This window comes from Canis aureus, chromosome 9 (assembly GCF_053574225.1).
Source record: "Canis aureus isolate CA01 chromosome 9, VMU_Caureus_v.1.0, whole genome shotgun sequence".
Lineage (NCBI taxonomy): Eukaryota > Metazoa > Chordata > Mammalia > Carnivora > Canidae > Canis > Canis aureus.
In genome coordinates this window covers 67,012,623-67,083,506 of record NC_135619.1, presented here as the reverse complement: position 1 = coordinate 67,083,506, position 70,884 = coordinate 67,012,623, and the positions used below count along the sequence as shown (strand labels likewise).

The following is a 70,884-nucleotide window of genomic DNA, read 5'->3' as shown; positions in this document are numbered from 1 at the left end:
GATCCCTGGGTGGCGCAGCAGTTTGACACCTGCCTTTGGCCCAGGGCGCGATCCTGGAGACCCGGGATCGAATCCCATGTCGGGCTCCCAGTGCATGGAGGCATGGAGCCTGCTTCTCCCTCTGCCTGTGTCTCTGCCTCTCTCTCTCTCTCTCTCTCTGTGTGACTATCATAAATAATTAAAAAGAAAAAAAGGATTCTTTAAAATATATATATATATATATATATATATATATATATATATATATATATATATATATATATATAATGGCTGGGCACATTGGGATGCATTCCTTTGCATCCCCATCTGGGGTTTGGAAATCAATATACACACAGGGACACTGCTGGTTAAATGGTGGTGGAAAGAGGAAAGGGGAAAACCAGGGAGAAAGGGAGAGGCAACAGAGGAGCAGGAGGAAAGAACTGAAATCCCAGCAGATGTGTCGTTGGGTCTCCTAAGGCAGAAGGAGCCAGCGAACGTGGCTGAGTTCCCACTGGGAGTCAAGTCTCAGGCTGCCCAAGGGACACCGCCACATTTTGTCACATTCTGGAGGAGGAGGCATTATCCCCCACCTTTACAGGAGGGGAGCCCGAAGCTCAGGGTTCCCATCTCGCCCTGGGTGTTAGCACCCCCGTGTCTGCCTGGGACTGCTGGCTGCGTGGAAAAGGTTTGGGCAAGAGGCTCATCGCTGCTTCTCATCCTGTGTTCTTGAGAACTTCGAGCTTGCAGGAGGACCAAGCCACATCACCACATCACCCAGAAAGGACCTCGCCCACCATTGATAAAATTGCCTTTTGTTTTCGAAGTCCTTTGCTTTTACGTTAATCCCATTAATGTACTTATTCTACAAGATAGTCATAAAAGGAGACTTTTTCTTTTCTTATTTACCAAATAGTTTGCTTATCTCATGTAATCCACTCAGCAACACTCTCCTCCCCCCACTCTCCTTCTCAGTCTTGTAGCCTCTGGGGAATTGGAACTTGCTGCTCCCCTCCATCCCTCACCCCCTCACCCCAACATCAAACGGTTCCTTCCACTGCTGCAGTGGCCCATTTCTCCAAGTAAGAGCACTCTTGGGTAAAATATCTAGTTTTAGCTTTCTCCTAGCACAAAATTCAGAGACCACCAAAAAGTAGAAGAGGTAGCCTGTTTATACCTCGGGGGCATGGGAGGATCCTTCTTTAATATTGTGATTGTTTCTAGAAGGCTGTTTGTTTTTTTCTCGTTAGATTATAGGAATTGCTTATGTATGGTGGTTACTAATCCCTTTTCTGCTGAAGTGTTACCATTGTCTTCTTCCCATTTGTGGTCTGTTTGCTGAAGGGGAGTTTGAATAACAGTTCCCGATTCCCTGAAGTCCTATCTACCAATCTTTTTTATGACTGTCCTCTTTGAGTCTTGTTTAGAAAATACTTCCTTTCTTGGAGGCCATCAGAATATCCTCCAATGCTTTTTTCTAAAAGTTTTAAAACTGTGCTTTCCTTATTTACATATTTATGTGGATCTAGTTTTTGTAAGTGAAAGCTCAGAAGACTGGCTTTTTTTTTTTTTTTCTCTCCTCTGGATACAAGTGGTCCTAGCATCTTCCATAGACCAGTTGTTCATCTCTCTGGTGGCCAGAGGCTGCTGCAGTCATAGAGCAGATTCCCAAACGTGCTTGGGTTTGATTGTGAGCTTTTTATTCTGCGTCACTGGTCAGCTTCTCTGTGCCAGTAACACTGCCATAATCCACATAGCTCTATAATAAATCTCAACATCTTCTGGGCAGCTTGCCCCACTTCATGCCTCTCCAGGAATGTCTTGGCTATTCTTGGGTTTTTGTTCTCCCATATAAATTTTAGAATCAGCTTGTCCAGTTCCTTGAAAAATCCATTTGGGATTTTGATTGGCAGCGAATAAAAACTATGGCTCAATGTGGGGATATTTAAGACCTCCAACATACTGTCTTCCTAGCTATGAATTGAAAATATTTCTCCATTTATTTATGACCTTTTTAATGATCTTCTCTAACACTGTATACTTTTCTCTATAAAAGCCTTCCACATTTAAAAAATCACTATCCTCAGATGCTTTGTACCTTTTTTTTATTGTCATCGCTATTATAGATGGAATCATTTTTCAAATTACATTTTTTGTTGTTGTTGCTTGTCGTTGGTGTATAGAAAATGCAATTAATTTTTTTCATTATTGACTTTATACCTAGGTACTTTGCTAAACTCTTACTAATCTTTATTAGTAGATTCTTTTGTATTTCCTATGTAAATAATGCTATCATCTGTAAATGATGACATGGCTTTGTTTTGCTTTTTTTTTTCAATCATTACATCTTTTATATCTTTTTCTTGCCTTGTTGCATTGGCTAGCGCCTTGGATGCAATAGTGGTAATAGAATGCATTCTTGTTTTCTCTCTAATTTCTAAGGAAAATATTCTAACTTACCACCATTAAAACTGATGATTTTGGTAGATACATTTACCTGTCCAGGAAACTCTTTCCCGTTTCTAGGCTGGTAAGTGTTTCTTGTTCAACTAATTGATTACAAATGTGTAATAAGTTTTTCAAATTCTTATTTCTTTACACCTTGGGATGGTTTGTTTACTTCAGTCTGCTAACCTAGTGAATATTTATCGACTTCTTTAAATATTAAATCACCTTTGCATTGTTAGGATTAAACCCAACTTAGTTCTCATGTATTATCTTTTTTATACATTGCCAGATTCCATTTGATTGTAGATGACACTTTTGCATTTGTGTTAATAAATGAGATTGATCTGTAATAGTTTATTTTCATACTGTCCCTTACTAGTAGGTTTTGATACCGAGTTATATTACCATCATTGAATGGAATGATGCTTATCTGAAAACACAGGAATGAGTTAGGTACTTTTTATTAATCTCTGCAAGATTTTCTGTAAGATCGGAATGAGCTTGAAAGTTTAGTTGCACTCCCTGTTTTGTTTTGTTTTTTAAATCTGGGACCTGTAATTAATTTTTCCTGTAGAAAGATAATTAACCTCTTATTCATTTTACAAATGGTTTGTAATTCTCTTTGAATCAATTTTGGAGTTATATTTTTCTAAGAATTCAAATTTTTGGCGTAAAGATTTTTATAACATTCTGCTAAATCTTTGTTGTGGCTATGCTTTTGATCCACTTACATTCCTTACATTGTTGTATGTGTGTGCTTTCATTTTTTTTTAAATCAGTCTACCAGAAGCAGCCTATTTTATTAATCCTTATTAATCTTTTCAAAGAACTAACATTTAGCCTTGCTGATCTGCTTTATTGGATTTTTTTTTTATTCCTAGTTCATTAATTTCTGTTCTTTATTGTCTCCTTTATACTTTCTTTGGGGAGTATTCTATTTTTCTTTCTAATACATACATTTTCAGCTTCTCTTCATTCTAATATGATATTTAAGGTTACATATCTCCACTCAAAGTATCATTTTTCCTGCACATTGACATGTAATCATTTTGGCATTAGACAATTCTTAATTTAAAATTCACCAAAAAAATTCACATTACTCTTCTTTTATACATGGAAGGTTTTTTGGGTGGGGTGTTTTGTTTTGTTTTGTTCTGTTTTGTTTTGCTTTGCTTTGTTTGTTTTGTTTTGTTTTCAAGAGAGAGCACATGGGGATCCCAGAAACTAACTTATTTTTAAGAAAAAAAATGCAATGTTAAAGAAGGTCAATACATAATGATAAAGAAGTTCAATTCACCAGTAAGATGTAACATTGTAAAGTTGCATCCATTTTACAAAGTCTCAAAAATATAAAAAAAAAAAAACTTGAAAATAACTACAGGGAGAAATGGACACATCTACCATAAAAGTTGAGGATTTCAGCACACCTTTATTCGTTACTGATAAACAGACAAAGAAATTAGAAAAGACAGATTTGAATAAAAATTGTCTGGCTGTGACTCAGTGGATATATAGCTCCTCCAACAATTAAATAATGGTTATTCTTCCCAAGCATATATAGAAACTTTCATCTGTGTTTCGCAATTTCTTAGCCCTGGTTTTTATTTCTAATTTAATTGCATCATGCTCAGAAACAATGATTGAAATGTGTAGACTTTATTAAGCCATAAAACATTTGTCATTAGATTTAAGACAATGTCCTACAGATATCACTCAGTCTATGATCACAATGGATTAAAAAAGTAGATACAGATCATGCAAAGACAAATGTTAATAATCTTTCTATGTTTGGAAATGTAAAAGCACACTTCAAAATAACTTATGAAGAGAGGCGCCTGGGTGGCTCAGTCGGTTAAGCGTCAGACTCTATTTCAGCTCTCAGGTCATGATAACAGGGTCCTGGGATTGAGCCCCATTTCGGGCTCCACACTCCGCACAGAGTCTGCTTAGGATTCTCTCCCTCGTCCTCTGCCCCTCCCCCACTCGTGCTCTCTCTATCTCTAAAATAAATAAAACCTTTTAAAAAACTAATAATAATTTAGTCTCATTGGTAGTGCTGATATAGGTCTTGGGGCTTAGGACAACCATGCCTTATAGTTATCCAATTTGCTTGCTTACTGTTTACCATTCCTTGCTTTGGCTCCATTTATTTACTTAGTTGCTTGCTTACATATTTATCATGGCCCTTGAAAGTGCCCTTATTTCCAATGAGCTGATCAATACATTAAGATGTATGTTTGTTGTAATTTTGCCAGGCTCTAATTGAGATTAGAGAGTCCTGCAGACAGAGTGCCATACTGCCAAAGTGGTACACTCTGCAGTCCTCACTATATTTTCCGAAAGTAGAAGTTAAGCCAAGATACATGGGCATCAGGGAGTACTGACCGGGCAAGCCCGTCATACGTGCCCATGTACACATGAGTATTTTCCAAACAGCTGTGGGTAAACTATGTGTTGAAGGAAGTATATACACTCCTTCCTTCATCTGTTTCTGAAATCATATTTTTTTAAAATTATTATCTTACTTGGGTCAATGAATATTCACTATGTATAAAATGGCAAGGGTGTGAGAACCATAAAGATTTTAGAGATAGTCACATCCCTTCAATGTGAATAGTGCTTATCTCTACACGTTGGGCGTGGGGGTGATATGTATTGGCTTCTATCAGTTTTTGCTATCTCTTGAGCTTCTACTGTGGGTCTGTACAAGTTTCACGATTATAGGGAAACAGTTGTTTTACAAAGGGGTTTTCATACTTCAAAGAGTTGGAAACCACTATTTTGAATGGCGATCGAAAGCACTAGAGCAAGAAAAGCAAATTCGAAGGTGGGTATATGGGGCCAGGCCTGTGATGGGAATGAGAAAGTGGGCCAGGTGGGTTTCGAGTGACGGGACAGTGGAGGCCAGATGAAATGGAAGCGGATGCTAGTCAGCTCCAGCCCGATTTTGCCCTCTAAAAATGTAGGCCTCATGTTGCCAGATCTTTTGGTTAAGTGAAAATAGATACCTATATTTGTTATTTGAAATCTTTACAGAGTTTTGAATGCTGGAAACTAATTTTTAAAAAAATATTTAAACATGGTGCAGTTCAAGTCAACCATCTGTGTAGATTAGATATGGCTCCTGGGTGGCCCCCCTATATCCTGTTTTAGGACCTGGGCTCCTTATCGCTTTCACCTCTACTTGCGAACTCTACAGTCACTAAGATCAAGTCCAGCCCTGAAATATTTCTGAAATAGGAGGACCGTACCAAACAATTTCCTCCTTTAGTTCAGATTATTGGCAGCCTCTCCATCCACCAGTTTCAATCACACCGAAAGAGTCACCAAGTTCGTGTATCCAACCATCCATCCATCCATCCATCCATCCATCCATCCATCCATCCATGTATTCATTCAGACAACAGCAGTGTTGTGGACATCTCCTAGACATCACGTGCTATCCCAATAGTGGAGACAATAGGGAGCGAGACTAAGGCATACCCTTAAGGAACATATTACATTCTAGGGGAGGAAATAGGCAATTACAAGCAAATTACAGGCAGGGCGGGGGGTGCTATCCCAAACCAGGATAACGAGTAGTGTTGTGTGGAGAGAAGGTGAGGGGACAGCGGTGCTAGAAAGACCTTCACAGGTGGTGTCTGAATAAGGACCTGCTTGCTGAGAAAGGGCAGCTGTGCAAACGTGGAGGATGAACTTAGCTTCTAGGTAACAGACGGATAACAGGAAGTGCAAAGGCCCAGAGACAAGAATGGGATGATCTAGATTTGTTACGGGAAAACTGCTAATCCTCTTCCTGAGTACCCACACAATGCAGCCCTCCTCCCTGACTCCACTATCAAGTACTTTGTCCTGTGTTATCTCCTGAGGCTATGGGCCGAGGCCAATCTCCGCTGGTCCATCCTCAGGTCTGGTTTCCAGGGAGAAGACAGACCTGCAGTTCTGGGTCTTCCACCCCCAGCTGAGACCAAGGGCAAGTTCTGGTCTTGACCCTCCTCTCTGATCTGCAGTGACTATCTTCCTCTGAGAGGGGCCCACCTCCGCCAAGGGGCCTCCTTCCCACTCCTCCAGAGCAGAACCATTAAGCTCCTTTCTAATGTCATTTGATAAAAGTCCAAACTCTATTACCACCTTTGCCCAACCCTTCACCATGCACCTACCCTCCAGCAACAACCACTCCCCACCTTCCCAACCCCGCCCTTTCAGCCCACTCCCCAAACTCCCCAGGCCCTGCCCTGATATTTGACCTTTGTACACGTGCTGTGTTCTCTTAGAACAAACACCATCTCCCCTTTACTTCTAGCACCATCCCCGGTCACCTGGTCCATAGGATGGCCCCGGCGCAGTGCATTTCCCATTTGCCTCACCGTGAGCCTCATTCCATTGCCTGCCTCATGTCTCATCTGTCTCCCATGGGCTTTTATCTGTTCCCCTGCAACAGTAAGCTCCTTGCCTGGCTCACCTTCAAGCTCCTCTGTCCACATCCTGCCACCTTTTCTAACTGCTAATGCCACCTACAATTCTAGACCATTCAGTGCAGCTAATGCTTGTAGGGTGAACAGTTGTTGAATAAAATCCCTGGGCTGATCAGGGCACTCCAAATGGTCTGACTCTGAGCTAGGAGTCATCACAATTGACAGGAGATTTCTTCTTTCCAGCATCTTCTATATGCGTTTATCATGAGCATGGCATTGCCGGCATTGGTCCTAATCTATGCTCACTCCGTGGTTGTTCGGTGTAAACAGAACACATGCATAGAGTGCTCACTACCTGTCAAGTGCCCCACCTGGAACGCAGCTACCCCTTGTTGTGCAGGTAGAATGAATGAATGCATGACATGAATGAATGAATGAACACTCCATAAAGCACTTTACACAGGTCATTAACTTTAATCTTTTTTTAAAAAAAGATTTTATTTATTTATTTATTTATTTATTTATTTATTTATTTGACAGATGGGGAAGAGAGAGAGAGAGAGAGAGAGAGAGAGAGCTAGGGAAGTGGAAGAGAGAGAGGGAGAAGCAGACTCCCCGCTGAGCAGGGAGCCTGACATGGGACTCCATCCCAGCACTGTGGGATCACGACCTGGGCCAAAGGCAGACACTTAACTGACTGAGCCACCCAGGTGCCCCCATTAATGCTAATCTTTAAAAAACAACCTAAGAGATCAGTTCCCTGGTCAATTCCCATCTTACTGTCTTGGAAACATGAAGGCTGAAGGTGATTACATGCTTTGCCTGAAGTTCACAAAGCTAGTAAGCGGCAGGGCTGGGATTTGAACCCACCACCATCTCATTTCATGGTCTAATCCATGTGCTGTTTCATGTGGTGGCCGTGAGCCACAGGTGGCTACTGAGGACTTGTCCAACTGTGGCTGGGCCAACTCTAGAGGTGCTATGAAGATAAAATACATTCCAGATCTCTGAGATGTAGTGTGAGAAAAAGAATGAAAACTATCTCATTAATGCTTTTTACATTAAATATATGCTGACATGAAGGTATTTAAGATATATTGGGTTAAATAAGATATATTATCAAAATTAATCTCACCTGTTTCTTTTTACTTTTTCAACGCAGCTACTAGACAAATGGAAATTGCACTGTGGCTCACGTTATGTTTTTATTGGACGGCACCAGTCTCAGCTCTCAGCTGCTGCATTCTGGGGATTCAAATGCAAAAGCCTTCATCTTTAACATCGCCAATAAAAGGGGCGCCTGGGTGGCTCAGTGGTTGAGCATCTGGTCGTGATCCCAGGGTCCTGGGATTGAGTCCTGCATCAGGCTCCCCACAGGGAGCCTGCTTCCCCCTCTGCCTGTGTCTCTGCCTCTCTCTCTGTGTCTCTCACGAATAAATAATTTAAAAAAAAAAACAAAAACATTGCCAATAATGTACACAGGAGACTATCAGCCTACAACTCCGTTCTTTGGCCCACCCCCTGCCCCCCTGGGGTTCTTTCTTCCACTGATTCAGTCAACCTCAGGGCCATTGCCTTGCTTTTTAGCTGACTGCTGTGAACAATTTTTTCCCTGGAGATGCCTCCTCCATGGTGAATGGGTTCTAAAGTCAGAACACGGGGCAAAAATTGTTCTAGGCAAAATTATCCATAGAAAGCCTTCAAAGCGGGCATGCCGTAGCTTGTCCCTAGTTTTGTTCACAGGGATATGTACCCACATGTGGATGACAGACTCAGTAATACACGGTGGAGAACAGTACATAGCAAAACCTGAGTTTATAGCATTTTCTCACCTACTGTCATTATTTTGATGAAGCATTTGTAAGTTGCAGATATTGTGACCTTTTACTTTTGACTCTTTCAGGATATAGTTCTCTCTCTCTCTCTTTTTTAAAAGACTTATTATATTTATTTAGTTAGTTATTTTTGAGAGAGGGAGAGAGACAGAGTGGACAGGGCAGAGGGGCAGAGGGAGGAGAGAGCAAATTTTTTTTTTTTAGATTTTATTTATTTACTCATGAAAGAGAGAGAGAGAGAAGCAGAGACAGGCAGAGGGAGAAGCAGGCTCCATGCAGGGAGCCCAATGTGGGACTCGATCCCAGGACCCTGGAATCATTCCCTGAGCCGAAGGCAGATACTCAACCACTGAGCCACTCAGGTGTCCCAAGAGAGAAAATCTTAAATAGGCTCCATGCCCAGCACTGAACCCAACAAGGGACTTGATCCCATGACCCTGAGCTGAAATCAAGAGTTGGATGCTTAGCTGACTGAGCCACCCAGGCACCCCTCAGTATATATATATTTCTTTCATTTGATTCATTTTACTGCAATATTCACTTTATTGTGATAGTCTGGAACCAAACCTCCAGTATCTCTGAGGCATGGTTGTAAAGAAATCCTAAAAATATGGAAAGCTTCATGAATCTGCGTATCATCCCCATGCAGGGCCCATGCTCATCTTCTCTACATCGTTCTAATTTTGATATATATGCTGCCGAAGCAAGCACTCAGGATACATTTCTTAAGAACAAGTCCATTCTCTTATGTAATAGTTCATGAAATTCGGGAAAGTTAACATTTTGACAATACAAATATCTAATATGTATTCCATATTCAAATCTCCCCAATAACGTCCTTCAGAGCAACTTTCCCCTGATCCAGGATGCAAAATGGCATTTCATACTGCATTTACTTGTCATGTGTCCCAGGTTTCCTCAGTCTGGAACAAATCCTCAACCTTCCTTTATCTCTCATGATATTGGCATTTTTGAAGATTATGGGATAGCTGTTTTCTAGAGTCCTCCCCTATCTGGGTATGCCTGACTGATTTCTCATATTAGATCTAAGTTTTAAAATGTTTTACAAGCATGCAGCATAAATGATACTGTGTCCTGCCCACTGCATCCCATCCCACCATTGTTCCCATCCTGCTGAGCGTATAACTGTGATCGCTGATTGAAGTGGGATCTCCTAGGTCTTCTCCCTTTTAATTATTAAGAAATCTCTGGTCTCCTTTTTTAATCGATAAGTAATCCGTAGCATGAGGCTCTGAGTGTAAGTATCCCGTTTCCGAATAATTTCACCCAGAGTTGTTTAGCATCTGTCACTGATTTTTGCCCTGAACCAATTTTTATTAGGATATCTGCAAATTATCTTTGAAGATGTAAAAAAAAGAGGGAGTGGGGTGCATGTGGCAGGAATACTGCAGAAGGGTTGAGCTTGTTTAAGATAAAGGCCTGGAAGATCTGGAAGATGTTACTCCATTTTATGCAAAATTTTTAATCTGCAAATTTGGTTTGGGAGGAAGGGACAAGTGGTCCCTGCCATTAGAACAGCATGTGATCACATTGGGGAGACAGTGCAGACAGAGCAGAGAGGACACACACACACACACACACACACACACACACACACACACGAAAGGAGAGGCAGGAAAATGCCAAGTGAGAGGTTCAGAGGGAAGCCAGCCGCCTGGAGGGCCTGCAGCCCGCAGTCTGAGGTTGCCCAGCTCACAGGCTCCATGTAGGGGAAGAGTCCCCCATCTCCAGTGTCACGGGTTGATGGGTCCCAGCCAAATTCACCTGGTGAGATCCTAACCTTCAGTAGCTCAGAATGTGACCTATTTTGAGATAAGGTCTTGAAAGAAGAAAAAATCAAGTTAAAATGAGGTCATTAGGATAAGCCTTAATCCAATATGAATTTTGACCTTATAAAAGAAAGAAATTTGGACCTAGACTGCACACACAGAAGGAAGAAGATGTGAAGACGTAGGGAGAACATCATCAATAATCCAAGGAACACCGAGGTTTCCAGAAGCCTGGAGGGAGGCCTGGAACAGGTTCTCCCCAACATCTCTCAGAAGGTGCCAACCCTGCCAACACTTTGACCTTGGATTTCCAGTCTCCAGACTCTGTGACAACCCATTTCTGCTGGTTAAGTCAACCAGGGTGTGGAGTTGTCACAGCACCACTAAGAAGCTAATACACCCACCACTGGTGTCATGACCCCATGTTCAGGGGCTGCAAAATGTACAGGAAAAGAGCCCAGGCTGGGAGGCAGAGCCTTGGGGTCATGGCCAGGTTCTACTACTTCACAGCTACCTAAGCTCAGGATGATTTGTTTCTCTCCAGTCTTACTTCTTCATTTTTCCATAGAGGGGAGTGACATTGGAACAATACAAATCACCTACGGGGGGGACCTTGCATTCCGCTGTGGGCATCGTGGCTGGCTGATGACCAATCCAGCTATCGCTGGCTGCAGGGCTCCTTCACGGGAATCCCCTCACCCGAGTTCTGCTCTGCAGATGTGGCCACATCTGGACTCCCTTTCACACTCAAGGTCAGCTCGTATAGGGCAGAACTAGACAACACAAGCCAGTTGCCCAGAGTGTCCCCATGCTGCCTCAGTGAAAGGATGGAGTTTGTTTCTCCATCTGCTATTTAACATAATCCACTGTGTACAAGGCCTGACAGGCCCATGAGAGACACAGAGAGGCTGGTTGTGAGGACAGCTAGGGCCTGGCATATAAGAATCATTCAATAAATGTCAGCTGTTTTTGTTAGCACTGCATTTCTCAGCTGGTTTTCTCTCTTCCACTTGTCAATGAGAGCCAAGATTGGGGCGTAAGAAAAAAAAGATAGAGATCTGAGTTTAAAGAGGTTGAAATATAGCCTGAGTTAGGATCAGAAGCATCAGTACAAACTCATGATATATTTTACCCTTTAAAACATTATCTGTATTTTTTTAAAGACTTTACTTACTTATTCATGAGAGATACAGAGAGAGAGGAAGAGATATAGGCATAGAGAGAAGCAGGCTCCCCACAGGGAGCCCAATGCAGACTCCACCCCAGGACCCCAGAATCACGACCTGAGCCGAAGGCAGATGCTCAACCGCAGAGCCACCCAGGCATCCGCAGTTATTTGGTGTTTTTTTGCTTGTTTGTTTTTTATTTTTTATTTATTTATTTTTTTTATTTTTTATTTTTTATTTTTTTGTTTGTTTGTTTTTTAATTCTGTTAACTCTAGACCCATTCTGTCAAACCCTAACATCAGACGTGTCAAAGTGTGGATAACAAAACAAGTATATCTCAGAATTGGAAAGGGCCCAGAAACAATGCTGAAACAGTGTCAGTGAGCATTCCCAGTATCCAGATTATGGTCTCTAAATACTATTTCTCAGGTAAAGAAACCAGGCATGGTTGATTCCAGGTCTTGGGCAGGAAATGAATGAGATAATTCTGGGACATCCCATCATACAGGAAAGCTGGGCAACCATGAAGACTACTGAGGCATGTCAGCTTAGAACTCGGAAGCAAATTTGGAAAGGTTCCCATTCACCAGAGATGGGAAACTGTGAGCATCAATAGGAAAATCAATTTCACTATACTGAAACCCATCAAATAAAATTAAATTCATGAATTTGCGACATGCAAAGGAAGGAGAAAAAACTCACTGGGTCACTCTCGGAGTATACGAGGGAATCACCTTATTAGTTTGAAAGTGACAAATAAAGGTAAAGAAAAAATGCATACATATACATCGCTGAGGGGAATGCGAAATGGTACAGCCACTTTGGAAAAGAACCCACAGAATGAGAAAGAATGTCTGCAAATCATATACAGGATAAAGGACCTGCATCCAGAATAAATATAGAATTCTTACAACTCGAGATGCCTTGGTGGCACAGTGATTGAGCATCTGCCTTTGGCTCAGGTCGTGATCCCGAGGTCCTGAGATCAAGTCCCACATTGGGTTCCCCGCAGGGAGCCTGCTTCTCCCTCTGCCTGTGTCTCTGCCTCTCTCTGTGTGTCTCTCATGAATAATAATAATAATAATAATAATAATAATAATAATTCTTACAACCTGACGATAAAAAATACAAACACTCCAATGAAAACTGGGCTAAAGATTTGAATAGATGTCTCTCCATAGAAGATAGACAAATGGCCCATAAGCACATAAAGAGATGCTTATTTAGTCATGAGGAATATACAAATCAAAACTACAGTAGGATAGCACTTCACACTACTAGGACAGCTATAAATGAAAAAGACAGTAACAAGTGCTGACTAGGATGTGGAGAGATTGGAACCCTCCATGCATTGTGGTGAGAATGTAAAAATGGTGCAGTCACATTGGAAACGGTCCGGCACTTCCATAAACAGCGAACTGTAGACCCAGCAAGCCTACTCCTTACATACACACCCAAGAGAACTGAAAACATACGTCCGCACTAAACTTTATGGGATGTGAATTATATCTTAATAAGGCTATTTTTAAAAGTTGTTGTTATGAAAGACTCTTAACTCTGGGAAACAAACTAGGGATGGTGGAAGGGGAGGTGGGCGGGGGGTGGGGGTGACTGGGTGGCGGGCACTGAGGGGGTCACTTGATGGGATGAGCACTGGGTGTTATTCTGTATGTTGACAAATTGAACACCAATAAAAAATAAATTTATTTTAAAAATAATAAAAAAATAAAAGTTGTTAAAGAGGGGTGTCTCGGTGGCTCAGTCAGTAAAGCATCCAACTCTTAATTTTAGCTCAGGTCATGATCTCAGGGTCGTGAGTTGGAGCCCCACGTCAGGCTCTGAACTCAGTGCAGAGCCTGCTTGAGATTCTCTCTCCCTCTCCCTGCTCATGTGCTCTCTCTCTCTCTCTCTCTCTCTCTCAAGTAAATAAATAAATCTGTCCAGAAAATTGTCTTCAGAGATGCCCATGGGTATTATTAAAAATTGACCTTGAATAAACTCCTTAAACTCGGGGTGCCTCAGTTTGGCGTATACATCAGGGCAATACTATCACCCACCTCCAAGGGCTATTATGAGGATAAACGAGAATATAAGTGCACAGCCTCTGGCTAGTGCCTCACTCGTTGTAACTGCTCAACAAATGGCAGCTTTTACTGACCTCATGGTTCCTATCAGATCCCCAGGCACTGTGCTGGGGAACAGGGTCGCATAGGGATGGGGGTGTGGGGAAAACCAGTTCTTCCCCTGGAGGATCTCACAGGAGCAGGATAGAAGAAAACCAAGTTAGTGAGCAGCAGGTACCATGCGACACCTGCTGTTGTCACGATGGGAGCCCAGGGCCCAGGGGAAGCAGACACGGCAACTCCTCCAAGGCGAGGGGTGCAAGCCAAGCACAGCAGCTCAAGAATAGCAATCGCACGGGGTACTGCTTCTAACCCAAAGGTGTCATCCAATGTAAGATGTGTCACTATTTTATGTATACACAAAAAGACATCAGGCGTAAACCGTAACATCAGATGCGTCTAAGTGTGGATAACAAAACACGTGTATCTCAGAATTGGCAAAATACGGTAAGGGCCAAGCACTGTATCTGAGTTAACTCTGCAGCAATCCTGGGAGAGGCACAGTCCAGAAGGTCTATTCAAACTAATCCTAAGGTTCATACAGCTCCTGGTGGCGGCCTCTAACTCCAATTTCATTCTAGACCCACACCAGATCCCGGAGCCGAACCTGTAGCCCTAACCCTAAATGTGGCCCTGGCCTTAACTCTAACGCCAGCACCATTCCCAGTCGTAACTCTGGGTCAGCTCTAGCAGGTATGATTTTCTTCCCATTTTAAAGATGGACACAGTGAGTCTGGATCCGACCTTCGAGGATTTACCCAGGACCCTATGGTTTCCAGCGCAGAGGTGATCGGAGCCCAGAGCGGTTCAACTTCGGAGTCTGTGCAGTTTTCCCGCACTCCTGGGAGCCTGAGGCTCTGAGACAGAAATTCAAAGTGCACCCCGGCTTATGGGGCAGCTCCAGATGAAGTCAGACCCTGCTCAGACCCCGGGCGGGCGAGGGAGGAAACAACTGCTTCCCGGCACGGGGGAGGGGGTGGGGCGGAGAGGATGCTTCCTTCGGCCAACAGAGCAGCAGCCTACCCGGGCAGGGTGTTCCAGGGCGCTTGTTAATCACGCAAAGGGTGTTGAAGCCCGGGTGCTTGTTAATCATGTAAAGTGTGACCAGAGAGCCAAGTTACTCAACAGGGGGTGGGGCACCCCCAGTAGGAACCCCGTTAGGGAGGTGCAGGGAAGGCCAAGAGAAACCCACCCAGTGGGTATGGCAGGGGGCACATGAGACAGCAGTCTCAGAAAGGAGCTCTGTAGCACACCCAGCACCCCGGCACCCATCGGCCCCATCCTGACCCCAACCCCAGAGGCCAGCAGTCAGCAACCTCACAGGCAATGGGACCTGCTCCTTGGCAGAGGGCTGCCTATGTACCAAGGCATGAGCAGCCTTGCCCTGGTTTCCAGCACATTCTTCCATTGCTGGAAGCAGCGCGAGCTCTGTGCGGCTGGCCCTACCGCCTGTCTGACTGTGTTATCTGTCCTCCAGGTGCAGGTGGGCACCCTGGCGGCGTCACAGACCACTTATGGAGAGGAGGAGAGCTGAAGGGACCTGGCCACATCCCACACCTGCAGTCAGCCCTCCTCCACGTTGTCTCCTGTGCTGCAAGGCGGAAGGGCAGGGCAGTGCTTCTCAGCCCTGGAGTCCCCCAGGGCAGGCGGCAAAGTGCTACTACACCCCAGTCTCAACTGGTCTCAGCGGAATGGCAAGCAGAACGGCGGAGAAGGGCCACGCAGCTCTCCAGCAGGTGCCTGGTTCAAACCCTGGTTTCACCTGCCCACCCTACCTCTTAATCACCCCCACCCTTAAGCACCCCTACCTGTTAAGCACCATGCCAATGTCATGTGAGCATCTGTGCAGAACCCCCCCCCCCTTCATTCTGATGTGATGAGGGCTTCAGCCTAATGTTACCATAAAGAAATTTCTAGTATATATATCACTGTGTCCTGTGCACGTGAAGGAAAGTGAGAGCCAGGTAAGTTGTTTTCCCCTGACGAGAGTCCAACTTCTATGAACTAGATCCCCATGTTCCCACATAGCATCCCCCGCTGGGCCTTTACGCCTGTTGAAAGCTCTTCCTAAGTGGCTCCCTTATTCTTCACGGCAACCTATGTGGACAGGATGACTGTCAGCCCCATTTTATGGGTGCAAAATAAAAACCGAGGATCAGGGAGGTTCAAGCAAGTTAACACAGAAAGCCCCTGCTGAAAGTTTCCATTCTCAGCATCCGTTCTCTGTCTCGCCAAGGGCTGGGTGCAAGGAGTACAGCCTTCAGGGAGATTTGGGTTTGTCTAATACTTCTACTTTCTTACAATCTAAATGATCACTTAATCTTCCAGGATCCAATTTTCTCATTGTGCAAATGAGGACACTAATGCAACTTAAAAGGGCCTTTAAAGTATATAGAGATAAGGGAGTACTATCAAGATAGTCTTTATCTTTCCCCTTGAAGAGGATGGAGGGTTAATTTTCTGAGCCACATGGAGGATCCACACACTGCCTTGAGTCTGAAAGGTGTTTAGGGTCTTGGAAAATGCTAAATCTGAACACCCAGAATGCCTCCCCTGGATACACTAAGGGATCAGCTTCAGTGGGGGTACAGGTGTCTTGGTGCTCCTCCGGTAAGGGCCAAGGCTGAACCCCTTCTGTGCACCAAGTACTAATCCGTGCAACAATCCCCCCAGAGAAGTCCTCACAAGTAATCTTACACGGATGAATCCCGAGGCTCTGAAACCCCGACAACTTACCTGGCACCCTAGTGACCTGGCTATGAGCTGGCGAAATCGGGATTAGAGCTCCGGTCTTAGTATGGTGGTTGGCCCAAAGCTTCATGACATCAAAGTCACATTTCCCGATTGTTAGATGAAGATCAAGCAGGCTCATTACAAAAAAAGCCTGAGCAGGAACTTTGGATATATTCACATCAAAATCAAACTTGGCATCAACATCTGAATTACGAGTCTCTGCGACTCCACAGAACTCAGACATTTGTGCTCTGTCTGTTGTAACACATCAAGCTGGGACGATAATTTCCTGTCCTGTTCACCTCACCCATAGCTAGAATCACCTGCTTTATTTCTCCTTAGCCATGGCTTTTTATTGCTGGAAATTTCTTTGCATGTAAGGGACTCACTGAGGGGTCAAGGACTTTTTCATGTTCATCTTTCTTCCCCGGCACGGAGCCCCGTGCCCGGCACACAGAAAGCAATCAGTAAAGATCTATTGAGTGAATGAATGAGTGTGCTGCGAATATGAACTTGAAAGATCAAATATTAGTTTCATGCTCTAACATAGCAATTCCTTTGTGATTATCTTAATTCCTTATAAACTATTTTCAGCTCAGTATCGCAAACTGCCACTGAGCGCAAACAATGCCAGGCACTGTTAGGTGCTGAGGGACAAAGATGATTAGTGAATGAGGCTCACTTGCCTGCCTCCCCTTGTTTCTTAAGAGTTAAAGGGTACGTAAGGCAAGGATTGGGATCCCCATTGCAGGGTGACAAGAAGTGACTTACACACAAAAGGGACGAGTTTAGGGGGTAGAATCCAGTCTTAAGACTTTAAAACTATAATGTGTCCATTTAGGACTCCCCTCTTGTTCACGCCCCCAGCCACGGTCCAGGAACCCAGAGGAGCAAGTCATTAGCGAGGGGGACTCATTTCCAAGGATGCTGTTTGCCTGTGATGAGGTGTTAGTTGAGGAAATGAGGATGGGGGTGGTGGGGTCGTTTATCCCATTATTTGTTTGACCTTGGTGCTGTTTCCTTGGAACACTGCCATACAGAAGAGAAAAGGACTTTCAGATTTTGGAGATAGCGGTTTTGGATGCATGTTTAATTTTAATTTCACAAGTAAAACATGGATGCTGTGCCTGTGTACAAAAGCAAAACATTAGCAATAAGGCTCCACTCCTCCTTAAGTAGCTTCTCTAATCCCAGGCCTTCCTCCAAAGAGGTGACCGGTCCCTGTTAATTCAGTGGTGGACCTTCCAGATCTTTCTCTTTTGCATTTATATTTCTTTCTCAAACACCATACAGCACTTACTATGTTCCATACCATTGTTCTGCTTTCCAAATATGTATTTTTAAAGATTTTATTTATTTTTTCATGAGAGACACAGAGAGAGAGGCAGAGACACAGGCAGAGGGAGAAGCAGGTTCCCTGCAGGGAGCTCGATGCAGGACTCGATCCCAGGACTCCGGGGATCATGATTGGACCCAAAGGCTCAACCACTGAGCCACCCAGGTGCCCCTGCTTTCCAAATATTAACTCATATGAGCCCATAGTCAAGTTGCTAGGTCGTGTGTATGTGACTCACTCACACAGTTATACTCTTAGAGTTCTATAATTTGTCTTTATTATTCCACAAGATATCTAGGAGATCTTTCCATATTAGTGCACATAAAATGGCCTTATTCTGCTCAATGGCTGTGTGATTATTTATTATGTGTGCACGCTGGTTTATTTAACCAGTACCCTGCCCGTAAACATTTAGGTTGTCCCTAATGAATTTCATCATCTTCATGAATATCCTTCAGCAGACCCTGTGAAGGGGATTGCTGGGTGGATTTACTCAAGGGTTTTAAATCTTAATCTTCAATAGGTTAGCGTATGAATGATACATGTCACACCCAAACAGGTTTGGGGCAGCTTGGTGGGGAGGAGGGGAGGAGGAGGAGGGATAGGGCTTGGGGTTACGTGTGAACTCTGACCTAAATACTGCCCCTTCCGCCCTGAATTCCTTGGGAGATAGAGATACCTCCTTCCAAGGTGTGTGCACAGCTTTTCCGGAGGATCCCACCCTTTCAGCGAGTGGTCCTTTAGCTTCTCAGACTCCCCACACTTGGAAGCCACCCTGATTTTTCCCATAGCAGAGCTGGAGCAGCTGGTTGTTTGAAGAAGCAAAAAAGCTAGGCTGCATAAGGAAGGGTCTGGTGCAAGGAGCCCCAGGCTATCAGGCCTGGCCATGAATAAAGGTGCCAAGACCTCCTTCAGTCACCAGGAGCAAAGGCATTAGACTTCTCTGGCCCTGAGTCTCTTCATCAGGCAAGCCAGGTCCCTGTTCCGTGGCTCCCAGTTGCTTTAATCTGAGAATCCAATGAAGTTGTGGAGAATCGCGATTCCTAAGTGATGCATCCTAAGTGATGCATTTCCCTTGGGAACTCCCCCAGGATAGGATTTGAGGCTTTCCTTTTGCAGCGAGCAAAATCCCAGGCCTCTATCTACCTGTAGTTAGGCTTCTCTCTCCCTTGACGAAGAACTAACTTCTTAAACTGTGTGCAAGACCTGGGGCCCTAATGGTAAATATCCCTTAATGTGGTAAAGACTTTGCACTGCAACAATGACTACAGCTGTTTGGTGGGTGCACACTGCTCACTTGTCCTGAGGATGGGACCCTACCATCTCCATTTTAGAGAGTCAAAGACCGAGACTCAGAGAAGGGACAGGGCTCGCTCCAGCTCACACAGCTTGCAAGAGTCAGAGCTGGAAGTCAGTCTAACAACGAAAAGCCTGGATTTTTAGCCACCACACCACCCACAGGGGGGTAAGCCGCTCTGGAATTAGGAGCTCTGGAACCAGCCTGAGAGAGTTGAACTTTGCCAGCCTTTGACATGACTCTTTTGCTAGATGCACTGCAAGTGCCTAGAATTTCACCTTGGAGTCTCTAGACTTGCTTTGTCAGTGTGGTGAGCAGGGAGTGGTAAGCCAGGATTTCAAAGAGGCCTCCCAAAGGTGGTGGAGGCCTGCCAACAGTGCCTGTCACCTCTTAGGCCTCTTAAGAGGCAGGGTTTTTTTTTTTTGTTTTTTTTTTTTTAAATTCATGATAGACAGAGAGAGAGACAGAGGGAGGCAGAGACACAGGCAGAGGGAGAAGCAGGCTCCATGCAGGGAGCCTGACACAGGACTTGATCCCGGGACTCCAGGATCACGCCCTGGGCCAAAAGCAGGGGCTGAACCGCTGAGCCACCCAGGGATCCCCGAGGCAGTGTTTTCAACAACCCAAGACCAGGAGGGGAGCATCACGGAGGGCCAACTTTGTCCATGCAGCTCTGCCCTCACATCTCCCTGCGGCCTTTAACTGGATTCTGACTCCTTCTACCTCTCAGGCTGTATCACTGGAAAACAAGGATGTGTCTCTCCTGACCCCAGGCAGCACTTACATTAATGTTGAATAGTGGCAGATGTCTGAGCTGAGAGGGGATGCACAGCTTGTTTCTTGATTATTCCCCCATTTCAGACATGGGAAAAGGAAGGCTCCAGTGGAAACACAACCCAGGGCACTCTGGGGAGTCTTCACGCTTTCTTCGCACAGGACCCACCCAGAGGACAGTGGACTTTCCACCCAGGTGTATCAGTCCTCAGGGGAAATGGTGATAGCCGGCCTCCCTGTGTACACAGCTGTGGCTGGAGAGACACAGGGATGCCTGCATGCCAGTGTACGCCTGTGCACACCCTAGCCACATAGTGACCCCAGCCAGCATCCGGGGGAACTGCCTGGGCTTACAGATGGACAGACCTTCTCCCTTGCCTGCTCTTTTATCTGTTTCAGAAGAGCACCCACTGTGGTTAATTAACACTCTCCTGCTAATGGTGTTTAGCCTGGAATTGGGGTGGGGAGGGTGGAGCGCAGGAGAAGGGGCGCAAATGCATTCTCTCCTCCTTAAACAAGTGTTTTAGCACACTTCCTGGGCCAAGGCCTGTGGCCAGCTGGTGGGACCCATGGAGCAGAATCAAGGCTGGTTCTGCCCATGGGGTCTCAGCTCCTACACCTCCAACTCTAGGGGGTCTCGTTCTGGAGCCCAGGAAGGCCCCAAGGATTCCCTCCAGGTCTTCAGAGTAGTAGAGGCCATGTCCACACAGTGCCCTGGACAGGGAAGCCAGTGTGGTGACGCAGACCAACAGGGAAAGGCCAACTGGGATGACGGGAGAAGGCAGCCAGGGAAGGCGCAGAGACTGAGCAGCCCAGAGCAGGAGCCCCCGATGTGGCCAGAGTCCGGACAAAGTGGGACAGAAGGGAGGAAAAGTAACTTGGCATCAGCGAACAAAAGGTATGGCTCGCCAGGCCAACGAGCTGGGCATTCACTTGTTCTGCAAGAGCTGGCAAAGTCAAAGAGCGACAGGGAGCGACTCAGAGCTCCCATCCAGGCCTCAGCTGGAAGAGGCGGGGCAGAGGGAATGATTCCTACCTGCAACAGGAGACAGTGACAGGGCCCACCTCCCAGGAAGGCAGTGACCATCCACCGGGCACACGGAGATGGTCCTCTCTGTCTCCCTCTGGCCTCAAAGTGAGGATTGCATGCCAGGTCCATTTGCTGCGTTTTCTAGAACAACCGAACGGGTGGTTTGTCCTAATTAGACATAGTCATGGCTGGTCCTCAATACCAGTTTCCACTGCCTTCCGCCCCAGGATGCAGATGTTTGCTCCCATTTAGAACATGAACCCATAAAAAGGCAATTTGTTACTAGGCTGGGAGACCAGGTCAGCCCCGACAGAGATCCAAGGAGCGAGATTTCACAGCGACTCCAGCTTTCCGAGCGAGAAATATTCAATAAAGAATTTCCCTGAAATATGGAGTGGTACGCATTCGTCACACATATTCAATATCCACCAACCCTCAGAAGCACCACAAGGCCCCTGCCACGCAGGGAGCTCTGAAAGCAACGCACTCCACTGCTGCTCTTTTACCGAAGGACCTGAATGGTGAACAAGTTATTTCAAAAATTATTTCAAGTGAAACTTTCGGTTGATTATCTAGTTTAACTTGGAAAGCCACTTTCTGAGGGTTGGGGGTGGCGGGTGGGGGCGGCAGTGGTGGGGGTTGAATGGCCAGAGCTTAAATCAGAATGTGGATAGCATTATCGAAAACTCCTGTTCCCATCTTAAAGTCAACTTCAGGATACTTTAAGATCCAAATAATTCCAGAATCCTAGGCTTTCAGAGGAAAGCATTGTCATTAGCTGGGCAGGAACCGTGTTTGTTGATGTCAGCATTTCACTTGTAAATACTGTGCTGACCTACCAGGCAGAGAAGAAAATGACCCTATCTACAAACCTTATAAGAGGGGAATGAAATGTTCTTTGGGGACCTGTTAAGAAAAAAAAAAAACAAAACCCTGCGAGGTATCATGTAGACAAGAGGGGTTCTTTTCAGTTCAACTGTCCTATGTTTGGCTCATACTCTGAATTCCCCAAGCTATCATTACTACAAACAGACTACTTTCCCCCCTTATGCATAAATTACTAACAACCCAATGACAGGGGAGATGGACTCTTGTGATTTTAAATCCAAAACCTTCTGGTCTGCAGAAAGAATTTTACTGCTAAGTGAAACCAAATCTACCTCTGGACCCCAGCATCATTCAGGTTTTGTCCCTGGCTGCAGGCAGATGCCCCCAAATAAGAAAATAAACACAAACTCCAAGAAGGAGGTGACCAAAGAGCTGGTACTGGCGTTCGCTGGCCCAGAAATGACCAAGTGTGCAAACTGAAGGAGGAGGGGGCCCGGCGAGTGTGAGTGTGTGTGTGTGTGTGTGTAGGGCAGTGCATTCCCAAACTCCCAATCTCCTGGCTATGAAAAGATAATAAAAGCCCCAACACAAATCAAACAGATTGAAAGTTGAGGTTGTTTCTGAGGATTCTCTTTTTTTCCTTTCCAGGACAGAGAAGTGATCTAAATTATCAGTCTCCTCTGCCCCGTGGCAAAGCCAGGTTTAGGATGAGTGACAGCATCAGACCCTCTGGGTGATGGGACTGAGCAGGTGACATGACCTGTGACCTCTGAAAGTGGCTTCCCCCCCCTCGCTTCCCATGACTCTGCCTGACTCCTTAGGCTTCAGAAGCCGAAGGATTTCTGCATGTAACCAATGGACTAGGGAGTTCTAGCTGCTTCTTTATAAAGCAGACAGGAATCAATAGGCCCAAGTAAGTGCCCTTTTAGGAATTCAAAAAACCATTCAAACCACTACTGATGGTGATGCTAGAGCCTCCCTTGGCGGGTGAGCACTTTGAAGGACAAGGCACATCTGGGAATGTGCGTGTTAGTTCCTCACTCCGATGTTTTAAAAAGAGCCAACAATGCTACCTGCATTGATCACACTCAGATCTTAGGATGACGTACTGTCCAGTGACCATTTTAGCAAGTCCTCTTTCAAAAGATACACATGCTAGCAGAGTTTCACATGACACATATGTCCGCTGACAGTAACACCAACACGGCCATCCCGGCACGGCTATCTTTTCCTATAATTTTCAGTTTTATTTTATACTAGCCTCCCCTTCAAAAAACAGAACAAAACACAAACACCCCGAAGTCCTCAACCTCTCAAATTATCTTTCAAGTATTACGTGTTCCTCTTTTACCCAAAATACAGCTCTTGCCTAGCTAACTTTGATCACAAACACATTTTTTTTTTGGGGGGGGGGTAAGTTCCTAAAAGTTCAGCAGCTGAACGCTACGGAAATATTTTATTAGCAAATCAATTGTTTGTCTAAGAAGTTTAAAACTACAGCTAACAGGGGGAAAAAATTACCCTTATTCATTTCAAAATGGACGGAAGGGTTAGACAGGAATGTAGAACGCTCAGGAAAAACAAAACAAAACAAAAAAAAGTCTGGTGCCTTCTTTATGCTCTGAAATATGTCCTTTCCTTTCCGGTTTGCTGACCACAGTATGATGTGTTGGAATGCGTAAGAAATGTAAATAAAACACCTCCTCCTGTCTTTCTTGGCCAGTCTTTTTTTTTTTTTTTTTTCATCATCAGGGTTTTGTCTTTAAAGAAGATCTCTGCTTGCTCCCGTGACTCAACTGTATACAAAGAAACCGGGCTCCGTTGCATCCTATCTCTCCCCCGAGTTCCTCCAAAACTTCAGAGGGGGAGATATCTCTTGGGAAAGTCGGTGTAGGACAACGCTGACATGTAGGATAAATAGGGTAGGACCCCCGAGAACAGAGGGGAGGGCGAGATGACCGCCAGGCCAGGGTGCCTAGCAAGTCAATGCGTGCCCCCCATGTCTAGCACCCCGGGCCACCTCATAGGCCAGGCAGCTCTCTCTGTCTCCCTCCAGGGTGACCAGCCTTCCAATCCACATCCCAAGCTTGTTTACGGGAGACGGATATATTAGCAACAAATGGGTTTATGCAGATGGATCGGTGTTTCAGAAACTGGGGGCAGCCCAGAGGGGTCTCTGAACTATGTGTCCTGGGCTGCCTCTGCCACCCCCAGCAACGGCCTCCTGCTGAGAGAACCCCCCCCCCTTGCTGCAGGGACTCAGACCTGCTATTTGTGTGCAGGGATTCGGAGCCCAGGGTGATTCTCCTCCCGGGACTGAGTGATTTTTGCATCTTAATGGGTTCTGTGACACGAAGCCATTTCGCTGGCAACGTCCTGAAGTGATACCTAGATTTGTAACACCTATTTGTGTGTTGGACGGATTGGCTCGGCCCTCCGATAAGCATTTAATGACACGGCAGACAGTTCCAGCCCTGCCTAAGTGTCCCCTCAGACAGGCTGGCTTAAAGAAAAATGACAGAAAATGTTCTTTAATAACTATGGTTTATCCATTTCTTTCAGATGGTAAGTGGCACGTTCTCACCTCATTTGTAGCTTTTAATCCCAAATGGACATTGCTTTTGAAATATCCTCTTTCTCTCTTTCTTTCTTTCCTTTTTTTTTCTCCCCGAGGCTGCCACTGGAAAGTTGAAATCTAGCAAGAATGTAATGGTAGGTGCCAGCTTTCAGAATTACAGGGTGACCGCCTGAGCTGATCCTAAAAAGCAAGTGTCTTTTTTATACCGCATAAAAGGCTGAAATGTTTACATATCAAAAGGCTATAGGCCAATTTCTGTCAAAATTACACATGAAGTTAAGCAGTACAAGCAATTTATTTAAACACTAGTCATTGTAGAAAAATTCAAAACCATATGCTCTTTTAGCAGTTTTTCACAAATGCATTTGACCCATGACTTGGCTAGACATACAAGCTTCATAATTTACTCTAAATTTCAAATCCCCTTGACGTTTAAATAAAAGATCTTCATTAATGAGGTTTACATGAATGAAAACTTTAGAAGCTGATATTGGTTAGCGAGGGGCTTCGGGAACCGTCTGTGCATTCGCTCTAATTTTCAAATGACTGACTTTGCTAATCATTTCAAGAGAAAGTTCCACTAAGAACAAATTATCATCATTTGCATTCTGTGATTTGCAAAAGCAACGGTGCAAGTCACTTTGAAACAAACTTAGGTAAACAACTCTGCCGAAAGCGAATTTCTGCAACCCTAGAATCCCGGAGCTTTTTTTTTTTTTTTCCCTGATGCTTTGGGAAGACGTCATTTTTCGACACTCTCTTCTCCGCCCCCCCCCACCCCCGTTATGTTGCGTTTTCCTAACACCTTGATTATTTTGTCTGCAAGGGCTCAGAGCGCTTATTTGGACTGTTGCAAAACTTTGAGCAAAACTCAGCTAGTAAGTAAGCGTCCCTACATCCCCATGAATGGTGCGGGAGATCCAGCCCTTGCCCGCCGCCCCTTAGCAGGGTGCTATCTGCACCTGGTGCTGTACTCCACCCTCCCCAGCTCACACGGAAAACCCCCTGGGGCTACCGGAGGTGTCCTCCAAGGAGCAGGGCCTTGGACCGGGGTCTGTGCACTATTTTTGAGGCACTGGGTTTTTTTTTTTTTTAAGCAGGACTACAAACAATAAAGCCGATTTGCGCGCTGTGAAGGCTGGATGGGGTCCGGATGCCACGCACGGGCTGTGGCCCCGTCTGCTCATTGTTGCTCATTCCTGAGCTAATTCACCCTTTTGGGGGGGGGCTCCCTACCTTTGAAAAGGACACATCAGCTTTTTGCCCATGTCACAAAAAGTCCTTCTTAAGGGCGCCCGATGATGAGCGGTGACTGGGTGAGAGGCTGAAAAAATTAAGAAAGTTCCCGAAATCGCAAGAAGTTAGGACCGCATATGCTTCTTTTTTTTTTTTTTTTACAGCCAGCGGGGTGCGTGCCTGTGTGCATGTGCGTGTGCGTGGAAAGATTATGGGTGACAGTTTTCTCCACGATGACACTTTCTTGGGGCCGGCCAGTGGAGATACCCAGACGCACACTCCAAATCTCCGAATTTGGGCTCTCCGTTTTAAATCAGAGAAGCAATTTAATCTGTGCCCTATGAATCAATTTAGCGATGATTACGGAGCAAAAGCGCCTTGACACATACCGGTCCGCACATCTACCTTACGCGTATGGAATCCGCTGATCTGTTCTTTAATATATTAAAAATGAGGGCTATTACTGGGGCGACTGACTCCTCAACAAACACATTTTCATAGACTTCTGGCATGGTGATTGCTTTGTGTGAAATCGTGTTTGGGTGATAATAAGTAAAATCAGCGGCGTGTGTATTGCATGTCCGACCTAAGCGCTTGCTGGCTGCCTCCGGACGCTCCCGGTCCTCCCATGCTGAGCGGTGCGTGCGGGGCCGACAAACAATCGCTTAGGAACAGGAGGCAGGCAATTTGCGTGCTTTGCATTTGTTATTCCAATTGCGCCTGGCGAAGCGAGGCGGATGATTGTTTAGCGCCCGACGGACACTTGTGGGTTTTGGCCCCGTGGAGGACGCTCAGCACGGGCTGCGCATCACCTTCCCCGCTCCTGCCTCCCCGCGGACACTGCAGCCCGCTGATTGAGGGGCAGCCAGGATGGGGAGCCCCCGCCTTGCAGGGGGTGAGCTCCCTGAGAGGGAGAGAGAATAACCGGCTGAGTAACTGGAGTAGAGCGGGGTCTGGGTCCCTGTGACCTCTTCCCAGAAAGTCCCTTCTGCAAGAGGACACAGCTCCCAGACTCCCTTTGCCTAATCTTGGAACCAGCTGATAGAGACCCTGCGGTGGGTGGGGGTGGGGATAGCACGCTCCTTTGCCCCAATGCAAAAAACTAGAAAAATGCTCCAAAGTCTACCCCCCAGTCTCCTTGGCGAACAGGCGACAATTAGCTAGCCTTATTAATTCTTATGGTTGTAAGGGACCCAATGATGGTTGGCGTTGTTTCCATCAACTTAAAACCAAAAACAAACAAACAAACAAAAAAACAACCAACCCGAGACCTACAGAGGAGGGATCATTTCCAAGGTGGCTGTGTTGCGTGGATAACTGACGCTCAGACTCTCCGTACAGTGCTCTTCCTTCCAGGAATCCGAGGGTAGTGAGAGAGCACTGCAGAAAGGCAAGGGGCGAAGTCTAGGGGTTTGCTAAATCTCATGATTAAAAAAAAAAAAAAACAATGTACCAAGTGGAAGCATGACACATGGTGGGGGGGGGCAGGGAGGCTGCCTTATTTAAAAACTAGAAAGCGCTCTTTTAGAAATCTAGCTGGTGTCTCCGCGCGCCTTGCTGATCTGAGCACCTTTGCAGAAAAGGATGAGGAATCTGCCTCGGTTTCCCGCAGCGCTTCTGTGACTCCGACTCCGCTTGGCTCAGCAAAGGTCTTAAAAGATCCACTCACATAAGTGCTGCCCCAGCACCCAACCCTGAACACAAACGCGGCCAGAGTCACTGCAGGAGCTGCAGCCTTTAGTTGTCTTCCATCGACTGCCTGCAGAATCAAACCCAGGAAAGGTTGGCGGGGGGATGTGTGCCCGGAAACTGGTGATTTTTTAAGTCTCCCAGAGTGGGGGGAAAAATGCCTCTATCCCTGGTTCTTTCCCTAGACCTGACCTCTCAGAAGGGGAGGGTCACACTCATCCCCTGGGAGCGGTTTCTAATTGTTAAAAAAAAAAAAAATCGATTGCCTCCCCAAACTGAGAGCCATCTCGGTCTTGCCCTCATCTGCCACTACAACTAATTCTGAGTCTGCTCAGCATTCGGAGAAGCAAGGCTCCTGGGCCACAAGCGGGTGGGCCCGAGGGTGCAGAGGTCGGCGAGGGGAGGGAGGCCTAGGAGAAGCGCCGCCGCCTAGCTTCTCCCGGCCACACTGGCAGGCGCACCCACCGCGGGGACCATGCCCGGGCCTGACCTGAGCTTTGCGCCACCGCTCCTCTGACCGGGGAACAGCGACTGACAAGTGTCCTGTCCCCTTTGCCTTACTGCTGGGCGGAGGCAGCCCCCAGACTTTGCCTTTCTGGAGCAACAGCAGACAACCCTGCGGGGATCCCTGTTAATTAGCCTGCGAGCCACAGGGAGAAATGGGGGTGAGTTAAAGGTGGCCCTTCTACGGCGAACCCCAACCCGGCCCTCGGCCTGTGTCGCTGGGGCTCAGCCCTACCCCTATCCCTACCCCTGCCCCTGCAGTGGCTGGAGGTGCCAGCGCAAAGAGCCGACAAAGGCCATCTCTGCAAGACTAGGGCTTGCCCCGGGCCCGCCAGGACCTCGGGGGCTCCTTTCGTTCCGCGCGCACCCATCGCCTACCTTCTCGAAGGGCGTCCGCCGCCTGCGCTTGGCCGTGGGCTGGAGGCATCTCCAGCAGCTCGGCCGGCTGGGGCTCCGGTGAATCACGGCGGCCGCCTGCAGCGAGCGGGGCCCGGCTTTGGCCAGGCCGCCGGGGCTCGGGGAGCGCAGCCTGGGGCCTGTCGGGTGAAGGGCAGCTAGGGGGCCTGTCCCAGCCAGGGAGCTGGCAAGACGGATGGGGGGAAATGCAGCTGGACTGTTGGGGGAAGGAGTGGGGAATCCCCAGAGCCCCATTTTTGGATTTTTGGATTGCAACAAAACAAAACAAAACAAAACCAACAACCCATCTGGAGGAGAAGACACCCCATTTCCAAGAATAATTTTTATAAAGGAAGAGAAAAAGCGTAAAACCTACCGACAGCCACGCAGGGAGCAGCTAGACACGTCCCTTCCCTTCGGAGTGCTACTCTTGGTGGCGAATTTTAATGAGCGGCTGAATTTGGTCTCCGCTGTGTAAAGGGCCTACGGATTCCTATGGTAGTTTTCAGACCCAAAGTGACTGCGGGGGAAAAAAATATAAACACATATTTTTAAGAACCAACAACGCACCTCTCGCATCGATTTTTGTCTTCACAAATTTTGGCCTTTGCAAAAACAAAAAAAGGGTTGGGGGCTGGGGTTTACCGGTTCCACCCGGGAGAGAACCTCGAAATTCAAAAAAAAAAAAAAAAAAAAAAAGAGGTGAAACCTGGCGGTGAGTGTTTTTTTTTTTTTTGGGGGGGGGGGAAGTCCGGAGGAAGAGCGGAGTTTTGCATTTTGCTGGAGTCTGGACGCAGCCCCTCGTTATTTTCCAAAACAAAACAAATTCCGAAGTGGGACAAAAAGGAGCCCCAAAGTAAAACTGGCCACAGTGAATTTGGGAGTTTCTCGCAGAGGAAATCGCACCCAATAATAGGACCCAATCTGAGAAGAAAAAAAAAAAAAAAAAAAGGGTGGGGGCGGAGAGGTCGGGCGGAGGGAGCTGTTAACTGCGCCGCACAATGGAATTAATGAGATTAACCGGAGCAATTAGGGCGCCCGCCCAGCTCGGCCGGGCCCCGCGGCGGGGCCCGCTGAATGGGAAAGATTAGGTTAATTTCATTAATTTGCAATCCACAATCCCTCTTCTGGCCCCCCGCAGCCCCCTCCCCTTGGCACCTCTCCCCCTCCCCCCTCGCCCTCAAGCCCCCCCCCACCCACCCAAAGGAACAGAAAGGGCCAAATCTGGTTCTGTTTGTCATCTGCATATTACCAGGAACTAAATCCAGGATGACGTCGACTCAGTATAAAACCAACAAGAGGTTCAGGCGGCCTGAACTCCGTCCTCCCCGCGGGTTGAGCTCGGCGAGCGCTGCAGCGCGGGGAGGGCGGGAGGAGGGCGAGCGGACGAGGGGGCGGGGAGGGGCGCGGGGCTGCGCGCTCGGCCGCGCTCTCTTTCGCTTTGGTCCGCGGCTGCAGGCGAGAGGACCCCCCCCCCCGCCCGCGCCGCTTTGAGGCTTTTTCCCCGGCGCCTCCCCGCCGCCCCCGGTCCCGGCGCGGGGCTCGGGGATGCCCGCCAGCATGTTCAGCATCGACAACATCCTGGCCGCCCGGCCGCGCTGCAAAGACTCGGTGCTGCCGGTGGCGCCCAGCGCCGCGGCTCCGGTCGTCTTCCCGGCCCTGCACGGGGACTCGCTCTACGGCGCGGGCGGCGGCGCCTCCTCGGACTATGGCGCCTTCTACCCGCGGCCCGTGGCCCCCGGCGGCGCAGGCCTCCCGGCCGCGGTCGGCGGCTCCCGCCTCGGCTACAACAACTACTTCTACGGGCAGCTGCACGTGCAGGCGGCCCCCGTGGGCCCGGCCTGCTGCGGGGCTGTGCCGCCGCTCGGCGCCCAGCAGTGCTCCTGCGTCCCGACGCCCCCAGGTAGGGTCTCGCCCGGCGCCCGGTGCCCGCTGCCCGGTGCCCGGGCCGTGGGCGGGCGGCGGCGCTGGCGGTCCCCGGTTGCACAGACTTTCCTCCTTGCGCTTGCGAGCTCGCTCCCCCTGCATCACACACACCCCTCCTTTTTTACTTTATTTTATTTCTGTGTGTGTGTGTGTGTGTGTGTGGCCGATCGGGCACGGGAGGTTGTACACTTGCTGCAAACTTTAGGCGACAGTGAGAGGAGACCAACTGGCTCAGGGGCTGCGCGGGGAGACCGGGCTTTTGGGGATTCCCGAAGTGGCCCTGGGAGTGTGCGCGCGGACGCACTGCCCTGGCCTCGGCTTGCCGCGCACCGCCCGGATTCCCCGCACCCTGCTGCAGAGGATCTGCCCGTGGGCGCGGAGCCGGCTGACCTGGAGCGCTCCTCTGTCGCAGGCTACGAGGGCCCGGGCTCGGTGCTGGTGTCCCCGGTCCCGCACCAGATGCTGCCCTACATGAACGTGGGCACGCTGTCGCGCACCGAGCTGCAACTCCTCAACCAGCTGCACTGCCGGCGGAAGCGGCGGCACCGCACCATCTTCACCGACGAGCAGCTCGAAGCGCTGGAGAACCTCTTCCAGGAGACCAAGTACCCGGACGTGGGGACCCGCGAGCAGCTGGCGCGGAAGGTGCACCTCCGCGAGGAGAAAGTGGAGGTGGGCGCGCCCGCCGGCCCCCCGCGGCGACCTCGGGGCCCTGCAGCCCCGCCCGGCCCAGGCCTCCCCGAGCCTCCCCGACGCCCCGGGCGGCCCGCAGGCTGCAGGAGCGCGCTGTAGGCCCGGGGAGCTGCATGCATGCAAATGCAGAAGCGGGAGCAGGTCTCCCGGTCCTTCGGTGGGCGTGCGCGCGGGGTCCCCGGGTGCCCACCCCGGCCTGGGGGTGTCCGCCCCCCCCACCCCCCCCCCCCCGGGAGCGCGCCTCTGGTCTTACCGCTTGTTTTGTCCTCCGTTGCGCAACAGGTCTGGTTTAAAAACCGCCGTGCCAAGTGGCGGCGGCAGAAGCGGTCCTCGTCGGAGGAGTCGGAGAACGCAGAGAAGTGGAACAAGACCTCGTCCAAGGCGTCCCCCGAGAAGAGGGAAGAGGAAGGTAAAAGCGATTTGGACTCGGACAGCTGACGGCCGCGGGCCGGCCGTGGCTCTTGCCTAACTCGAAGGACTTGCACAGACAGAGGATGCTACTTTCTTGCACACGCGCTGCCTTGCGGGAGGGGGTCGAGAAAGAGGAACGAGGAGCTGTAAATAGTGTACAGAGCCGGGAGGGCCGGCGCCTGGGGTCGGTCGCGCCCGGGGCCCCGAGGCCAGGAGGTCTGAGCCCGCAGGCGCCCGGCTCCCCACCGTAGTATTTATAGTTAAGTTAACGGTGACAATACAATAAAGTGATGGCGATGTAGACGGGCCACATTCTGTATTTCGTACCCATCCCACCTCCTGAGCCCCCCCCCCAAAAAAAAACAGAAATCTACCACTTTACTTAGTTCTGTAGTTTCGAAAGAAAAATCGGACAGCTCTGATCTGTCCTGGGGAGAAAAGAAAAAAAAGGAAAAGAAACTCTGGGTGTGAATCAGTCACAGAATGAGTGTCCTGCTTTAAAATCCACTCAAGTCTCCAGGTCTCCAGGTCTCCGGGAAGAGGTGGAGAGGGGTTTGCCAGGTTGTTGGGGGGTGAGTGGCATTGCCTTCCTGCTCCCCCCGACCTGTGGGGAGAACCAGGGCGCTTCTCCCTTGCGGCCCGTGGGAAGCCCTAGAGGGAAAGTAGGATCTACCCCGGAGCTGGGCGATCCTGGGAGCCTCTTGCCAGAGCCAGCTCAGCCGTCCCCGTTCCCACGAAATCTTCAGACCTAAGGCTGCGAGTCCTAGGATGGAATTAGGTGGTAGGCATGCCTCTCTCCCGACACTTTTCTGAATCTTTCTCGGCCACTCTGCTGCTCCTCTTCTTGCCGGGCAGCAAGACCCAGATGGCCCCACAATCTGCTGGGCAGGACTTCGGCCCAGCGTCGGCTCTAAGCTGTGGGCCCCGAGACCCACTGGGGACCTCGGCCGGCGCCGCTGGGCTGTGGTGCTTTAACCCAGGCATTTGGGGTGGCCAGGTCTGCACCCTGAGTTCTGTCGGCCAACCAGGTACAAGAGCGCAGGGTGGCTGCAGTGCCACTTCTAGACAGGAGCGCTGATGCCTTTGGCTTCCCCTCCTCCCCCGCCAATCTCCCCCTCTGCACTAGATGGGGCCCAAGAAGGAGCATCCCCGGAGCACAGCTGGTGGGCTGGTCAGCAGCTTGTGAAGGACTGGAGAGGCAGAGAAGCTTCTCGGTGCTGGTGCCGCCTGAGCGCTTGGGACAGGGATGAAGACAAGAACATGCATTTTGTATGGTTCCCCAGGCCACCGGGCAGCGGTTGGGGTGGGTGGAGACCAAGGGCCAGCAGGAATGGTTTTTAATGCTTCAACTTTATTGATTTTACAATAAATCCATTTTATAGATAAGGAAGCTAAGGCTCTGAGAGCTTCCCGGGGTGGTGGACTTGTGTGCTAGCCAGGGAAGTAATGCCCTTGTTCTACTTTCTTCGGCTGCCTGGGGTATTTGTGGTACCGTCCTTCCAGGGGAAGATTGTGCATCCTGGTTGCGGAACCAGCACATGCAGAAGGGCTTTTTACAAGAGGCGGCATTTTTCCCACAGCATTTTCATGTTTAAAAGGTAAAAGTGACTCCTGGAGCATGTGAAGGGACACTTACGAACTATGGAGTAACTCTCAGACCGCCTTTTTAATAAGGAGCATCCCTAGGTGGAAGCAGGAGACAGCTGTTTGGAGGCCAGGTGTGCCTTGGGGGTGTCAGGGTCGCCTTGGTTCATGTGTGACCTTGAGCAAATTACCGAACACCTTTGGCTTTGCACCTTCTGTGACTATAAAATGGGCACAACCAGAATATCTGCTTCCCTGGGGTTGGTGTGGACACAAACTCAATTAGAACAGCTGGCATAGGAGAATCCTTCAGCATGGCTTCTAATTTAAAAAAAAAAATACTACTATGATTTATATTGTCAGACCCAGCGCTTCAAGATTTATGTACATTATTTCAGTTTACTTTTCAAGAAACTGAGATGCGGAGTTCTCACCATTTTCCAATTGAGAAAATTAAGGTTCAGAAAAGTTAAATGCTTTAACAACATTCAGCATTAGCAAATAATCATCTTTGGGCATCTTTGCCCAAGTAAGTTTTCTACCGTAATTGGAAATGTTTCCACTAATACCAGTTCCGGTGAGAAATACTTAAGAGGCCATTGCATTCATTTCAAATGAACCTTAGACTTCAGACTTCCATGGTTGAGAAAGCCTTGCCTTTCCCTACGCCCCTCCTCCATTGCTGTTCCTAAGTACTGTCACCTGTCCCATTGGAGACTGGTGAGCCTACAGGGGGAGCCAGGAAGAGCTCTGACTTCTACCCCTACAGTCTAGAACACTCTAACAATGTAGGACCTAAGTGGGCAGTGTCATTCCAGCCTGAGACATCTGACATTCCAGAACTCTAACTCCTGTGTCTCTGTCTGTGACTTACCCTTGGACTCCCTATAAACAGGAATCATTTAAAAAATGACCTGCATTTGTCTAATCTGGAGAGGTGGCCTTATCAGGTGCCAGGGAGAGAGAGATTGAAGGAGGAAGAGGTCCTCAGACATTCCTCCCCCAGGAGCACTCGGTGAAAAGCCAGGACAAATGGAGTGTGCAAGGGGGGTGGGGGCAGAGCCAGGGAGCTGCTCTAGCTTGGTGACAAGACAAAGGTCCTTTCCTGTCTGTGTCTCCATGCCGGAGGATCCTGCACCATGCTTCAGCCTAGGCCCAGCTCACTGGAAACGAACATAATAAACTAATCTGGAGTGAAGAGGGAAATGTCAGGAAGGTCTCATACACCTCACTCACTTCCGGATTCCCCAATCAGCTATGCGGCTCATTTTGTCTGGAGCCAGGGAGGGCTAATGTCATGGAGCAGAGGACACCTGGGCTTCAAGAGCTGTCTTTGGGACTTGTAATTGTCTTTGGTGAGAATTGGGATCACAGTGTTGGAACGTGGCATATATATGTGCTGGAGGGGGCACTGCCTGAATGGCCTGTAGCCTGTACAACCTTCCCTCCAAATGAGAGTGTTGTCCCCATTTGACAGTTGAGCAAAACTGAGGCACAAAGTTAACACAAGGGCCCAAATGAGAACTGTCATCTTTAAAGGATAAGCCTTTTTTTTTTTTAAAGATTTTATTTATTCATGAGAGACACAGAGAAAGAGAGACATGGGCAGAGGGAAAAGCAGGCTCCCTGTGGGGAGCCTGATGCAGGATTCGGTCCCAAGACCCCGGGATCACACCCTGAGCCAAAGGCAGATGCTCAACCACTGAGCCACCCAGGTGCCCCAGGACAAGGCCCTTAGTTTCCATAAATTGGTCTGCCTCGCTGAACTAAGCATTCTTTTTGGTGGGGGTGACAGCTGTGCATAAAAGTTCCCCTACAGCAAATGATGCAGGAATGAATGCACTTGCCCCTGGGGGACGTGGGGATTAATCTGCCCTAAAGTGCCAGAAAGATTCTGGCAAAGAATGACAATGATAGCCTCTCCCAGGAGTCTAGCACTTTCCACCCCAGAGCCCTTCCCACATACATCTCTGGCCCTCTGCAGGTGAGAATCAGCAGCCCATTTTGCAGATGAGAAGTAGAGGTTCAGACAAACTAAATGCCTTGCTGGGGACACACAGTAAATGGCAGATCCCCCAAACCCTAAGCCTGAGCAGACTGTCCCGCACACCCCTTGGGGTGGCAGCAAGGTATGAGGTAATGGCTTCCAGCTGCCCCAGGGCCAAGGAGGGCCCTGGCTTTGGGCAGCTGACAAGCACCAAGAAGGTGGGGGTGGGGGCGGCGTGGCAGGGGAAGAAACCAGATTCTCGGGTTCTGGGTATACCGCGTGGAGGGTATGTTCTCACCATTGTTGCAGTGGGTTGGGGGGGTGGGTGGAAGGGCCTGAAAACAAGTGCTTGATCAACCGTACCCCTGGGGTGGATGTGTCAGTGACGGTTCTTGAATCCAGTTGCCTCTTACTGACTTCTGAACTTTGAGCTCATGTCTTAGGAGCCTGGTGTGAAGGATGCCCTTTCAATGGGTACCTGTGAGATGGAAGCTGGTGGATTCCTCTTGTTTCTTTGTGTGGGGGAGGGGAGGAACTGGAGGCTGAGAGGTAGGGGTCACAGGGCGCTCTTTCTGAATTGTGCTCAAGTGGAATTGTTCCCGCACCAGGGCTCCTCCCCCACCGTGAGGATCTCCTCCAGTCAGGTCCCCCCCAATTCACTGTCCCTTGTTCCTGGCACGTTGCAAACGCAAACCTCCACCTTAAGGAAGGCGGAATCCCAGCCTGGGGGCCTGCAGGGGTGTGGGGTAGGGGTGGAGAGTGACAGTGGTGTGGCAAGTGGACTGGCTGGGTGGCTGGTACAGGTGTGCATCTGGATGGGGCCACGTGCTCAGTCCCCTGAGTGACCCTGGAGAGGTTCCTTCCTCACCTGCACGATGGGCTCGGCTGGGGGATTAGAGATAATGTAAGAACCCAGCAGAGTGTCTGACACATTTATTATCGTGCGCTTTGAAAAACACCCTCCAATTGTCTGGATAATGCCCTGCCTGCATAAGTAGGTTGGAGTTAGGAATTAAGGAATGCCCCCTTGTTTTTAATTGTCCCTGGCTTAGGAGTTTATGCGTGACCGCAGGACACAGACTGTAGTGACATTAAATGTGACTGCGGTGGATTTAAGACGAGGTGTGATAGGTTGTATTCTCCCTAAGAGGTTTAGGACAAGGAGATGTAGGGTGAAGGAGAGAATGCCCAGGGGTGTGGGTTCGGATTCCACTTGCGAGTTTTATGAAATGACCTTGAAGTTTTGCAAAAGTTAAAAATGAAAACAAAACTGCTGCAGCCAGCGCACAGCTCCCTGAAAGTTCCAGAAGAGACGAATAGGCAGCTGGAACTTTCCGTTGCGGGGGGCTTCTCACTCTTTGGGGAGACACGGTGTGTCCCGAGGCCTGTCCCTAGACCCATGTTGACAACACAGAAGACCTCTGGCTTGGTTTTAAATCTGGGATGGGGAGAAAAAGCCATTGTCTTTTCAGTCCAAACGACCCACGGAACGAGCAGGATAAATTACGGCGTGTTGCGGTATTTTTAAGTGTGTCTATAATTTTTGGCTTCCAGCAGCCCTCATTTGTTCTCAAGTGTCCAGCCCTGGGAAGCATCAGTGAAGAGAGATCTTAATCCCACTCTCAAACCCTCTCTTCCTTGGGAGTTCGAGACACTTGTACCTTCTGTTTTGCTAATTCCGAGGTCCTCTGGAGTCTGCTGACCAGAGCAAGCGACCCACCTACCCCTACCTACCGGGTCAGTTGCGTGAGCTGCATTTTGCAGATTGTCCTCCCTCCGTCCCTCCCTTAACCTGAGCAGATTTATAGAAGCTATAATTAGTGAGGTAATTTTAGCTGTGATGGACAGAGTTCAAAACTGTCCATATCCTTTCCCCGATCTGCCCGTTGGATAATGCCGAGCCCGGGAAATGCTTCCACCCTGTTGCATTATCGGGGAGGCTCCTGACCCCCGAAAATGCCAGCACAACGGGTTAAAGAGACCAGTTCTCTTTGTCGGACCGAGCGAGGCCGAGCTCCTTCCCTGGCGTGAACATTGCTTTCCTCCGGCTGTTGCCCTGTTCCCAGTGCTCAGGACTCACACATGGTAACTTGTTTAACATTTTTCGTGGGGGAGGATGGGGCGGAGGCAGGAATATCTTAAAAGTAAGCATTTTTCAGAGGAATAAACCACCATGTCCTGCAGCCTGCAGTGAGAAAGATGGGGTGCTACAGGTGCAGTGTCCCAAGTGGCCGTCCGGCACGTGGCCACGGGGCTGCCCTGAGAAGGGACATAGCGACAAGGGCCTCCCTCCAGCGAGGGGGTGAGCGTGTGGCTTGGGAGGGGCTCCCCCAGCCAGGTAGGGGCTCCCTCCCGGCAGGCCAGCCTCGGGGCCGGCGTGGTCTGGATCACACCAGCCAGTGTTTGACCAGCCGGCCTCACCGTGACTGTGTCCCCTTTAATCGTGTCCCAAGCAAATTATTGACATCACCCAGCAAGGCCTGGAGACGCTTCTTTCCAGATGGAGTATGGCTAATCCTCCTTTGAAAATCCTCAAAGTGCTAACTATGGGACCAGAAAAATAAGACTGCCCTTCTCCAAGAAGCAGGGAGGCCCAGAGCGCTTGGAAAGTCCCCCCTCTGCGAGGGAGACTCAGAACTCTGTGAAGTCGGAATCCCAGCTGGTTGTTTCATCTGAAGATGTTCAGACTTGGGGCCAGATGGCTGGGACATTAGGGGATGCGCATGTTCAACATTGTTTTGTATTTGAGGAATAAATATTTAAATCTGAAACCAAGTGAATCACTTTCTACTGAAGTGGGGCAGGGATGGAAAGTTGTGTGTGCTTCTTGATGTAGCCCCCTGCCCTAAACATAACCCCAGGGCGCGTGATTCCTGCCATGCTGGGAACCTTTAAAAAGGGGGTACCCCCTCGGCGGGCTGGTGCAGGACACCAGAACCGTGGTGGTGGTGGTGCTTCCTCTGCTTTAGGGTTGCCAGCTCTGTTTCGTGTCTGCTTTTACCCTAAGACCCCCGAGGCGCATGGATGCAAACTGGGGACCCCCGTCCCTTTGTCCTCAGCTTGGTGAAAACTCCCAGGTTCTGTTTCAGCTCGGACCGGTGTCGGAACTGGTCTCTGATACAAATGTCAGCGGCTGAAGTCTTAATCCTTTTCTGGACTGTCATTAAAACTCTCAAAAGATTGTAGGTGTTTATGATTTATTTTTGTCTTAGTAGAAGATGTGCGTGTGTAGGTTTGTTTTTTTAAAGAAGGGAGATTTTTTTTTTCTTTTTGCGACTCCCAGGGGGTGTTGTTGTAAAAAAAAAAAAAATAATGTATCATATGTTAGTTTGGGGATTGACAAATTTCATAATCATTTTCCTGGCCATGTCCTTATCTAATCCCTTCTAAGCCTTAGGAGGCAGGGTGGAGGTGGTTACCGTCATCTGGTTACATAATAGTGGCTACTTTGACAGTTTTTGCCCCGTGTCCGGCCTGCACTGTTCTGATCGCTTTGTCATCTGTGCTTAAGCCATCCTATCCAGGTCCCTGTGAAGTTGATGTTGTTGCCACCATTAAGCAGAAGGTGATGTGACCTGTCTATACAAGGTTGGATCTTAGACTCCAAGTGCACTTCTCTTTCTGCCCTGCCAGACTTCCTTCTTAAGGGCTAGCCAGGAGGTCTGGGTTCGAATCTCTGCATGGTCACCAGCAGGCGATGATGTCACCTTCACGCTTCAGCCCTCTCATTTCCAAAATGGGAGGATTATAATTTCCTGCGACACATGAAAATTACCTGAGGTTTTGCAAATGCCAGTGATCAATCACGGGAAATACATCAACACAGTAACAACACTCATAAGTGTATAATCGAACAATATATTTATTCAAGACCTTCATGAAACGGTCATCATAATGATGGCCTCCATTCAGCCCACAAATATTAAAAGGGTGCCCAGTCTCTGCTCAGTACTGTTCCAGGTGTTTGGAGAGAGAGAGAGAGAGAGAGCCTGTGCCCTCCTAGAATTTGCTTTCTATTCGAGGAGACAGTCACTCACCAAATAGGCCGTAATTTCAGACAGGGCTAAGTACCAAGATGAAAACCAAGAGAAAAGGGTGCTGGGGGTTGGAGCAGGGTTTGGGCTGTTTTATAGCGTGGTCTGAGGTCTGTGCGGTGAGGGGGTTAAATGCCATCTCGAGTAACCCTCCAGAGCAGGGTGGGCAGCCGATGCCCATGGGCCAATCTGGCCCACTGCCTGTTTTTTTCCCATAAAGTCTTATTGGAACACAGCCATGCCTGGTTCATTTATGTCTTGTCTGTGGTCACTTTCCCCTGTGAAGGAAGAGTTGAGTAGTTGCAGTAGAGGCTGTAGGGCCCACGGAAACTGAAATAGCTGCTTGCTGCCTGGTCTCTCACAGAGTAACTTTGCTGGCCCCTGGTTTAAAAAATTTAGAGTTCAAGCTAAAAATGGAAACTGTGGCTGATAAGGGGTGCAGCGAGGATTTATACCTATTTACCTAATGCTGTATTTCCTTCTCTGTGCTTTTAGCTCAGCATTAGGCCCCTGTGATGGGGTGAGTTGGGGGGAGGTCAGAGGGTAGGACATAAGGCGGAGCGGTGAAACACAATATGGTGCCTGATGCCGGGGTTGCTGCTTTCTCAGTGATGTGCAGGAAATGATTTTAGACCAGTGGAAAACAGGATGTCAAGAAATCCCAAATTATGTGTCATTGACTAGGAGACCAAGAGGGAAGACAGCCGCAATCCCAGAAGGCTTCCTGGAGGAAGTGGGAGTTGCAGGGAAGGTTTGCATTTGGCCACGCAGAGCCGAAGCACCGAGAGAGGCAGGTACGGTGGCGGCAAGGAGACCACGTAGTCAGATCAGAGAGGAGGCTGGCGCTCCCTCCGTTCCTCCAATACTTGCCGTGCCCCTGCTGAGCGCCAGGCAGGCCCCAGGCCGAGTTGGGTCACAAACAAACGGAGCAGTGTCCATCCTCAGGCAGGTGCACTCTGGGCTGGCTGCTCCAGTACTAAATATTGGTGCTGGGGTGGAGCGGGGCCCACGAAATGCTGTGGTTGGGCAGAGGTGGGGCCCTAGAAGCTTCTGAGAGCAGATCCCTGGAGCCACATACTTTGAGGCACATGGTGATGAGGGAGGGGAGAGAGAGAGAGCACCTTCAGGAAGAGGGAGCCGTTTGAGCCAAGGCATGGAGGTGGGAGGGGAGGGTGCGGAGGCAAACCGGCCATGGGCGGCTTTGGCAGGGCAGAGGCTGGAGGGCACTGAGGGCAGGAGCCTGGTGGGTGTCTTGTTGGGCATGTGCAGTGCTCAGGTCACTTTTTTTTTTTAAGATTTTATTTATTCATGAGAGATACAGAGAAAGAAGCAGAGGCACAGGCAGAGGGAGAAGCAGGCTCCATGCAGGGAGCCTAATGCGGGACTCGATCCCGGGACTCCAGGATGACGCTTGGGCCGAAGGCAGGCGCTCAACCACTGAGCCACCCAGGGATCCCCTCAGGTCACTGTTTTAAAACTGACTTGCAGAATAGGCATCCCTGCCCTCCTAGATGTCGGAAGACAGGGAGATGGCCAGGGTCACGCTGACACGTGAGTGATTCACGTCCACCGCCAGCCACGGGGGCCGTGTCCCGTCAGCATCTGCTCGGCATCCTCTCCATCTCCTATCGGAGCAGAGGAAAACATCTCGCTCAGAGCCTTCTGCAGAGAAGGGTTTTTTTTGTTTTGTTTTGTTTTGTTTTGGAAGGGATTTTAAAATACAGTGATTTGTGGCGGGTAGTTGAGTTCATCAAAGTAATTTTTCCAGATGCTGTAATTTTTGGGCAGCTGACACGTCAAGGCTCCCTCATCTCCACCGCCTCCCCCAGGCTCCGAGTCCCCCCGCCAGCCTCAGGCACCGGTCCTGCCCCACGGGAACCGGCCCAGGCACGCGGACGGCATCTTGCAGATCGTCCTCCACGGCCCTTAACGCTCTGTGTCTGTAGCGACCATGGGATGGGATGTGGGCGGCGTGGGGTCTGTTCTTCCCATTTTACGGAGGAGGAACTGGATCAGAGGCATCAGGCTGCTTTCCTGAGATCGCGCGGCCGCGAAGAAAACGAGTGGAAGAGCAGAAGTCTCCAGCCCTGGAACTTTCCATTTGTATCTGGCTCTGCCTTCTGTTGGGAGTGTAGCTGCCCTTTCTGGATGTGACAGCGTGTTGGTGTCCGTGTGAAGTGAGGCTCAAACCCGTGCCCCTCCTGGGAACCGAATCTTCCAATGCCCTTTCCTCCAGGCAGCCTTCTTGACCACTCCAGCCTTGCGTAGGCCTCAAAGGCTTTGGCCTGATCTCTTGTGCCTTCTAAGGGTTTGTAAAGATCCTTGGATGTGCTTGGACGTCATACAGACCCATACTGTCATGATGGTCCCCTCCCCAAATAAATCAAGCTTTGCGTTTGGCAGTGACCGTGACATTCTAATGCTTTAGAGAGCAGATTGGCCCCAAATACCTGTGGCTACCACCCTCCCCCGCCTCTGTACAGATGTCCATGGCACTGGCATAGACTCTCACCCCTTCCGTATCAGGGGGGATCACCTCCATTCAAAACCTCTGGCAAAAGGCAGACCTGGGAGGAGTTACATTAACTCCCTGGCATAGATTTATTCTCAGGCTGCTTCATCCCGGGAACAGACCCAGGTCAGTTAGCCTGAGCTCCCCAGGCTCAGGGGAAGGGCTTAATCTGGTGGGTGACAGCCACACCCTCTCTGGGCTCTGCATCAGGGTGGGGCTGCCTCTCGGAGCACAAAGCCAGGGGACAGGAAGGATTCTTCCCCACCTGAGCCGCTGCTCTTCCTGGGAGCGTTGTGGACGGCTCAGGCCCAGGGAGTGGGGCTTGGGTGCAGGGTGACAGACGTCTTCATCTGCACTCCTGTGACCTGGACCCAGGCAGCTCCAGCCCCAGCATCCTCCTTCCTCTCTCTCACAGCTAATTATTACAACGGTAGCCTTGGAAATCTCTGATCCAGCCTGGGGGTTGGTGGGAGGAATGGGGCAGAGAGAGATCAGGATTAGCCATCAGAAGCGAGGCCTCTGCTGCTTCCTGGCTGGGTGAAACTTGGCCGCCAGGCTCAAGCTCTGGGCCTCAGTTTCCCCATCTGTTAGGGATAGTCATTAGTCCTGCCTTGTTCACCTGCCAGGGTTGTTGAGAGATTCACATGGTTTGATGAGTGTGAACAGTGTGTGATGGGCCCCATGATCACGTGTCGATCGGAGCACCTGGTGGCATGAGGACTTTAGATTGTACCTGGCAGTGTCCCTGTCAGTTCTGACTCTACTGTTTGGTCTCTCCTGTATGCATGTTGCCTCTTAGAACGATGGAGCAGTCTGGCCTGGTCACTGGTCCAGCCAGAGACATGAGGCCCCCTTGGAACGCGGGCCACAGAGAGGCATCTGTGGGACATTTAGTTTGCACCCTTTGAGGAAAGTGCAGGGCCTCCACAGGCATGGGACCTCTTTCTTCTTTTCCTGTCGTGCATTAAACTGGGGTCCCCAAGGGATAAGTTCTCGTCTTAACCCCAGGAACCTCTGAATGTAATGTTATTTGGAAAAAGGGTCTTTGTAGCTAAAGATCTCACAATGAAATCGTCCAGGATTTGGGGTGGGCTCTGAATCCAATGACTAGTGTTCTTAGAAGAAGAAGGGAGAGGGGACCCACCAGGGTCCGCCAGAGGCTGATCGGAGCGATGCTGTCACATGCCTAAGGAGCACCTGCAGCCACGCAGAGCTAGAAGGAGGCAAGGAAGGGGTCTCCCGGAGCGCCCCTGGAGGTACCGTGGCCCCACCAACACATACATTTTGGAATTCCGGCCTCCAGGACTGTAAGGTGAAAACTATCCGTTGTTTCAAGCTACCAAGTTTGCAGTAATTCCTCGTAGCAGCCCGAGGAAGCAGATACACCTGCTTTGTCCTGAAATGCTGCCCCTAAATCTGACTCATCCTACTGTTGTTTGTAATGACACTGCATTCAGGCGACCGTGACTTGCTGTTTCCTACCGCTCGGCCTGTGTTTCCCCACTGGATTTCATCCTAGGATCTGTGAGCAGGCAGCAGGGAAAACAGATGACTCTTTTGAATTTAGGAAATTATCAGTTTTTTTCCTTCTGGAAACATTATAGGATGACATTTACAGGAAAAACTTCCACGGCCCTTTGCAGCTCAAGAGTTGAGTGTGTGGACTCCAAGAGAGGAGAAGAAGAAAGGCAGGGGGGCTGGCCCGGCCACCCAGACGTAGCTCGCCGTTTCCCACCTTGGGGCATCTGTCCATGTGGTTCCCGGGGTCGAGGATACCTCTTCTCCCTGCAGTGCTGGCTCCTGAAATCCCAACAGTCCTCCGGAGCTGCTCAGGGGGCAGGAAGCAGGGAAGTAGTCACTGGCCTCTGATTCAGAGGCTCCCTGTTCTAGGCCTGGGTTTGGGCCTGGATAGGACTCCCGCCTCGCTCGCCTTCAGTTTCTCATTCTGTAAATCTAGCTCAGCTCACGGGGCATTTACTAAAGCATCTACCCTATATCAGGCAGGGTGTTAGATGTTGGGGATCAAAGAGTGTACAGACTGATTATGTTGTCCTTGCTTCTGATTTTAGGACCTAGGAGAGATCTGTAGAATGAATGCGTGAGTGAGTAACCCTTCCCGGGCCCTGCTGTGTGTGTTGGGGGTGGGGGTGGCAAGGGGCTGTCTGCACACACCTACCTCTCCCTCCTCTTAACCCCGCAGCAGGCAGGATGGATGACAGAGTCAGCAGGAGACAGACCAGAGAGCTGCAAATGCTGCCGAATTTGGATTTTTGCTGAATGATTGTGCTCGTGCGACGTGACCAGGTGTTTGGGTCTTTTCAGGTCGCCAAGGGGCCTGAGGGCATCCTTAGACGATCCTGCCCAGACCCTAGAATGTTCCCAGAGACAAAAATCCTATTGCTGCACACCCCAAAGAACTACTGATACCTTGACTGTGCTGGGGTTTGTTGTTTCAACATTATTTGTGGTCATCATGCCGCCACGGGTTGGGGGTTATGGAGTGTCTGTTGCCGTTACCTGGACATGCAGCATCCCACTGGCTTTGCAGTTGGACAGACCCGGTTCTTATTCTGGCACTAACCTATCGGAGCAGGACCCCACCCTTATGACCTCTCTTAATGATCAGATGTAGGCTTTGTGATGTTGGGCACATCTCCTAACCTTTGTGAGCTTCCTTTTCTTCATCGGCAGAAAATGTAATACTCTTACCACCATGTCCACGTGGAGCCAGTTCTCAAGAAACCGGAAATATTGTTTCATGACATGATTCTCTACTTCTGATTTTGCCTGTCTGCTAAGCTTAGGGGCTGAAGTAGGGGATGGGGAGGCGTGATCAGCTTCCTGCAGTGGCTGTAACAAGGTATCGCACACCTGGTGACTTCAAATAAGAAAGATGCACTCTCTCACAATTCTGGAGGCCCAGGAGCCTGAAGTCGAAGTCCTGGCAGGGAGATGCTCCCTCAGAAGGCTCTAGGGGCAGTTTTGTTGCTCATCTCTGGCAGCTTCCAGGGGCTGCAGGCTCCTGGGCTTGTGGCTGCATCACGCCCATCTGTGTGTTGTTGGTGGCCAGTTCCCCTGTGTCTCTGGGTCAGATCTCCTTCTGCCTTTCTCTGATGGGGACACTTTCATGGCATCTACAACCCACCCTAAATCCAAGATAGTCTCCTCTCGAGGTCCTTAATTAAATGACATCTGCAGAGACCCTTTTCCCATATACCCTTACATTCAGAGGTTCCTGGCGTTAGGGCATGGACACATCTTTTGGGGGCTACGACGGAGTCCACTCCAGAAAGCAGGAAAAGAAGGGATTTCTGCGAACCCATTTCTCGGCAGAGGATGAAACGCTTCTCTTATGTGCTCCTCCTCATTCTAAGAAGGTCTGTAGCAGACCTCTCCCTTGGGTTCTCACCATCTGGTCATGCCGAGGGTGATCTACATGGACTTGTGATGCTCTGAGGCCTGAGGGCCATCCCAGGGCACCCACAGGACAGGCCACAAGTGCCAGGAAGGTGACTGGTGGCAGCAAATGCCAGATGGGACTGAAGACCCCCTGTGTAATTAGCTTGGGCTGCCAAAACAGAAAATTATGGAGTGGGTGGCTTAAAAGACAGACATGTTTATTTATTTCTTTATTTTTTAAAGATTTTTGTTTATTTGAGGGAAAGCAAGAGAGAAGGAGATGAGTAGCGGGGAGGGGCAGAAGGAGAGGGAGAAGCAGGCTCCCCACTGGGCGAGGAGCCCGATGTGGGAGTCTATCCCAGGACCCCGGGATCATGACCTGAGCCGAAGGCAGACACTTAACGAGCTGAGCCACCCAGGTGCCCCAAAGACAGACATTTATCTCCTCAGTGTTCTGGAGCCTGGAAGTATAAGATCAAGGTGTTGGGAGATCTGGTTTTGTGGCCTGTGGACACTGCCTCCTCTCCTTGTCTTCCCGGGCCCTGCTTCTGTGTGTGCACACTCCTGGGGTCTCTTCCATTGCTTCTAAGGACACCTGTCCTATCAGGTCAGGGCCCCACCCTCCTGACCTCATTTCACCTCAGTCACCTCTTTAAAGGCCCCTATCTGATCCCTGGGTGGCTCAGCGGTTTGGCACCTGCCTTTGGCCCAGGGCGTGATCCTCTCTTTCTCTATCTGTGTCTCTCATGAATAAAGAAATAAAATCTTAAAAAAAAAAAAATAAAGGCCCCCATCTCCAAAGATGGGGGTTAGGGCTTCAACAAATGAATTTTGGAGGGAGGCACAATCCAATCTCTCCCACCCCCTTTGCTCAGCTTTGCCAACAGAAGCAACGTTTGATAGATCGGGCTGACCAGATGTTGGATTTCTGAAGTCGCGTGATTGTTTCTAGTTTTATTAATCAACGCTGCCTACCGGAGCTTCCACCACGTATTAAAATCTTCATGGGCCTCTAACTGATGATGCTGCCGGTGAGAGCCACCACGTTTCGAGCACTGAATGCGGTGCAGGGGCGCTTACACACTATGTATCCCGGCCTCACTTCGCCCTCCCACTATAAGCCAGGACAATGATTTGTTGCATTTGATTGATGAGTTGCTGGGGGCTTAGAAAGGGGAGATCCCCCTAGCTGGGTACCATCAGGAAGACACTGTGAAACCCCGTCTGTCTGACCCCAGAGGCTGGGCCGCCCCCTTCCCCACCATTTCTTACCCATCTTGGCTCAGAGGAGGACATTCAACACACAACTACTACTTGGGTACTGCCACTCTTTTTTTTTTTTTTTTTTAAGATTTTATTTATTTATTCATGAGAGACACACAGAGAGAGGCAGAGACACAGGCAGAGGGAGAAGCAGGCTCCCCGATGCGGGACTCGATCCCAGGACCCCGGGATCACACCCTGAGCCAAAGGCAGATGCTCAACCACTGGGCCACCCAGGTGTCCCACCACCCTTTCTTTTATTCCAAAAAGGCCTGATCCCCCCCCCCCCGCCCGATCCCGCAACTTCTCCCTCTCTCTTTGGAAGGCTATGGCCCTGGCCAGATAAATTGTTGTCCTCTTTTCAATAATCCCAAAGCCAGCCCCGCAGGGACGTCCGCTGGCACGCGCGGCCTTCCCCCTGCCTGCTATTACATTCAGTGCTTGGGGGAAAAACCTTCCCCACACATAGCAACGGTCTCCAGGCTGAGCCGAGCTGAGGGCTTCCAAGTAGAGGGGTCATTTGGATACTGACCAGCATCTTCATGGGATGGAGGTGACCGCCAGCCAGCCAGCCAGCCAGCCAGCCAGCCAGCCAGCCACGAAGGGTGGGTGTGTCTCTTTGCAGCCAAGGGAAGGGGGGTGGCCTCGAGGATGCTCATTCTTTCCAGTGCGTGGGGCGTTCTCGTCACTGCCCCTGGAAATCTGGATGCATTTGCCTTTGCAAGAGTGGCTTGTTTGCAGGGCAAAGGTGAAGAGACGCAGTGAGCAGCGCAGCCTCTCGCACACGCTTGTCCCCAGAAGCATCTGTTGCCAGAATGCTAGAATGCTCTCTCGTTTGCTCTTGCTTTTGTTTGGAGCCTCGCTGGAAATGAGCGATTTTCAATCATTTCGACCCCATTCGGTTGAATCCTTGAGGCTGTCTCTACTTTCCCCGTCCTGAGGGGTTGCTCTGCATTTGGTCCAAATTATGGGACCGCCGACAGACGGCAGTAAAAGTGCTTTGGCAGGCAGGGCCGGACGGTGGTGGGAAGAGCTCTCCTCTGGGGATGGAGAGTGATGAGCTTGGCTCCGCTCCCCGAGACCCCTCGAGCCTGGTGACACAGTGAGCCGTTTAATCTCTCAGAGATATAGTTGCCTCAAGTATAAAACAGAGCTAATAACTCATGCCCCTTTGTTCTCTCCAGGGCACATTACGGCAATCTTGGAAGCACAAAAGCAACTTTTTTCCCTCTTTTCCCCGAGAGAGGGAGGGATGAGTGGACTCCTCAGATGAATTGCATGTGAAATAACAGAATATGATGTTGATAACAGTCCATATTTTTGCCTGTGGAATAGTGCACATCTAAGTATTCTTTTTATAGACCCACGATAGAACATCTGGGAGGCCAAACACAGACTACACGGCCCTGGCCTGGGCTCTTGACGCAAGGCTGAGCGAGGCATTTTCGCGTCGAATGCTTGCAATCGTGGATGAGAGCAAGGAATGTTCTGGAAAGGGACAGAGACGTGGGGAGGAGTAGGGGCGTGTCCAGGATCTCACTGGAGCTGGCTGCATCTGTGAGGCGAGGGCCAGCTGAGCACAGAGTCCGGGACTGGGGGCCTCCCAGCAGTGCCCAGAGCACCAGGGAATGGGGCCGGGAAGAGGGCCCAAGCCTCAGGTCAGGGGGGTAAGGAGAGGCCGAGGTCCCGGCCCAGGCTTTCAGTCTGGTGCCAAACAGACCGGAACATCTTTGGAAGCTGGGCTCCTCGGGGTGCCCTGGCTGGCGCTGTGAGCAAGGTCAGTGGGCCCGGACCCTGGTTCTATGGGAACAGCGGTGGGGGCAGGGGGCAGACCAACAGGATGGAATATTCTGGGCCTGAGGGGCACCGGGGCACCACGTGGAGGAGAGCTGAACTGACCCCCATGCTCCAGGTCCACAGGACGCCCTACCCTGCAGAGTCCCTGTGGGAGCAGCACTATTTTTAGCCAACACTGGGACAGAGAGACATAATGCAATGGGCCAGTTCTTGTCCTGGCCTCCCTGGGGCTGCCCCTCTGTACCCCACACAGCCTGTTCTCTGGGCCCCACATCAGGCCTCACTTGGCTTGTCTTTTTTGAATTTTCTTCTTCCCTCTCTCTCCCTTGCTTTTTATTCCCTCTTTTCCTGTCTGGCCCTTTCCTCCTCCAATGCCTTTTCTCTTTGGCTAGAGGCTGGGGGTGCAAAGAGGAACAGGACAGGGACCCCACCAGGGCAGGAGACAGACTCCAGCACCGGGATGGGATCCTCTGGAGACAGTGGGTGATGCCAAGAGAGAGGTGGGTGCAGGGCGCAGCAAGGACGGGGGTGGGCAGGGACGCTTCCCTACGTCCCCTGGGCCTCCCTCAGTCTTCGGGTCTGTGCAGTGGGCCTGCTGATGCCAGTTGCTCCCTGGGGCCCAGGACTACACCAGCTACTGTGTAGACCTCGTGCCCTGAGCCGGGCACCTGAGCAGCACCCCTGCCCAGCCCGCGCTGGCTGCTTACATTGTCCTTGTTGTGCTACCTGGGAAAGGAGAGAGATGGGGTCAGGAAAGATAAGAATTAATAAAGGTTGGGGACACCTGGGGGGCTCAGCAGTTGAGCGTCTGCTTGGGCTCAGGGCGTGATTCCAGGTCTGGGGATCGAGTCCCACATCGGGCTCCCTGCAAGGAGCCTACTTCTCCCTCTGCCTGTGTCTCTGCCTCTCTCTCATGAATAAATAAATAAAAAATCTTTAAAAATAAAAGAATTAATAAAGGTTGAAAGATGCACGCCCTGTGGCCTGTTCCAGGGGTGCCACACAAAGGGTGTCCAGGTGGAGTTGACAGAGGCTGGGGCGGGGTGGGGAGGCTCTGGGGCGACAATAGAGGGACTGAATCTGCGGGGTGGGGGTGGCAGGGCTGGATTAGGGGGGCTTTAGTGGGACAATGCTCATTAATAGGGGCTGATCCCGGCTTTTCTTTCCCTCAGAATGACCCTCCCAGTGTCCTTACTGAGACAAAGATGCCACCACCGGATCAGGATAATGAGGTTGATTGTGCCATAAATTGGCAACAGCTCCATTCACCGCTTAAGACACGCACAGCTCTGTGGGTCACTTAGGAAGGGCTGCTGGGTCTTCAGGACAGGGAATTTTATTATTTTTTTAAAATTTAAATTCAATTAATCAACATACAGTGTATCACCAGTTTCAGAGGTAGAGTTCAGTGATTCATCAGTTGCATATAACATCCAGTTCTCATCACATCACATGCCCTCCTTGATGCTCATCCCCCAGTTACCCCATCCCCCCACCCCCCTCGCCTCCAAGGACAGTGAATTTTAACTTATTAGTTAGTTAATTTTAAAGATTTTACTTATTTATTTGACAGAGAGAGAGAGCACAAGCAGGACGAGCAGCAGAGGGAGAGGGAGAAGCAGGCTCCCTGCTGAGCAGGGCTGGATCCCTGGGAGACCACGATCTGAGCCGAAGGCAGACGATTAACCCATGATCCACCTGGGTGCCCCTTAGGACAGTGAATTTTATTTTATTTATTATTTATTTTATTTTATTTTATTTATTCTATTCTATTCTATTTATTTATTTTATTACTATTTTTTTAGGACAGTGAATTTTAAAACAGAAAGTGATGAGGGAATTAAAGTCTAGATCTGTGTCTCTGTGTGTATCTGATCATATCTGTATTATAATAAAATATATATTTAGATCTTTAATCCATCTGGAATTTATTTTAGTATCTACGGTGAGATAAGAATTTAAATGTATATTTTTAAAGTGTTGGCCAGTTGTTTCAATGCTTTTTACTATATTTTCTATCACCTCCACTATTATTTTATAATATAGCATCATTTCTATTTGTGGCATCATATCTATTCTCTCTCTCTCCTTCTCTCCTCTCTCATCTATCTACATCTTTATGCCCCCTTCATTGTGTTCCCTTAGTTTATTTATTGCCGTATTGTGTAACTATCCTAGTTGTACCATAACTCTTAATATCTGATGGAATAAGATCTTGTTCTCTTCTGTTTGGTTTCTTTCCCCCCTAATTTTAGTAGCCAAATTTGTTTTACAGTTTCATTTAAAATCTCAGAGAAATAAATATCTGTTGGTATTTTGATTGGAATCACACTTAACCTCACAGATTAATTTACAGAGAATTTTTACAATTACAGAGAATCTTTGCAATTACAGAAAATCTTTACAATAGTGAATATTTCCATCCAGGACTCTGGAGTTTCTCAGTTAGCTCTTACTGTATAACAAAGCATCCTGAAACTCAGTGACCTGAAACCTAAATATTTGTTATTGCTCACATGTCTGTGAGTTGGCTGGAGACTGGCAGATTTGGGCTGGGTTCAGCTAGGTGGCTGTGCTTCCAGCTATAGATACATCTAGTTAGACTTAGCTCCCCACTAAAGTTGGGGCTTAGGGCCATTCCCTTTGTATTCCTTTTGGGCTCCAGGGCGGGGACAGCTTCTCTCATGAGAATGGCAGAGATGCAGAAAGGCAAGCAGAAGGTTCTTAAGTCCTGGCCTCAGAATGGGCACATTGTCACATATGCTTACGTTCTGTTGGCGAATCAAGTCATGTGGTCAAGCCTAGACTCAAGGGATGAAGGAACACTCTGCCCACAGTGAGGCCAAGTTCAGGAAGGGATGCAGAGAGAGAGAGAGAAAGAAATGGGGCCAGTGATATAATCGACATCAAGGTATAACTTTATATTTAATTTTTCTTTTTTGTTCCTTAATTCCTTTTATAGCATTTTGCATATATATTTCATAATGCTCATTAGATTTATTCCTAGATATTACAGTTCTTGCTGTTATTATGAGTGGAACCCTTTTTCCATTATACATAAAAATAGTTTTTACTGGCATACAGAGAAATAGCTTATTTTATTTTATTTTTTAAGATTTTATTTATTCATTAAAGACACAGAGAGAGAGAGGCAGAGACACAGGCAGAGAAGCAGGCTCCATTCAGGGAGCCCGATGTGGGACTTGATCCCGGGACCCCAGGATCACGTCTTGGGCCACCCAGGCGTCCCGAGAAATACTTTATTTTATTATATCCAGCCACTTTACCAAATTCTTTCCCATTCAACATGATTTTCAGTTGACTTTGGGTATATACTAGGTGTACAATAATATCATTGGAAATCTATAATGATTTTGCCTATTCTCTTCTAATACTTATCTCTTATTTCTTTTCTTTAACTTATTGCACTCACTAGGTTCTCTAGAACAATAGCGAATATAATTGCATTGATAGCAGGCATCTTCATTTCCTTCTTGTAAAATAATTGCTTTTGGGTTTCACTGACAAATATTATACTTGCTGTTGGTTGTTCCATGACAAGTAATGGTAGATGCTTACAGTGAAGATAAGCCTCCTTCTAGAAAAGTAAAGAGATAAGTTTGTGAGTCAAACATGCTTTCATAAATTATTAGTTTGTGTTCTTTTTTAAGATTTTATTAATTTATTCATGAGAGACACAGAGAGAGGCAGAGACATAGGCGGAGGGAGAAGCAGGCTCCTGGTGGGGAGCCCAATGCGTGACTCGATCCCAAAACCCTGGGATCATGACCTGAGCCAAAGGCAGACGCTCAACCACTGAGCCACCCAGGTGCCCCAAATTATTAGTTTGTATTCTTTTGGCTACCAGTAATAGACATCAGCTCAGTCTACCTTCAATTAGGAAAAAACCCCAAAACCTAACAACAGCATTTATATAAGGATGTAGGACAGAAACAGCTAAGCTTGATGAAGGGCTTATGAGGTGACTCAGATTCTCCCTTCATCTCTCATCTCTGTTCCTTTCTGTGCCTCTTCCATATTTTTATATGCCTAGACTGGTATTCTCTGTTCCCCAAGTCATAGGGCAAACACATGATTCCTAGACACTGAAGCAGGATCATACTCCTCCTTTCTCTGTCCTTCATCACTCTATTTCTCCATGACCCATTCCAGATTCTAGCAGAAGGAACTCTGATCAGCCCTACCTGAGTCAGATGCCTTCCAGCTTCCAGAAAACATCGATGGTCAGGGGACAAAGATGCCTCATTGTACATGGCCCAGAGGGTCCCCATCTGGATCTGGGGAGGTGAGGAGTGGTTGTTTGGGGCAAACATTCCACAGACGTTGCTTGTGCAGAGACTGCCCTCAACCCAACAGCAGGAATCCTGGGCTTGCATCCGAAAGGCTTCAAGTCACATCCTGACTCTGCCCCAGACTCTATTCTTGACCTTGGAAATGTAAAAGCCCCCAGCCCTCCGGCTCCTGATCTTTGCCAGCTTTACTGATGTATAATCAACAAATAAAGTTGTATTATTTAACGTGTATGCCGTGATGTTTGATAAATGTATACAATGCGAGATGATCACTGCAATCAAGCTAATTGACACACTCATCACCTCACATCGTTATCATTTTGTGTGTGTATGTGTGTGTGGTGAGAACATAGACCATCTATTCCTCAGCAAATTTCAAGTATACAATATGGTTGTATTAACTGTGGTCACCATGCTGTACCCTAGATCCTCAGAACTTACTCATCCTGCGTAACTGAAACTTTGTACCCTCATTAACCTCTCTCCATTCACCCCTGACCCCAGCTCCTGGCCACCCCCATTCTATCCTCCATTTCTATGAGCTTCACCTTTCAAGACTCCACTGATGAGTGAGATTATACAATGTCTGGCTTCTTTCACATGGTATAAGGTCCTCCAAGCTCATCAAGTTTGTCTCAAATGGCAAGATAGCCTTCTTTATTAGGGATAATTAATATTTCATATGTAGATAGGTAGATATCTCACCTTTTCTTTATCCATTCTTCCATCGATGGACACTTAGGTTGCTTCCCTACCTTGGCTACAACGAATAAGCATTTTCTCCTATTTTTTTTTTTGAGATTTTATTTATTTATTCATGAGAGACACAGAGAGTGAGGCAGAAACACAGGCAGAAGGAGAAGCAGGCTCCCTGTGGGGAGCCTAATGCAGGACTCGATCCCAGGACCCCAGGATCACGCCCTGAGCCGAAGGCAGATGCTCAACCACTGAGACACCCAAGTGCCCCACATTGTCTCCTATTTTTGACGTTGGATTAACAATGCCTGTGCTTCTTGCTTGCAAGGCTATGGGAGAAAGTGATGCATTATGTAATATGAAAGTATTTTTTGTCCCATAGCTACCAATTGCATAATTGCTGTGATGATTTCTTCTGCTGTTCATTCCCCTTGCTCTCCCTCCTCCTTCTTAAAATATAACCTGTTTCCTTGCATTATAAAAAAATGTACGTACTCATCGGAGATTTAAAAGAAAAAGAGGGTGAGCCAGAAGAAGAAAATAAAATACCCTTATCCTTTGTTAACACCATATCATTCACTGGTCATGACCTCATTTTTTTACCCTTTTTTTTTTCCTTTTGTTCCCTACTTTCACTTTTTAAACAAAAATAGAAACATTCAAGGAAGTTCTTCCTTCTGAGTGTCTCCTCCTCGGGACAGAGTGGGAGTGGCATGTGGAGGCGGACCCTGCAGGGACCCAGCATTCTGGAGAGGAAGCAGAAAGATGAGGGCAAACTGGACTGGAAATAATCTCCGGCTGCCCCTTCCTTTGTGGGCTTTCCTTCCTCTCTCCTTCCTGGCTCCTGTGAGGGGCCAAGGGGCTACCTGCTGGGTCAGGGTACAAGAGGGGTGCAGAGTGCTGCCTGCCCTGGGGTCAAAGCACCCCACCTCTCCATGCGTCTGTTCAGCCTCCTGAGCCCCTCCCACTTCAGGACCACCATCTCTTTGTGATTTTTTTTCACCTTCAAGAGCATGCATCACATTTAACTTAACTTCCTTCAATGTGTGTATATTCAACTGTAGTGACACTCAATGCAGGAGACCAGACTTGGACACCAAAGTCTCCCACAGATAGTGCAGAGGAACCTGACCTATCAGAAGTCATAGGTACTGCCCTGCTGGTTTGCATTTATTTATTTGTTTGTTTGTTTGTTTATTTATTTATTTATTTATTTATTTATTTAGAGTGAGAGCACTGTGGGGTGGGGAGGGGCAGAGGGAGATGGAGAGAGAGAATCTCAAGTAGGCTCCATTCTGAGCATGGAGCCCAATGTGGGGCTCGATCCCACAACCCTAGATCATGACCTGAGCCAAAACCAAGAGAATGCTTAACTGACTGAGCCACCTGGTGCCCTCCAGCTGGTTTGCTCTTCAGGCTGCTGGGGGACCGGGGTGGGATCTTGGGGGTAGGCCAGTTGTTGGTGGGGCTTGGGGTGGGTGGTTGTGCTATCCAGGAAGGATGGAGATGGAGATTCATGCCACAAGCCCAGGAAAGGTACACAGACAGAGCTTAATATATCAGTTGGTTTAAAAACTGGGCTCCTAGGTCAGCTGTCTGGGGTCAAACTGTGGCTCTGAGATCTTGGGAAAGTCATTTGCTCTCCAAACCTCAGTGTCTTCATCTGTGAAATGGGGATGTTAAGGGACTGGATGTGAGGTAGTAAGTCCTGATTTGCAGTGTTTGTCAACATTCTCCTCATGGAATGTTTGCAGCCACACACCGTCATCATTAGATTATTAGATTATTTCTAACACACTCACACTGTGGATATAAACAGCCCCCAAAGCATAGATGACAGTAAGATGATTAGGAAATGATGAGTTTTGAGTCTGTATTACCTTTGTTTTTCATATAATTTACTTAATTCTAAGTACATATAATCTGATTTTTAGTAACAGCTGTATTTAACAAGTGGCTCACACAATTTCCAAAAATTTCAGTTTGCTTTCTTGCATGCCCGCAGGAGCCGGCTCAGGCCAAGGCTCAGTGGGTCACCCCGAGCAGACATGAAGTAAGCAAACCCATCAGCATCCTGCTTGCTCTGTAGCAGGGCTTCCCACACTTTGCTGCGTGTAGCCCTGCCCAGAAAACTGATCCAGGCCACTGAGTCTGGGCCTTCACAATTTTACCTCATTCCCGGGTAGTTTTGATAGATGATCTAAGTTTGCAAACCACTGGCACAGTGTTAGGATACGAGGGTGCCCAATTAATGTTAGGTAGAATGGTACCAGGTTGCCCTATTCTACTGTTTGGACCGGTTCTATTGGCAACTTCACAGAGCTCCATCTGATAACTCTTCCTTGTTGCTGCTTGGGAACCACTAAAAAATTTCTGGGCAAAGCACATGGGGTGTGGGTGTACTGACAAGGCTGATACCGAGGCCATGGCTTCTTCTTTTTCTTTCTTTTTTTTTTTTTTTTTTAAGATTTTTATTTATTTATTCATAGAGACACAGAGAGAGAGAGAGAGGCAGAGACACAGGCAGAGGGAGAAGCAGGCTCCATGCAGAGAGCCCGACGTGGGACTCGATCCCGGGTCTCTGGGATCATGCCCTGGGCCGCAGGCGGCGCTAAACGGCTACACTACTGGGGCTGCCCGAGGCCGTGGCTTCTATCTGTGGGCTGTCAGCTTCCCACAACCACACGCCGGGAGAAAGGCGCTGCTGGCCCATCACTGAGCATGGGGGACAAGCGCAGGCCCAGCAGGTGCCCAGGGGAGCCGGGCAGGTGGCTCCGCCGGGAACCACTCATCTGGTTTGCCAATCCCCTTCTCAGACTCACCTGTCAGGTCAGCAGGACGGATGTGCAAAAGAGCCTCAACAGCTGATGCACAAAAAGAAAAAAATCTCTCCTTCTCCCTAAGATGCAATGGGACGTTGCTAGTGTGGTCAGTGGGTCGGCAGCGTTGGCCTCACTTGGGAGCTGCTTCCAAATGCACCCCCACCTGAGGTTCACAGCCACCCAGGGGCTCCCATGCATGCTAAAGTTGTCCTTGAGGCAGCAGAGGGGCATCTTGTGGAAAGGAGCCTGGGAGGACGAGAATGGGAGCTCCCAAGGGTGCGGCTCTGTCCGCTTTTGTCTTGGGGTGGTTACTAACAGCTGCATTGAGGTATAGTTGACATATGAGTCCGTTCACCCGTCTTAAGTGTACGATTCAGTAATTTTTAGTCTATTTACAGAGCTGTGCCGCTGGCACCACGATCTAATTATAGAACATTTCCATCGCCCCCAGAAGAGTTCTTGTGCCCATTCACAGTCATCCCCATTCCCATCTCAGCCTTAAGCAAACAGGAATCTACTTTCTCTCTCTTTAGATTTGCCTTTTGGGGACATTTCATACGAATGGGATCAAACAATATGTGTTCTTCTAGCTCCCCCACCCTCTTTAGTGTAGTATAATTGACGTACAGCGTTGCGTGAGTTTAAGGCGTACAGTGTGGTGCTTGGGTACACGTCTGTGCTGCAAAATAATGAGCTCCCTAGCATCAGCGAACACCTGCATGCCATCACTTAACTGCCCTTTCTTTTTTGTGGTGAGAACACTTAAGATCCACCCTCGGAGTAACTTTTAAGTACATAGCACAGTGTTCGTAACTCCAGTGGCCGTGCCGGACGTTAGATTCCCCAGAACTTACTCATCTTCTAACTGGAAGTGTGTCCCCTTTGACCGACATCTCCCCATTTCTCCCACCTCCCCAAGGACTTGGACTGGTTTGTTCACTACTCTATCCTTAGCACCACTGTGGCTGGAATAAATGTGGGTTTGTGTATTTTGATGGGAAAAGTGGGTCTGGGATCTGGAGCGGGGGTGAGGGGGATTAGCATCCGTGCTGGGCTGCTGGCCAACTGGCGAGTCTTGAACCAGAAGCTTCGTATCTCCGAGGCTCAGTATTCCTGTCTGCAAAATGGGATTAGCAACGACTGCCTCGAAGAGCTGTTGTAAGAAGTGAGACAATAATGCAGCTGAGAGCAGAGGCCCAGGCACTGGGTGTGCAGTATAGGCAGTATGTTCTCTAAAAACACTTAAAAGGGACACTTGATGGGATGAGCATTGGGTGTTATTCTATATGTTGGCAGACTGAACACCAATAAAAATAAATTTATAAAAAAATAAATAAAATAAAATAAAATAAAATAAAATAAAATAAAATAAAATAAAATAAATAAAATAAAATAAAATAAAATAAAAAACACTTTCAATGTGTAGCAACTCTGTGCCCCAGAGTGTGTGTGTGTGTGTGTGTGTGTGTGTGTGCGTGTGTGTGTGTGTGTGTGCTGGAGGAGGGCAGAATGAGAGGGAAAAGTCTAGAACATAGAAATCCCCCAGGTTTGGGTTTGGGCTGGGGAGGCCATATTTTAAACTCTCATCTCTAGGGTGACCTTTGAGTCCTGCTTCGTCTTTTGGGATTATACCCGAGATGTTTTTCATATTTTTGGGTTGCTTTTCCTTTCTGGTTTTCATCTTCGCTCCTAGACCACAGAAGTTCTGCTGCCGCCGCTGCCGCAAGGACACAGGCCTGTGCACGGGGTCCTGGCTGCTCCAGCGCCCGGGTCTCAGGGACAGAGTCTGCCCTCTGTTTATCCAGCAGTCACACCTGATTAATCTAAATCAATTTGCAAATGTCTTTATTTACATGGAAAATCCTTTGGATAAACAAGGACTCCTGTGATACAGTCCACACTGAAACCAAAATATCCCAGCTCCTTCTTGAAAAAAAGGTTCCCGACGTGCAGACACTCGAGCCATCCCAGACGGTCTCGGTCTGGCCAAGTGGGATCTGTGTGTGCCTGCCTGATGTGAACACAGAAAGGGGCCTTTACAAGTTTCTTTAGAATCTGCTGCTCTGGGATGCCTGGGTGGCTCCGTGGTTGAGCGTCTGCCTTGGGCTCAGGTCATGATCCTGGGGTCCTGGGATCGAGTCCCACATCCGGCTCCCCACAGGGAGCCTGCTTCTCCCTCTGCCTGTGTCCCTACCTCTCTCTGTGTGTCTCTCATAAATAAATAAATAAATAAAATCTTAAAAAAAAAAAAAAAAGAAAGAAAGAAAGAAACTGCTGCTCCTGCTTCAGATTATCCAGGTCAAGGTAAAAAGGTATAATAGGCCGGCGTGAGCCCCCGTGGAGGTCGCGACTCGAGGAGATGATGGTGTGCACTGGTTTCCAGAGGCCGCCGGCACTGGGCACCAAGAGCCTGCAGGCTTGAGCACAACACAAGTGCATCCTGGAAGGGTTCTGGAGACTAATTGTCTGACACCCAGGGGTCCACGGGGCCGTGCTCTTCCAGTGGTTCTCGGGGGGTGACCTTCCTCCCTTCCTCCTCCCCACCTGTGGTTGCGGGCAGTCCCTGACACTCCATGTCCTGTCCCTGCATCACTCTGGTCTCTGCTTCCTTGTCATATGGCTTTCTTCCCTGCGTGTATCCCTCTCTGTGTCCCTTTTCTTATAAGGACACCGGTTCTTCTGGATTAGGGGCCCATCCCATTCCAATATGACAATGTATTCACTAATTCCATCTCCAATTTCCCAGGAGGGGCCCATTTGGAGGCCCTGGAGGTTAGAACTTCAACCTCCAGGGCGGGGGGCACAGTGCAACCTGTCACATTAAGAGGTTTGGGGCAGGAGTAGCTGGTTTCCCATCCCAGCAGTGTCCTCCATTGCCTGGGGGCAAAAAGTCTTTCTCACTGAGACTTGATCCCTGTCTCTGGACGATGACTGTAACAGGACGCTACCCGGCTGACCTGTGACAGGGGAAGTGACATGACTACTTGGCACAGAGCTGGTCCTGCCCAGCGTTGGTCCTGTCTCCTTCCCCCAGGCTCAACTGTCAAGCGCGAAATATTTGTCTCCTAGGCTTCCAATTAGAAAAGTTTGCAGTATCTGGAAGGCTTGCTGTGGCAAATGAAACCGATGCTAAAAGGTTCAGACCACAGTGGCCTATATATCGGATGGTAAGGAGAGTTGGTCTTTGAGTGGGACCCCAGGCTGAGTGCCATCAGCTCCTCTTTGCTGGTGGTTGCACAAATGCAACACAGGGAGCCTGCTGGACCCTGGGTGCTTTAGGAGTAGCTTTGTGTGTTGCAGATGGAGCTGTTACTAAATAACATAGCTTTTTTTTTTTCCCCTTAAAATACAAGATGTGAGATTGCCCAATATTCAAATCTGAGAGTCAGACTTGGATACATTCCATGGAGTGCTGAGGTTGGATTGAAACTGTGTGACTCTGTCTCCCTGAGCCCAGGGTGACTGCGCTATTTATTTCTTGACCCAGAATATTCCACTTATTTATTGCTGCCTAACAGACCACTCCAGTGCTTAGTGGTTTAAAATAATATGTTATTAACTCTCATGGCTCTGGGGTCGACTGGGCTCAGCTGGGTGGTTTTGTCTGCCTCCCACACAATTTCGATGGGATGCTGGCTGGTGTTGGAGGCATCTGAGGGTTGCTCACGTGTCTGACTGGGAGGGCTGGCATATGGGGGCTGGGCAGCAGGGGTTCCTGGGACACCCTCATCTCCATGTGGACTCTACATGGTTTCTCCCCCATGGCGCCTTCAAGACAGCTGGAAGCCTATGGTGCTTGAGGTTCCAAAAACACATGCCCCAAAGAGACAGCCTTGCTTTTTATGAATGAGGGTCCAAAGCCAGAGCACAGTCCCTTCCCAGAGAGTCATCGAGGCCAGCCTATATTCAAGGGGAAGGCGATTAGACCCTATCTTTTTCTGGCAGGAGCATCAAAGAATTTATAGACACCTTTTGTGTGTGTGGGTGTCTGTTTAAAGATTTTATTTATTTATGCATGAGAGACACAGAGACAGAGACATAGGGTGAGGGAGAAGCAGACTCCCTGTGGGGAGCCCAATGCAGGACTCAATCCCAGGACCCCAGGATCACAACCTGAGCCAAAGGCAGACGCTCAACCTCTGAGCCTCCCAGGTGCCCCTAAGACATGTTTTAAAACCTCCATGAGATGGACAGGGAGTTGCTGTCTTGTTTATGGTTTATTTAAAAAAAGGTGACAAGAATGCCACTCAAACATCTAAAGATCCAAGCATTCATGTAAATTAATTAAACTATTACTGGAAAATGTCCATCCATGTTAGTGTCCTAGATCTTTTTTTTTTTTCCTTGTTAGGATAAAGTCGGCTTTGGGTGGTTAGCTCAATCTTCGCCTCTTAGGAGAGCAGCATCTACAGAAAGAGTTGAGGACTGCAGCTGGTCCTCGTGGGGTCATCTTGTCACCCAGAGAAAGGGCTATTCTCATTAAAAACACTGGGAGACGGGCACTGAGGGGGGCACTTGATGGGATGAGCACTGGGTGTTATTCTATATGTTGGCAAATTGAACACCAATAAAAAATAAATAAAAAAAAACACTTGGAGGATTAATTCAATAGGAAATTTCTACAACTACGAGGGTAAACTGTTTTTTATCTTATCCCAAGACTCTCCTTTCTCTTTGTTGCTATGAAGGAGGATTATTACTAGTAGGAGAGCAGAACTCACAGAGAGCACACAGTAGGTGCTCAATCCATGTTTTCTGTATTGACTTGCTGCAGAACAGCATCAGTGGGTTCCCGCCTGTAGCTACGCAGGGCGTGGTTACACAGTGGCCAGAATAACAGCTGGATTAGCACCGATGATCAAAGTTTGGCTTTGCCACAGAACCGGATGCAGAGCCACCAGTGTGTTGGGCAAGAGTCCACCGAAGAAACAGAGCAACTTGAGTGTGAGGGTCGTAAGGGGTTTACCCTAGGCTTCCGACTTTGTACCTTTATGGGAACTAGTCAGAGTCTATGTCAGCATGTTGTCCTCAAGTTGGCTGCGGGTCTGAGGCCAGCAGGGCTGGCAGCAGAAAGAGAAGAGCAACGTGCAGTGGGGAGAACAAGGCGATCCATGATTTGGGCCCCTTAGGGAGGACATGGGCCAGGAGCTGGAGGAGCTGTGGGCCAGGAGACCCAGGACCAAGCGTGTGAGCTCCAGCTGCAGTATTTGCAGCTATAGCAACCCCCGGATGGTGATGGGGGGTCTTCATGTCCTACAGATTTTGGTAACAGATAATTCTTAATTCATTAAAAAATAATAAATTGGCTCTCTGTCTGGGGGCCTGGAGCAATCTGCATGAGGTATTCAAAGAGCAAAGCTGAAGTCAAATGTGTATTCTTTGAACCCATTTCTGTCAATGAGGACAAAAATGTTTTGTGTATGTGCATGTACTTGTATGTGTGTGGCCATTATACATTGAGAAGTGATTTTACAAGCATGGGGCGAGTGTGGACAGAACAAATACAAGGTTGCTAAAGCTGGTTCAGTAGGATGGGATGAAGAAGAAATAAGGAGCCTTACACAGAGTAAAAAGTAGGTATAAGACTGGGTCAGAAGGGTGCTGACTGGCTGGCCCAGTCGGTGTGCAACTCTTGATCTTGGGGTGGTGAGTTCGAGCCCCATGTTGGGTGTAGAGATTACTTAAAAAAAAAATTAAAAAAAAAAAAGAGACGGGGTCAAACACAGACCTAACACCACTGGATTGATGGACATGATCTCACTTAGGCCATAATTCAAGATTTCACATGTGTGTTTATACATAGTTTATTGATACTCTTTGCCTTTACCCTTCTTAGGCTTATTTTTTTTGTATACGTAAGCTATTTTAGACCCATTTATTGTCACTCTCTCTGTCTTCATAATTAAAGTGCATTACTTCTAGAGAGTATATAGTTGGGTTTCTTTTGTCCATGGCCCCTTCCAACTGGTCTTTATTTTATTTTATTTTTTACTGGTTTGCATTTTAATTGGAATGTTTAGATCATTAACATTTTATTTTATTTTATATTTTATTTTATTTATTTTGTTTTTATTTTATTTTATTTATTTTATTTTATTTTTTACTGGTCTACGTTTTAATTGGAATGTTTAGATCATTAACATTTCATGTGATTGTTCCTACGATTGCATTTAGGTCTGCCTCTTTGTTATTTATTTTTGGCTTGTCCCTTTCTTATTTTTGGAACTGCTCTCGAGAACAATTTCAAATTCACAGAGAAGACACAACGATAGCTATGGACTGGTCGTGCCCCCTCCCCCACCATTCCTGTGTCCAAATCCCAACCCTCAATGTGATGGTATTTGCAGGTGGTGCCTCTGTGGGGGGATCAGGGCCTGAGGGTGGAGCCCCTGTGAATGGGATCTGTGCCCTTGTAAAAGGAGGAGGAGTTGCAGGATCCCTCTCTTTCTCTCTGGTGTGTGAGGACACAGCAATAAAACAGCCATCTTCAAACCAGGAAGAGGACCCTCCCTAGAACTGGCTGTGCTGACCCCCTGCTCTTAGACTTCTTACCTCCAGAACTGGGAGAAATAAACATCTGTTCTGAGAGCCCCCGGGACTGGCTCACCCAGTTTCCCCATTAACATGTTCCGTGAGATCTTACCATGGTACATTTGTCACAAGTAAGAAACCAACACTGGCACAGTACTGTTCCCTGAACTGCAGACTTTTTGGGATTTCACCAGTTTTTCCATTTATGTCCTGTTTCCAACCCAGGGTATCACCTTGCATTTAGTGTGTCCTCTTAGTCTCCTCTGGTCTCTAATAGCTTCTCAGTCTTGCCTTGTTTTTCATGACCTTGACAGTCTTGGGGAATCCTGGCCAAGTATCCTGTAGAATATTTCCCAACTTGGGCTTGCAGGATGTTTTTCTCATTAGACTCGGGTTATGGGGTTTAGGAGAGAATACCAATGAAGTGAAGTGCCCTTCTTGTCCTGGCCTATCAGGGACACGTCATTGGTGATGTTGGCCTTCCCCACTCAGTTAAGGGGGTGTCTGCCGGTTTTCTCCACTGTGCAACTACTATGTGTTCCCCTTTCTATGTCCTTTACCTCTTCGGAGGCAAGTCACTAACTAGCCCCCCAGGAGGGGGAGGGGAAATTCAGCTCCACCTTCTAGAAAGGGGGTATCTACATATATTATTTGAAATTTTTTTATTGGGAAGGTTTGTTTCTTGTCCCTTTTTATTGGCTTACTCAATTATTTATTCATCTAAGTATGGATTCGTGTATATTTATTTTTTGCTTTGGGTTGTAATTTAAAACTATGTTATTTATTTTGTTCAGATTGTTTCAGTGGTGATCACTGGGAGCTCTTTCAGGTTGGCTTCTGTGTCTATGTGACTTGTCCCTACTCTTTAAGGTTTTATGATCATATCTACCCTGAACTTATTAGCTTTTTAGACATATGAGCCAATAAGGTTCCCCTCCACCCTCCTGCATTGCTTAAGCTACATTGAATTGGATATCTGACAGTGGCAAGCAAAAAGAGATCTGATATATTATCTATATCTATTATACATAACATATTTGATACATAACAGATATAATGTATATCGGACTCAGCTTAGATATCATAGGCCTATTAAAATTATTACTCAGACTTGTTAAAAATACATTGAAGTAGGTAAAAAAAAATTGATCCTACTCAAAATTTAGGCCAATATAGTTACTGGCATTAAATAAATAATGTAACTTGGAGCTTCCTGGCAGCCAGAGCAAAAATAGAAACAGGATTAATTCTGTAACACTTGTCTTTTTTTTTTTTTTTTTAAGATTCTGTTTATTCATGAGAGACATACAGAGAGAGGCAGAGACATAGGCAGAGGGAGATGCAGGCTCTCTGCAGGGAGCCTGATGTGGGACTCATGTCCTGATCCAAAGGCAGATGCTCAACCACTGAACCACCCAGGCGTCCCAACACTTGTCTTATTAAAGGAAACATATCAACAACCTCTTAGGAGAGATAATATTATCTTTGATCCAAACATTGCAAATATTTTCTCATGAGCATTCTTGCTATGAGGTTATGAAGCAGGGTAAGGATGTTTTTGAAGATGCCTTAACGTTTCGGTATAAAAACAAAGGGTCGCTATCATTTCAGTGTAATTTAGTAAAGGCATTTCTGTAAGAAGATAATTTCTTGTCTTGAAACCACCCCTTTCATGTTCTAACCTGATACAGACCAAGAGCTTCCAGAGCTGCATGAATGGATGGATAGCCTTTGTCTTAGACTATTTTTCTCAGATATCCTTGGATATTTGAAAAAGAGTTGCCAAACTATTTCTCTAAAAATAATACCCACCCTTGACACACACATATTACTGAAAGGGCACTGATCTATACGTCAGAATTCCAACTGTAGAATTTGATCTGGAGGTTTAACTCTATTTCCCACTGTCCCTCATGAATTTTGTGTCTATTCTCTATCAGCCCAGCAATCTCCTTCTAATTTCTCTGCAGAGCTTAATGGGATTTTTCCTGAAGAAAGTGCTCCATAACACACCAAGGATAGCAGGTTTGTAACACAGGGGGCAGTGGGGCCTCGGAAAATCTCCTCCCTGGGGATTCTGGGTGGTTCAGTCGGTTAAGCATCCAGACTCTTGATTTCAGTTCAGGTCATGATCTCAGAGTCCTGGGATCGAGCCCCACATTGGGCTCCGTGCTCAGTAGGGAGTCTACTTGGGATTCTCTCTCTCTCCCTCTTCCTATTTTGCTCTTCCTCTAAATTAAATAAATCTTTTTTTTTTTTTTTTTTTTTAAGGAAATCTCCTCCCTAATCTCTGCTTGTATCCCTCTTGTGCTTGCCTGGTATTCGCAGGCAGAAAGTGACTGCTGGGCATTCTGTCCCCAGCCCTCTGGGATTCACATCAGAGCTCCCAACCCACATTCCTTTACATTAAAGGAGCCCACCCCACCGACGCTGGCCCACCTCCTCCCTTGAATCCTATCTCCAGAGAGGTTTACCTTCCAGCAGCTTAGTGAGTTAATCCACTTACCAAAGGTTTGGCTGCTGTTTGACTTCCAAGGTATTTTCCTGCCACCAACAAGCTCTCTCTTTTGACACCAAGTTTCTGTCACACTGTAGGATTTAGAGTGAGATAGATTAGCCTACGGGAAAGACTTCAAGTCAGCACACGAATTCCAGTCCCCAGAGAGACTGGTGGCTTGGAGGAAACCCCAAATAGCATCCTGACCCCAAGCCATTGAGGAACAATTCATTTGAAAAGCTCAGGGTCCTGGTCCAAGGCATTGTGGCCCAAATGTCCACCAGCCACACATGACACGTCAGCCTCATACAAGGTTCACTCGGTATTTCTTTAAGTCACTTCATGTTTTTTTTTTTTTTTAAGATTTTATTTATTTATTCATGAGAGAGAGAGAGAGAGAGAGAGGGGCAGAGACACAGGCAGAGGGAGAAGCAGGCTCCCCGTGGGAACCCGATGTGGGACTCGATCCCAGGACTCTAGGATCACGACCTGGGCCGAAGGCAGGCACTAAACCACTGAGCCACCCAGGGATCCCCCACTTCATGTTTTAAAGTTTAAGAGCATTTATTTATAAATGAAACCCCATGGGTCTGATCAGCCAGAGCCTGAGGTCCTTCCAGCTCCAGGGGGTTGTGGCTGTGGAGCTGGGACGACCTTCAGGGGTCAGGCAGGGATGCAGCCACCAGCTCGAGCACCTGTCGGAGCCTCACGCTCCCCTCCCTAGAGTCTGAAGGTGGCCCAGAGGAGAGAAATGGGGCCAGGCCAGGCCGGCCAGGCCCAGGCAGTGATCCTGGCACACCTCCAGAAGCTCCTGTCCTGTCCTCCTCCCCCAGCCTGATAGCTGCCCCAGGCCAGACGAAACCAAGTGTTCCCCAGACGGGTTCAACTTCCTCCATTCGGTCCTGCGGACGGTAGAGAGCAAATTTGAAATGGGATAGTTCTACATTCAGAAATACTTCTTTGTCCCAAAAGTGTTTTTGCAGTCTCAAAGTTCCCAGACCTAGTGGCCTGTGGTGGCGTGGTCTGGGGAAGGTTAGAATCCCTGGACGGTGAGCCCAGCATTTTCCAGGCCCTAGATGGGGGTAGGGGGAGAGAGAGGCTGTGCTCCCAAGATGCATCCCTTCCACTCAGCCCCTTCAACATTTGCCCTTGAAAGTGGGAGACGGGGCTGACCTCACAGGAGCCTTGCAAAGAAGGCACTGCTGCTAGCTTTTCAACTTCAACAGGTGACCCCATTTCTGTACCTAAAGGAAACGTTGCGAAAACGTGTCAAGTTTGGAAGGACAGGTGTGCATGGACTCAGCTCTGCAGATCTGGGGAGTAAAAATGCTTCAATCAGGCTGCATGCTTCTTTTCCAGGAAACTGCTGCCGGCCCCTTTTTCTGTTACAGTGGCTGGAGCTCTGCAACCAGGGGAGAGGCTGGATTGCTTTCATTACGGTGCTAGTGCACAATCACCCGGATAGGGTCCAAGGAGGCCAACGGAGGGCTCCGGGCCACAGGGGTGCGGGGCGGGGGGGCAGGCCCAAGGGCTCCCCTTCTGCTGGGGAAGGGGTGACGTGGCAGGGGTGGAGAGTCAGGAAGCCTCTGGCTGGGGATCATTTGACACGTTTTCGGTTCAGCTTACATCATAGCTTCCACTGTCTTCTGCAAGTTTTGTGACTGCACAGAGCACCTGTAAAACATTGGCTTCGCTAGCCTCGTAATAATGCAATATATCTCCTGTGACTGGACGTTGGGACCCTACTAGCCCTGTTATGGGGGGACCGGCAGGCGTTTTGTAATAGAAAACTCGGTGGGGGGAGGCGTGGCTCAACCCCAAGTCCTGGAAGCGGGAACCCTGAGATATACATTTAAAGAGGCACATTCGGAAATTCACCGAAAAGGAAGAGGAAATGGAAAGGAATCTCTCCATCACTGCAGTCCGTGGGAAGCACGCGCGGGTGCCACGGGGGGGTGAAATCCACCGCCGAGGAAACAATCACCAGGATGAGGAGGACTAATGAAAACATAACAGTGTTCCATTCTGGCTCTGTGTCTCGTCTGGAGAAGGTTCTGGGCCCCAGAGCCGCTTGCTCTTGGTTAAAAAAGATCATTTTTCTAATAGAGGTCATCAGCCATGCCATAAGGGACCTTTGGCACTGTCATTCAAGGCTGTTTCGGGCCCCCTTCCATGTCCCAACTGTTGGGGGGACCCTGGCTGCTGGAAAGAGACCAGACATTGTCCACATGTCATCAGGTCGTCCACTTCAACTTTGCCCTTCCTTCCTTCTTTCCTTCCTTCCTTCCTTCCTTCCTTCCTTCCTTCCTTCCTTCCTTCCTTCCTTCCTTCCTTCCTTCCCAGCCATGTGACCCCGGGCAAGTTCCTCGCTCTCTCAGTTTTCCCATCTGCAAAAACTATAAGGTTGATTCCTCTCTTTGAGATTGGACATTCCCATCGGCACAGCAGAATGTGCCTTGGGCAATGCCTACCTAGCACATAGTAGGTGCTTCATAGTTGGCTTCAGTTATAAGGAGACTCCAGGCTCTTTCTTTCTTTCTTTCTTTCTTTCTTTCTTTCTTTCTTTCTTTCTTTCTTTCTTTCTTTCTTCTTTCTTTCTTTTCTTCTTTCTTTCCTCTCTTTTTTTAAAGATTTTATTTATTTATTCATGAGAGACACAGAAAGAGAGAGAGAGGCAGAGACACAGGCAGAGGGAGAAGCAGGCTCCCTGCAGGGAGCCCAACGCGGGACTCGATCCTGGGACCCCAGGATCACACCCTGGGCCGAAGGCAGGCGCTAAACCGCTGACCCACCCAGGGATCCCAACTCCAGGCTCTTTGAATTGGTGTGTGGAACACAGCATTTTTCCTTGATGTGTATGCATTACAGAAGTCACAGGACAATCTAAAGTCTGTCATCTTATAGTCCTGACACAGCCATTTGTACCCTCCTTTTGCTCTATCACTGTCTCTGTAATATTTTTTACTCTACTTTTTGCATGTAACATTATAATGTGATCATTTCCCCTTTGCCACACTCAGTCTTTCCCACTCAGCACTGCGTTAGGGCGGGCCTTTTGCTATCTTGAATGAGGGGTCTGTGGATTATCTTCAGTTACTAGCAGCTACCTGGAATGCTCCATGGACATCAGCAGTGTTCGGACCCTGAGACCTCATTGTTCAACCCATTACTCTACATAATTCTAGGGAATAATGACAAAACATTTTCTACCTTTCATAGCAAATTCACATGATTTCTTTTAATTTTTTTTTCTATAAGATTGGGTCCTTAGAAAAATTCCTAGCAGAAAAGAAAAAAAAAATCCCCCCAAACCACAAAACAAAACCACAAAGATAATGCACATTTTTTATGGCTCTTGGACAACTTCCAAATTGCTTTCAGCTCACTGGTTTAGCAAACATACAAGAGCCCACTCTGTGACGTGGCTTCTCACCTGTAGTGACAAGATAGACCCATCAGAGCGTGGATGTGTGCCTGTCTTACTACTGCTAGATCAGCGTTCATTGTTACTGCATTTAACTTTCTCCCTGCTAAACAGTACCCACTTGTTTGTGCTGCAGCTCTGCCTTTCATGAGTTTTCCTTTGGATCTAATGACTGGGTTTCCATCCTAGCCAGCCATAGGAAACTCCGACAGCAGGGACATGTTGCAAGGGATGCATTGAAGCACGAGCCTCAGTTTTGTGACACAGGACAAAAGGGCTGAATTAGATGCTCATTAACTTGTGTGCAGGCACCCTGGGAAGCGGGTGTTGGTATGCTCATTTTGCTCTTGAGGAAACTGAGGCTGGGTGACACTGTGTTACTTGTCTGAGGTTGTATGTGTGGTTAAGCAACAACAGTTCTCTCTACATCATAGGTTCTTTGGGGCACTGGGTGGCTCGGTCAGTTCAGCATCTGACTCTTGGTTTCAGCTTGGGATATCATCTCAGGGTCCTGAGATCCAGCCCCGCAATGGGCTCTGGGCTCAGTATGGAGTCTGCTTGAGATCCCCCTCTGGCTTCCGCCACCCCTTGCACTCACTCGCACTCTCTTTCTCTAAAATAAATAAATAAATATTTAAATCATAGGTTCTTCACCATGCTACATGATTGTACTAAAAGACATTCTAGGGAGAGAACGTTGCTGGCACAAGCAGAAGTCTTGCAGAGATAAATTAGGAAGGGGCCAAGTTCATCTCCAGGATAGGCCATAGTGTGTGTGATTTAAATTTTTTTTAATATTTTATTTATTTATTCATGAGACATGCACACAGAGAGACAGAGACACAGGCAGAGGGAGAAACAGACTCCCTGTGGGGAGCCTGATGCAAGACTTGATCCCAGAACCCCAGGATCATGACCTGAGTCAAAGGCAGATGCTCAACCATTGAGCCACCCAGGTGCCCACCCCCTTAATTTTTTTTTTTTTGTTGAGTTTTTGTTTGCATGGTGCCTGCACATCACCCCTCCAGCAGGGATAGGTTTGTACTGCGACATAACATGGTTGTAGCCTGGGAGTACTCCTGGACCTCCAGAGCCCTGCAAGGCATCCCAGCTCCCTCCTTTTAGCCCTAGATCCGCCCACTGTCTCTGTGGGCTCTGCAAATCAAAGTACCCCTTCCATTAACTTTAGCAAGTTGGTGATGAAGTTCTTCAAAAGAGACTCTCCTCCCCTTTTAAAAAGTGGAATCAGAGTCCAGGAGAGCTTCTGTTTTAAGTAAAGGCTGTAACCAATTATTAGAAGTTAGATCCTCCTCTGGTGATTTATCAAATAAATTCCCTTTGAGTGGCAACTCGTGATTTCTAGGAGGGATGAAAGGAGCCAGAGAGCCCATATATCTTAGTAATTGTAAAGTTAAATGTCTACAGGAGCCAGAAGAAATACAAATGAGTGGTTCAGGAGGATATTAGGGAGTGGTGGGGACTGTGGCAAGCAAGAAGATGTGTCTGTATGCAGGTAGCATGATGGATTTGTTCTTGCAGAGTGTTGCCATGAATGAAATAGGACCTGTTTTTATTATTTTATTTTATTTTATTATTTTATTTTATTTTATTATTATTTTATTTATTGCTAAATTTTATTCTTCAAGAGATGCTGGAATTCCAAATTTCTAGATAAAATATGCCCATTTTTATAAATGAGAAATAGATTTGGATTCTAAGAGAAAAAAAAATACATGTCAAACACCAACTATGCCTGCAAACTGACTTTGGCTGAGGGCAGGAAGTTTGTATGCTTTGATCTAGGGGTACATTTATTTTACCGAGGAGAAAGCTGAGACCCAGAGAAGGGGAACGAATCATTCCGTGCTCACAGTTTAAGGGCTTTCAGGTAAAGGAAGCTGCATTGCCAAAGTGGAGAATATTTGAACTCTCCGGGAAACCCATTTAGGTGCAGTCAGGGCTAACTGTGACAGTTAAAGTTTATTGGCCACTTGCTACGCTCTAGGTCAGACGTCTATCTCATGTGGTCGTTCCAGCTAACTGTTTTATCCACTTTGCAAATGAAGAAGTTGAGGCTCATGGATGACGAGTCCAAATAAAGCATAGGCCAGTTTGCAAGTGTTCCCTTAGCCTGTGCTCCTTCTGCTGCTGTTAGCTGTCTTAGGTAATGAGCCTCCTGTCCCAAACAGAGCCCCTACAGTGAAAAGGTTGCTATAGAGGATGGATAGGTAGAGCCAGATGCCCCTGGAGGCTCCTCGGAGACGAGGTTTCTTGACTTCAGCACTAATGGCATTTTGGTGGGTAGTTCTTTGTTTTGAGGGCTCTTCCTATGCATGGTGGGATGTTCAGGAGCATGCCTGGCTTTTCCCAGTGGTCTTCAGAATCCCTAGATGTCAGTAGCACCCCCCGCCCCCATTTGTGACAACCAAAAATGTCTTCAGACATTGTCAAATGTCCCCTGGGAGAAAAATGACCCCAACTTGGGAACCACTTCTTCAAGGTTTGAGATTCTCTTCTCATACACCTGGGATTAGTGATTATCTCATTAGCTTGGGAGCAGAGGCAGGGAAACAGAGTAGGATTGGTGGATCCTCCAGGGAGGGCCTCCTGTGCATCATCTCATAGGGTCTCTTAGACGCTAGGAGAGAGGGCCATCACCCTTACTTCACCGTTTAGGATACAGACACTCCCAAGAGCTCAATGATTCACCCAAGTGACAAGGCCAAGTCACGGAGGACGTGATGAGCACATGCATGTCCTAACACACAGGGCTTTTTACTATATAAGAATATGCAATGCATTCAAATCAAGAGAATAGAGAAAGATACCAAGGAACA

At 48.2% G+C, this 70,884-nt stretch overlaps 1 protein-coding gene, 1 long non-coding RNA gene and 1 other non-coding gene across 5 annotated transcripts; 1 reads left to right on the top strand and 2 right to left on the bottom strand.

Annotated features, from left to right (window-relative positions):
• Window positions 1-9,281: 9,281 nt before the first annotated feature.
• LOC144321372 (U6 spliceosomal RNA) lies at window positions 9,282-9,388 on the bottom strand. Its single transcript, XR_013387040.1, has one exon. It is a non-coding gene; the product is annotated as a U6 spliceosomal RNA (small nuclear RNA).
• A 15,602-nt stretch (window positions 9,389-24,990) lies between these two features.
• Window positions 24,991-29,603, bottom strand: LOC144321091 (uncharacterized). The gene is made up of 4 exons (XR_013386800.1): window positions 29,411-29,603; window positions 28,535-28,678; window positions 28,141-28,298; window positions 24,991-26,949 (listed from the first exon to the last, which is right to left on the bottom strand). It is a non-coding gene; the product is annotated as an uncharacterized LOC144321091 (long non-coding RNA).
• On the top strand, window positions 29,471-52,308 carry GSC (goosecoid homeobox). 3 transcript variants are annotated; one of them, XM_077910464.1, is made up of 4 exons: window positions 29,471-30,061; window positions 30,497-30,756; window positions 31,060-31,186; window positions 32,315-37,940. In XM_077910464.1, the coding sequence occupies exons 1-4, from the start codon at window positions 29,707-29,709 to the stop codon at window positions 32,527-32,529; spliced, it is 957 nt and encodes a 318-aa protein (XP_077766590.1). In that variant the 5' UTR covers window positions 29,471-29,706; the 3' UTR covers window positions 32,530-37,940. The 3 variants fall into 3 exon arrangements, with proteins under 3 accessions (XP_077766590.1, XP_077766591.1, XP_077766592.1); XM_077910465.1 differs by lacking the exon at window positions 32,315-37,940 and adding an exon at window positions 51,938-52,308 and having other exon boundaries at window positions 29,476-30,061; XM_077910466.1 differs by lacking the exon at window positions 32,315-37,940 and having other exon boundaries at window positions 29,489-30,061; window positions 31,060-31,489.
• The last annotated feature ends 18,576 nt before the right edge of the window (window positions 52,309-70,884 follow it).

Coding starts and splice junctions, on each gene's coding strand:
- GSC (XM_077910464.1), top strand. CDS start 29,707: ATGCCCGCCAGCATGTTCAGCATCGACAACATCCTGGCCGCCCGGCCG. Junction 30,062..30,496: donor CTGCGTCCCGACGCCCCCAG/GTAGGGTCTCGC, acceptor CCTCTGTCGCAG/GCTACGAGGGCCCGGGCTCG. Junction 31,187..32,314: donor CGAGAAGAGGGAAGAGGAAG/GTAAAAGCGATT, acceptor CCTCTGCACTAG/ATGGGGCCCAAGAAGGAGCA.